The sequence below is a fragment of the Mytilus edulis genome, chromosome 13 (genome assembly GCF_963676685.1).
Source record: "Mytilus edulis chromosome 13, xbMytEdul2.2, whole genome shotgun sequence".
Classification (NCBI taxonomy): domain Eukaryota; kingdom Metazoa; phylum Mollusca; class Bivalvia; order Mytilida; family Mytilidae; genus Mytilus; species Mytilus edulis.
Window position 1 is genome coordinate 65,619,733 of NC_092356.1, and position 72,089 is coordinate 65,691,821.

The 72,089-nt window shown below is 32.7% G+C and overlaps 5 protein-coding genes across 5 annotated transcripts in view; 3 read left to right on the forward strand and 2 right to left on the reverse strand.

Moving 5' to 3' along the window:
- Positions 1–4,606: 4,606 nt before the first annotated feature.
- LOC139500042 (uncharacterized) lies at positions 4,607–9,485 on the forward strand. The gene is made up of 4 exons (XM_071288751.1): positions 4,607–4,746; positions 7,462–7,557; positions 8,397–8,592; positions 9,383–9,485. The coding sequence occupies exons 2-4, from the start codon at positions 7,465–7,467 to the stop codon at positions 9,415–9,417; spliced, it is 324 nt and encodes a 107-aa protein (XP_071144852.1). The 5' UTR covers positions 4,607–4,746; positions 7,462–7,464; the 3' UTR covers positions 9,418–9,485.
- Positions 9,486–19,199: 9,714 nt separating this feature from the next.
- On the reverse strand, positions 19,200–51,617 carry LOC139500067 (protein HIRA homolog). The gene is made up of 3 exons (XM_071288798.1): positions 51,529–51,617; positions 21,816–21,969; positions 19,200–19,469 (listed from the first exon to the last, which is right to left on the reverse strand). The coding sequence occupies exons 1-3, from the start codon at positions 51,550–51,552 to the stop codon at positions 19,273–19,275; spliced, it is 375 nt and encodes a 124-aa protein (XP_071144899.1). The 5' UTR covers positions 51,553–51,617; the 3' UTR covers positions 19,200–19,272.
- LOC139500065 (3 beta-hydroxysteroid dehydrogenase/Delta 5-->4-isomerase type 1-like) lies at positions 42,022–46,492 on the forward strand. Its single transcript, XM_071288795.1, has 5 exons — positions 42,022–42,204; positions 43,007–43,152; positions 43,481–43,645; positions 44,218–44,430; positions 45,894–46,492. Exons 2-5 carry the CDS (start codon positions 43,017–43,019, stop codon positions 46,448–46,450), a joined length of 1,071 nt encoding a protein of 356 aa, XP_071144896.1. The 5' UTR covers positions 42,022–42,204; positions 43,007–43,016; the 3' UTR covers positions 46,451–46,492.
- Positions 51,618–52,870: 1,253 nt separating the features above from the next.
- On the forward strand, positions 52,871–55,442 carry LOC139500066 (galactose-binding lectin). Its single transcript, XM_071288797.1, has 2 exons — positions 52,871–52,933; positions 54,812–55,442. The coding sequence occupies exons 1-2, from the start codon at positions 52,885–52,887 to the stop codon at positions 55,303–55,305; spliced, it is 543 nt and encodes a 180-aa protein (XP_071144898.1). The 5' UTR covers positions 52,871–52,884; the 3' UTR covers positions 55,306–55,442.
- Positions 55,443–70,381: 14,939 nt separating this feature from the next.
- The window catches only part of LOC139500073 (uncharacterized), an 18,040-nt gene continuing 16,332 nt past the window's right edge, over positions 70,382–72,089 (reverse strand). Inside the window, exons 12-13 of the mRNA XM_071288809.1 lie at positions 71,704–71,739; positions 70,382–71,082 (exon numbers count right to left, since the gene is read on the reverse strand). Of these exons, the coding sequence (XP_071144910.1) occupies positions 70,916–71,082; positions 71,704–71,739 (203 nt within the window). The 3' untranslated portion in view covers positions 70,382–70,915. The remainder of the gene's footprint in view (positions 71,083–71,703; positions 71,740–72,089) is intronic.

Genomic DNA, 72,089 nt, shown 5'->3' on the forward strand with positions numbered 1-72,089 from the left:
ATCAAACCAATGAATAACAGCTGTCACATTCATGACAGTCACCTCCCTTATTTAGAAAATGGTGGTTAAACCGGGTTTTATAGCTAGCTTAACTTCTCACTGGATTCAATGGAGAAAATCCAGCTCAACCAAAGGAAGGAGATATGGTACAATGAATCCCAGTTAAGGAGGCTTGACGGTACAAACATTTAGCAAACATTGAAACCGTTATTTTTTATTACAAATTTATTTATTACATTATTAGTTGTTCCTTTATGATATGGTACAAAATTTAACCGAACAAATTAATTTGATTTGGCCTCAAGTGACTTTTAAATTGTTTAGATCATTCAAAAAGTTTGAAATCATCTCCCTTTTTTTCTTTTTTATTTCGATATATTTATTTTTCTCCTATTAGTTCAACAGAAAAAGATTTAAAACCATAAAACCATATTTAACCAAACACACGTACCATAAAGACAAGTTCAATCAACCATGGTGAGATATTGAGCCATAAACCAAGTTCAACCATACGGACAGACATATTGAACAAAAAAACACATATACAATTAATTAGAGTGAGAGACGGAGTTTAAAAACACAGTTCAATCCAACGGATTAAGAAATGGAACCATAAAAACCAGATCAAACAAACTGACTGAGATATGGAAACATATAATCCAGTTCCACAAAACATAGCGAGATATTGAACCATAAAACACATTTCAACCGAACGGAAATAAAGAACCATTAACACCAGTTATGCTGAGTGGATTGACTATGGAACTTTATAACCTAGTTTAACCAAACGGATTGATATATGGAACCTTAAACCCAGTTCAATCCAACGAATTAAAATGAACCATACATTCCAATTCAACCAAATATAGAGAGATACCAATTCCATCAAGCAGAGTCAGACAAGAACCCTCATATTTGGTTCTATCAAAAGGAGAGATTAAGAACTACAAAACCCCGTTAAAACAAGTAAACTGTGTTTTAAATAATCACAAACCCCAGTTCAACTAAATAGAAAGGTATAAACCAATCAAATACCACGCAACCAATCTAAGCAAGGTGCAACAATGACATCATATCTAGTTCTATCAAACGAAGAGCTATAAAATTTTAAAGCCCTGTTCAGCCAACGGATAGATTTAGAACGATAAAACCCAGCTCATCCAACGGAGAGATATAGAACTATCAAACCCAGTTCAACCAACGGAGCGATATAGTACTATAAAACCATGTTTAACAAAAATGAAGAGTAAGATATGGAACCAACAAAACCAGTTCAAACAAACAGAGAGAGAAATAGAAAAACAAACCCCCATTAACGACTAAATAACAGTAAGAAAATCAAAAAGATTTGGAAACCAAATATGAAAAAAGTTGAAAAGCATCAAAACCAATAAGTTTCAAAACCGTTTAATGCCATTTTTGCCTGAGTAAGATCAATGCATGTAAACGGATTTTTATATTATTTATATCGTGCAAAGTGTCAAATCCCTAGCATCTGGACAATGCCAACCATCACCACTATTATTCTATTGGTATATTACTTAGCCAATTAGAGATTTAGATCTTTACATATTGTAAATTGAATTACTTATTGCTAATGGCCATTCCGTGACCTGAACAATTCTTGAATAAGTTTGAATTTATTGTTCAATAATTGGTTTCTGCATCTCATATACTTATAGAGAATAATTATACTAACTATAATGTATCGATGCTATTTAATAGGCTATATCGCAGAATTGTCAAAAGTTTGGATACAACCATTGCTCGTTAAACTACAAATGACAATCGAAAAAAAAAATTCTCTTTTATTTATTGATTGATATTACAGATTGATTATTTTCAATATGGGTTAACATTTGTACAGATAGTACATAAAATCTGCGAAAAAATCATCAATTAAAAACATTATACTTGTAATTTAAAAAAAAATATATGTTGTTGACACATGATTTTCATTTTTAATGATACAAAATAATTATATGGTCTCCGACATTATTGGTTGACTAATAATAAAAGTGTTACCTTGTTGTTTGTGAAAAACGTAAAAAATCAATGTTTTACGGCCTGTTATGCAATGACGTTACAATTATTTCTACGTTTTGTGGGAATTTATATTTCACAAAGAACACTTGTGAATGATGTATAACGTAAAACCGAAGTCAGTTACCCTCTTTTCATTTTGCATCATTTAAACGGAAATGTATGCATCAACAACATATAGTTTTTTAAGAAAAATCTGCAGAGTAAAACTTAGAAATTTGAAGATATTAAGACAAATTTTAAGAAATTTTGTCAACGATTTTATTTACTTTCTTTACAAATGTTTAGCCATTTTGAAAGAAATCATTTAGTTATATTTCAAATGATAAATGAGATAAATGCAATATTTCCGATATTCAGGTGTAGCTTTACTGAAATCTATGACATAGCCGATTCACTGTAACTTGACCTTAATCTAACGGGGATGTCGAAATGAATCTAATAATGGTCGATTATGTTTTAGCAAGACTCCATCGAGATTTCTCATGTTTCATCACCGCTGCTTTTAATCTAGGAGTAGGTGTTACAAGTTATCAGTAAATAATATAACTTAATAATGTTAAATTTGCATTTTAAAACGTTTTTAGTTTTTTTTTTTTATAGTAGGATGATTGATAAACTGGGCCCATTTAGCCTTATTGACAGTCAGATGAGTCTAATTAAAGCATATTATATTAAAATTACATAAAATGTCACTTTTAAGTGTATGTGATTTTCTAGCTCGCTTTTCCGATTTTCTAGCTAGATTTTCTACTTAGCTCGCATGTTTTTGGACTTCATTTGGTATGTTGACAATAACAAGTACACTATTTGTTTTATTTTTAAACATCATGCAATGTAATAATGTACCATATGATATCAAAAACATCGGCTTCTAGTAGTAATCTTAAAAATAAACACTTCAAATGTAAGTCAATATTATTCAGCATCGTACATCATTTCCAAATCAAAGAAGTCTTAAAGTAAACACACTGTTGCATGCTGTCGCTTTGAGTCTATTCACATGTTCTTTAAAATGAATTGTTAGATTTGTTAGATGTTTCATTGATTATAATTATGTAAATTCTTTTGTTTGTCTTTATCCAAAACAATATTGCTGTGAATGTTCTATAGAACAACCGTGGAAAGCGTCTAAATAAAACTGTCACTTGGACAATCAAACAGGATAGATCAAAATGTTCACAAGAGACCAAATGATACAACAATTAACAACTTTCTTGAACATAATCATTTCTTTTTGAATTTTCTTCTTTATTTTTATTGTAAGTTTTCCTTAATATTGCCGCAAGCAAAACTGAGGATATAGCATTTTTTTTTAATAACTTGACTTTCATGTATTCGTCTCCAATAAAGTAATAAGACAGGGATATTTAAAGTTTATGCTTTTAATTCTTTCTTTCATGGTTAATTATATTAGAAAGGTACACCAGTCTCAGCTTATCAGCATTTATCTGTTTCGTCTGTACACTTTCTAATTAATTAAACTCAATTCAGAAGTCTATCATAACTGACTTAACTTTAACTGTGTTATCATGGTATGAATATGATAGTTCAATAGGTTGTTATGATTTTTACCAAAGATCTTTGACCGTTACATAGTATGAAATATGTGTAAGATGTACGGTCCCCTGTAGTTGTTAGTTGATAGTTTTGGCCTTTGCTTTTTGGTTGAAAATTGTTTTATCTCTTATCATACAACGTCTTCTTAGATCTGAATACATTTATTAGAAGAAAACCACCTCCCAGACGACAAAAATCTGCATCAAAACCGTGTTGATTGCCTTACTTTGACCTATAATTGTTTACTTTTTATAAATTGTGACTTCGATAAAGAGTTGTCTCATTGGTAATCATACCACATCTTCTTATATTTATATATGATGTTAGATAATCTAGTTTTGATATTATATCACTAAACATGATAAGACTGATGCATGACACACACGAAACACAGACGCTCGACAACACTGCAATACGTTATGGCGACAATAACACAGAAAAGCGTAGATTTATGTTCTTTTTCCATTAAAAAAAAACACACAAAAAACAAATCCCGGTATTATTTTATGAGCATGTGTACGATAAATAAACTTAAAAAATAGTCGTTTTGTCATCCATGATTTCTTGGTTAAACAAGTACATCTATATCAAAATTACCTGATTTTAGTTTGAAAATATTGGTGATTATATATGTTTAGTATTTATACGATCATTCTATTGAGTATCCTGCATTAGTTTGATTGTAGTTCATCCTTGTAGCAATGTATTTAAAAAAAAATTAAATTGTGATGAACAAATATGAAAAAGAAGATGTAGTATGATTGTCAATGAGACAATTCTCCACGAGTAACCAGATGACACAGACATTAACAACAATAGGTCACCGTCTGATCTGTGAAATCTAAAATTTACCAGAATGTCAAGCAATTGAACATAAAAAAAAATAAATGCTTGCAATTTGCGATGAATTATGTTTTTTATATTAGGGTTAATGTTTCTTATTATAACATTTATTTTAAAATTTCCGAATAATGTCATCCTACATAAAAAGTCATTTGAATATAATTTTCTCCATTATTAGATATAATGACAGTCCTCCTCCGCTGTGTGCACAGTATATAAACTTATGGTGGCTTCTGATCTTCATAACAAAGGTAAAGAGGACATACCCAACATCTACAGACAGAGCAACATTCGTACAAGGTAATTATTTTTCTATTTTCATTGTAAGTGTTGATAGCTGTTTTTTCTATTTTCATTATCTTTTATAAAAAAAGAATTAAACCAATTTTGCCACTGACAACATGTTCCTTCGTATATTGTTGTTAGTAACTGTTACATATTTGGCTGTTTTAGTCAACTTTAGAATCATATAAGGGTTAAATAATTCACTAGGTATTGTCAATGTCTAAAAAAAAACTAAACAGCTACTAAAGTACAAGTAATCTTGGTGTACAGTTTTAAAAGATGACTATCTAATGTACATAGTAAGATGTAGTACGAGTGTAAAGGTGTATATAAACTGTACATCTATAAAGCTGTATATCAACTGTGCAGATGTAAATCTGAATATAAACTATACATTTGTAAACCTGTTTTATAAACTGTACATCTGTAAAGCTGTACATAAACTGTACATATGTACAGTTCATATAGAGCTTAACATATGTACAGTTTAAATACATCTTTACGTATGTACAGTTTATATACAGCTTTACAGATGAACAGTTTATATTCAGCTTTACAGATGTACATTTGATATGTATCTTTAGAACTGTACACCAAGCTTATTTGTACTAAAGTAGATGTGTAATGATGATTCTACAAAACAACAACAAGTAGAATTAAAGATAAGATTAGTTAAAAGTTATCAAAGGCACCAGGATTATAATTTATTACGCCAGACGGGCGTTTCATATACCTGTATACATAAGACTCATCAGTGACGCGCAGATCAAAAAAGTTATAAAAATAAATAATAAAATAACTTTGGTTCATTAGTTAATTTTCTATATAAAGTGATGATACTATTGTCTTTTTTCCCCTGATTAAGAATTTCATATGCTTTCATTTGTCTAAACAAAACAGCTAGTACTTCAATATATTCTAAAACATAAGTTTACACTGTAACAGTCGATTGTCCAAAAAATAAATAATGCAGGACCAAGTTCCACTAAAAAAACAAAAACTCACGGTGTATAACAGCTGTTTAAACCAACTTGTAAACATTTTTTCAGGACCTGGTTCAACAATTTTGCATATTTCAGTGGTATTAAAATTATCTTCATAACTGCCGACGAAAATTTCAAAGCAATATTGAATATTCTTCATGATCTTGTATAATCGACATATTATCATCGTGTTTGTACTTGAGCATCCCGACGGGTGTCTTATGTGGAGCTGGATCTACTTATCCATCTATAGCCCTTGACTTTACTTATTGTTTCGTTGGGGTTGCTCAGTATTTATTACTCTAGGTTGCGTTTAGAGTAATGTTGATAATCTGCTTGTACGTTTGTGTTTTAATTTTATAGAAGCTAAGGCGTTGTTTTAACTTGAAATAATTTGTATCTAAGGAACCCTTAACATATTCAATTTTATTGAAATCTATAAAATTTCAGTTTTAAGCTATCTTAAACTTATTTAGTCACATGCTAAAAACAAGTAAGTATTAAATGTTTCTATAACTAATAGCTAGCGTCTGTTCACATATTTAGATTTAAAAACAAATATTTAAAATTAAAGATCCTTTATAGCTTGGTCTTAAGTGTGAGTAATTAGTTATCAAAGGTACCAGGATTATAATTTAGTACGCCAGACGCGCGTTTCGTCTACATAAGACTCATCAGTGACGCTCATACCAAATTAAAGGCACCGTGTTGAAGCCCCAACATATCTTATCTGCATTACTCCCTTTAAGCACACTCATAGCCCAAAAATCACTAATAAGGATTGCCTCCATTATGTACACGCAAAGCCCAAACATCTCTATAAAGGATTACCTCCCTTATGTACACTCAAAGCCTCAACACCTCTTACAAGGATTACCTCTCTACGTACACTCAAGGCCCGAACATCTTTCAAAAGGATTACCTCCCTTATGGACTCGCAAAGCCCTAACACATCTAAAAGGACTAACTCCTTTATGTACATTACAAGCCCTGACATATCTTTTAAGGATTACCTCCCTTATGTACACTCAAAGCCACAACATCTATAATTAAGATTACCTCCATTATGTACACAATAAGTCCAAATATATATAACGAGGATAACCTCCCTTATGTACACTCTAAGTCCCAACATCGCTTATGAGGATTACCTCCTTTATGTACACTACAAGCCCGATATATCTTAAAATGATTACCTCCTTTATGTACACTCAAAGCCCCACATCCCTTAAAAGGATTACCTCTCTATGTACACTCAAAGCCCCAACATCCCTAATTAAGGTTACCTCCATTATGTACACAACAAGCCCAAATATATCTAATAAGGATATTACCTCTTTATGTACACTCTAAGCTCGAACATCTGTTATAAGGATTATCTCCCTTATGTACACTCTAAGCCCAATATCTCTTACAATGATTATTACCAATGTTATTTCAACTGATCGGACGGAACTTATGTTTTAATTTGCATAAGGACAGTCTTTTTCAAGATGTGTGTGATACCATCATGGATCAGTACCATTTAATTAGTATTATTGAATTCTAATCAACAAATGCATATACAAAATAGCTGAGTGTATGATATGGGACGAATAACTGGACACTTCATTGATAAGTTTATCCCAAAACTCCTGTCTATAGATGGACTGGTCTTTAAAAAGCGGACTATTTGAACCCCGTACAGTCAAGTGAAATAAATCTAGAAATACCTTCTTGACCATATTCTTCCCACTTGTATTTTCAGAAAATGAAAACACTTTTGGTTTTGACGACACTTGTGATAGCAGGACACTGCCTACTGGAAGATATTTTGGGGAACATACCGGAAAATAAAAGATCGGTAAGAAGCATACGGAAAACACTACAGATCAGACACAACAAGTTACCTACAGATCGGTAACTTTCAAACAAAAAACGAGCGATCAATCAGTTTCAGACATCGTGCCGAAAACTGTCAGATTGGTGAATAATTTTAAAATCAAAATATAGATCGTTTAGCAACACACAGAACACAAGCTAACGATTTAAACCATAAAGAAAACTAACTGATCTATAAGCTTAAGCACAAAACATGAAATACCTTAAATATATTTGCTACTAGTTTTAGTATCATAAATCTGTACATATCTGTCTGATTCTTTGATTTATATCATTGCTTAGAATATTAGAAAATACATATGATTTGCTGAACTAATGGATAAAACGTAATTCTTTGTGAGTTTTGTCAGCGAGAGGAGATAAGTCCTCCAAATGTTTCATTATGAACGATTGGAACTGTCGTAAATTATACAATGTCAATCAAATCAAATTTGTAGTCGTGGTTGTTTGTTATTATCTTCTTAGTGGATCCTTAGTTCATGTAGTAAGAGAAAATAGTACTACAATTTTCCCAGCCTTAGGTTGGCCTTTTGAGTACCCAAGGAAGGTAAAAGAAGTCAACTTAGGACCGCTGTATTTGGATGTAAGGATACCCTTTGTTTAATGTATCTATGAATAACTACAGTGTGTTTATTTACAATATGAATTTTGAAACCAATTGTAATATTAGCTAAAGAACTATTCGAAAAGACTTACCTTATTGTTCCATAGTTACACAACATTAATGTTTTAAAATTAATGTTTGCTTTTTATTCATATTATTTTATGTGTTTTTATTTCATTTACATACTATTTATGCAGCTCGTCACAAGAAGTAGTTATGAAAATACACTCAACTTTTTGTATAGGATAGCTGATAATAATAGGAATGGTCGATTATCAGCTTCAGAATTGGCGCAATATACACAACCGAAAGACGGCAAAACACCATTAGAGAATGCCAGAGAGACTGTTCGACTCTGTGATACCAATAATGATCACGAGCTAACCAAGACAGGTAATTAATCGATCGCGATCTCTGACACCAAAAAATTATATGACTAATTCCTTTTGTATCATGTATCTCCCATACTGCTAATGCTTTTGTGTTAAATTCGGATTTGCTTCAAGTTTGACATGTGTCCTTTATCTCCTCATAATTTCATTGTAGATGCAACGCGTCTTCTGATTAGTTTGGGTGTACTGTCTTTCAGCTTAATTACATTATTTCGTTATGCAACTGTGATGTCATCAATGTTTTTTTCATAATATACTACGGCTTAAAATGAAATTATAAGGAATGACTATTTTTTTTCTGTCCATTAGAAATAACATCTATAGTGTGGTGCACACTTTAACATAACACGAACCACATTTTTTATGTTATTTCGTCATAGACAGAAATAATATAACAACCTTTCCTTAATTATCATATATCCTCTGAATGAAAAATATGCAAAGCAGAAAATCTGTGTAACACAAGAAATTTATAAAAAAGCATTTAAAGCGACTTTAAATGAATGTTAGTACAAAATGTATAAAATCACCAAACTTTGGAAGAATGTACACGTTCCATACATATTAATATGAAGTATATCTTTATACCTATGATTTATTTTTTCAAAAACATGTTCAACAAGACATAAAAAAATGATATAACGGAAAACCTCCGACCGCGAGAATGCCTAAATAAAAACATATAGTAATACCTATTCCTATGGTATTATTTCTGAGATGACATTGTTTAGAGAGACGGGAACATAGAATTTGAATAACTTCCACCTCTAATTTAAAATCTTCTTTTTCAGAAATGCTGACATACTTGAATAGTGTGGGAAATTGAGAAACGAACAGTGTTATTGGTTTTAAAATCTATATGATTTTTATTTCATATTAAAGATGATCCCACACTATAGGTGTTTATTAAAGTAAAAACATGAAAGCTACTTATTTTAAAAACTTATCCAATTGTAAAAGAGAGGCGAAAAGATATGTCGAAAATAGAGAAAGAAAAAACAACACAAGAGACAAACAACGAAATACTAATCACAAAATAAAAGTCTAAAAACTGTTCAAAAAAAATCGCACCAAACACCAGAGGTGTTCTCAGGGGGTCCCGCAGAAATCACAAATTCTGCCTTATGTAGAACCCATCATGTTTCTGATTTAAGTTCAAACTTGGTGATAATTCTTTTCATATATATCTATAAGTGAATGTTCGTTACTCATAATACTATAGGTTTATTGCATGAGTATTGTTGAATATTGTCCCAAGTAGAATTTATGTTCTAAGAGGGGAAATATTCCCCAATATATATTCAATAACTCTTTTATTGTATAACAATATAATATTTGAAAGTAAAAATTGGTTTAAACTAAGATTTTGTTGTTGATGACGTTTGTTAATTTTACTTCCTGAGCACATACAATCACCCCATGTGTTGGTGTTTTTTTGTTGGCAAGTCTTTTTTTCTATACAATAGTAGATGGAGTTTTTTGTCTGTTCTTCGCCCTTTTTTCAATGGTGTTTTCTCGTGGTTTTTTAATGTCTAATTGTGTCTTTTTTCAAATGATAATTAATATTCAATCTTCAAATACAGATATGGGTCTATAAAGAATACCAAGCTTCAAATCGCGCCTGCTACAATAAGACCGTCAAAATAATTACAATTGAAATAAGTTCGATTTACAAAGTACTTTTATTCTACCGGAATCATCTTTTAATATTACCAGGTTGACTCATGGTGACTTTTAATTCGCTACCAAAAGACACAATGATGATTTGGTTGACGGTTATGGAACACAGACAAGTTCCACTCTTTGTAGCAACCCGTCATTTTTTCGTTGATAATTACCGTTCAGCATTTTTTACACTAATGGAGAATCCAAAAAGGAATACATGTACAAATATATATATATCAACGAGACAATACCTAGAATACACTCATATTCGAAATAAAAACACATCGGAATGACGATATACCATTTAAGTTTCAACAACTGCAACTATACGAGATGCAAATCTTAAGACATGTGGCGGGGTAAAATACTCGCGTGAAAATTTTAACCAGTCCCTAAAATATATCTTAATTGTTCTTCTCGTATATGTTATGGTGGTATGATACTAAACCCCTCACGGGAAGGATTGTGCCTGTTATTCATATGATGAAGACATAATCTCTCAATCAGTTTAATTGAAATCTGGAGCTGGCATGTCAGTTAACTGCTAGTAGTCTGGTGTTATTTATGTATTATTGCCATTTTGTTTATTTTCTTTGTTTACATCTTCTGACGTCAGACTCAGACTTCTCTTGAACTGCATTTTAATGTGCGTATTGTTATGCGTTTACTTTTCTGCACTGGCTAGAGGTATAGGTGGAGGGTTGAGATCTTATAAACATGTTTAACCTCGCCGCAATTTTGCGCCTGTCCTAAGTCGGAGCCTCTGGCCTTTTTAAGTCTTGTATTTTTAGTTTCTTGTGTACAATTTGGAGTTTAGTATGGCGTTCATTATCACTTAAGTAGTATATATATTTTTTTAGGGGCCAGCTGAATGGACACCTCCGGGTGCGGGAATTTCTCGCTGCATTGAAGACCTGTTGGTGACCTTCTGCTGTTGTCTTCTCTATGGTCGGGTTGTTGTCTCCTTGAGACATTTCCCATTTCCATTCTCAATTTTATCTTAATTAGAAGATTGATTAATTGATTGATTAATCAATTGATTGATTGCTTGATTGTATGATGTTTGTATTACGTCCGATCAACACAAAAAGACTGTATTATGGCACAACTACAAGGAAACCAAAACAAAGAGAAACGTTAGTTTTGCTTCATTAGCATGTTTCGGAGTATAGTGTGACGTCAATATTTCTAAACTAGTATACATTATTGCTTAGTGGCCACGGAGGTGGGCTCTACCCGATGCTTTGAAGGCCAATTTGTCGTCTTGGGTTGTTTGGTTGTTATTTCTTCGAAACATTCCCCAATTTTATTTTATTTTTGAAAACTTGTTTCTACCTTCTTTTATATAAAGTCTTCCGTATCTGCACATCAGTGGTGGGGTTCGTGTTGTTTATTCTTTAGTTTTCTATGTTGTGTCGTGTGTGCTGTTGTTTGTTTGCCAGGAATATGACAGCTGTTATCCATTCGTTTGATGTGTTTTTATTTTGCCATTTGATTAGAGACTTTTTGTTTTGAATTTTCCTTGGAGTTCAGTATTTTTGTGATTTTACTTTTCACCTAACTTTTACAATGCTTGCTCACTCTAATAGTCTAGATAAAACTTATCTTAAAAATAAAGGCAACAGTAGTATACCGCTGTTCAAAACTCATAAATCCAGGGACAAAAAACAAAATCGGGGTAACAAACTAAAACCGAGGGAAACGCATTAAATATAAGAGGAGAACAACGACATAACACCGAAACGTAACACACACAGAAACGGACCAAGCATCAGACAAAACACCACGAGAATAACAAATATAACAAGAAAACCAAATACATGAATTTGGGATAGACAAGTACCGTGCCACGTCTGATCTCAATATCTCAAAAATAAGAGAAAACACAAACGACTCAACGTTAAAATGCAACACACACAGAAACGAACAATAATATAACAATGGCCATCTTCCTGACTTGGTACAGGACACTTTTAAAAGGGAATAAAAGTGGTGGGTTGAACCTGGTTTTGTGGCATGCCAAACCTCGCACTTTAATGGCAAAGTTAAATATAACATTGAAATGACAACATAATATTACAGGACTACAATACAAATAAATAGGAGAACATATTAGACAAAGAAAAACATGATTAATAGATAACAAAAAGCATCAGGTTTAAAATTCAATACGCCAAAAACGCGCGTTGTCCACACAGGACTTACAAGTGACGCCCAGATATTAAAGATCGAAAGTGAAAAAAGTACAAAGTTGTACAGCACTTGAGATAAAAAGTTGAAAAGGTTTCGCCAAATACGGCATTGTTTTTATGCCCGGGATAAGAACATTCTTATTATATAGAACAATTCATGCTATTGCAAACAGTAAATTTTATCAAATAAATATGAAAGAGATATACATAAAGAAACTGAAGTATTAACTAATTACAGAAAACTAAACCCGAATACATAACGCCCAGATATAAAAGATCGAAAGTGAAAAAGGTACAAAGTTGTACAGCACTGAAGATCAAAAGACTGTAAACGGTGGAATTAAATTGAGGACCAACACAACTTTTACAAGACAATAACAATCAAAAACAAGGAGTAAACAAAAACTCTCAAAACCAAAGGACATTTACATCAACAGCTATAAATAATAAATAAGAAACAACACGAACTCCACTAAAATTCGGGAGTGAAATCAAATGCTCACGAAGGGTACGCATTTACTGCACCGTATACGGCAAAACTTCAATACACAATGATAAAAATATGCAAAAAGTTACAGAAGCATCGCATAAAAGAGCAAAGACGCAGTTTTGTTGTTGTATTGTACCAATCCACATAGAGGCTGCACAATTTGAGATACTATCCGTGCTACAACAAACCTGTGAAACTTGTAGAAATAAAGACAACAGTAGTATACCGCTGTTCAAACTCATAAATCCATGGACAAAAAACACTGTTGAAACTGAAGAACATGCTTTATTAGAGAGTTCATTGTACGATGACCTGCAACGTTTTACCTTTATTTTGTTAGAACATTCACACTTTTTCATTTTTCTAATCTGAATAAATTTTTAATTGTTTTAATAGGCAATGACTGAGATAGCATTATTACAAACATAATACCAATATTTGAAAATTTAGTTTGGATATAAGACGTTATATTTCAAACGCCCAAAGCGCATTTTTAGAATGATTTTCTTTCATCAGGAATGCTAAAAACCGTATATTTAAATTTCAAGGATGTTCAAGAAACGAAACAGTAGAAGAGTTTTATAATCAAAACGGACCTGAATAAATAGCCAAATTCATCTGATCATCCTTAATTTTATTGGGTTTGTAATTTACTATATGTCTTTGGTTACTCTGTTTGTCGTTTTCTTTTCAAATACGGATAATCTTGTTTGTTTGATTTTGACTTGCTCAAAATCTGCAATAACTGCAGTCAGAAGACATTGTTTTTTTGAAATTGATCTAGTGATTTCCGAGTAAAACAGCACTGAAAAAGACAGTTGAGTTACAGCAGATGCGAATAGCTCAAATAGCAACTCAATCACTAAAATGTCAGCTTTAAGATGAGACTTGGAATAGATACACAAGCATTCCTTTTTGTTTTAGTTCAAATGGCATCCTTCCCTGGACGATTAAAAAATGTTCGCATTTCCAACCAAACGAATGCGTTTAACGTATCCGACAAAGAAGTAAAATATAATTTATATTTAAAATATTTTTTTCAGGCAACACGTATATCGCTGAAATAGCAGAGAAAATGTTTAACACAAAGGACCACACAGTTTCAAACCAATGTGCGGTTTCTTTAAAGCTGGATGGTATCATGGTTGTTTTCATTCTAACCTAAATATTTTGTATGGAGAACAAAACTTTAAATGAGATAGTTCTGTAACCTATATTCGCCAATTTACAATGATGATTTGGAAGAGATGATCTTGAGATTCCGTTTATAGTCATTTATAATAACGACATGCATGTACTTAATTAACCGTATAGACCATTGTACATACGTCAGGTGCCTAGGACGAACAATAATGTTTTCCAGACATTTTTGAGTTTTTCAAGTTTTTGAATGAGAATGTTTCCAGTACGTGAAGCCGAATTGCATTTGATAACTATATTGAAGTGAAAACATTACAATGCAGCAAATATTTTACTTGCATATAAACTGCAAGTACGTATGAGGTTCTGGATGGGGGCGGGGTCCTTCAGTTCTGTATTCAATAATTGTTTTAGGCCATTTATCTCTATCTATACTATTAAATATGTGTAGACAATCTTTTTTTAGTTGGTTTGTCTCCGAGCCGACGATCGTCTGAAGTATTATATGACAATAAACAGTTGGTGTATGTTAAGTATTTATAACTTGATATAGTAATTGCTTTAATTCGAGTAGCTTCAAGTTAAACCCAATATAAAGTTCGGTAGCTAGTTTCTTACCGTCTACGTTTGGTAAGCAGGCGGAAATGGTTTGTATTCAATTTGTTCTTCTTCTCGTACTAAATTCCTCACACATGTCACACAGAGTGAGAACTCGCACCACTCGATAAAAAAAAGTAATACAATCTCGCAACACTGAAGAAATATTCAAAATCACAAGTAAAAGCTTTTTATTATAACTTGCCGTATTTTAGCTGATTATATGCAGATTTGTTTTTTGTGGGTATAGGTTTTTTATTGGAATATTTCACTCCAAGCAATATGTATATATACTGGGTTTTTTTCTCCTTGTTTGTGATTTTAGTTGTATTGCCTTATTGGTGGATCAGGGTTATGATGGAGAGAATTAATAGTCTGATATGATAATAAAATGCATACTGTGTCTTGCAGTTATGTAATAGTTTTTGAGGTTATAATCAACTTGATAAAAAAAACGTATTATCTACTTTGAGGATAACTACTTGACAAAATGGACTACTACAGTATGCCGTTCAAATTTGAGAATGTTAGATCTTTTTTGTATAGAAGTGATTGATATATTATCTGACTTTTATCTTAGAAGAAACATTTAGTCTTGACGATACAGGTTAAATGTTGTTATAACTAATTTCGAGATGTAGTAATATTTGAAGAAGGTGTTTTGTGGTAATGGATTTGAAATGAAATATTAATTGCAAATAATTTTCTTTAAGATGTTGTCACCTGGGTTTTCATATTTTTTAATATATTACGTTTTGGTTTGTTATCTTGACAATTTTTTTGTAAGTTCTATAGATGAGATCTTCATATCTGTATTAGCATTTGGTGCTTTATATTTGGTTGCACGTGTAAGCAAGCTTTCGTTAGTTTGAATATTGATATTTTCATTTCTGTTGGCAACCAGCTCATGTAATACATATTGTCAGGATTATTAGTCTTACTAAGTAAATTTTATTTGTTAATGTTTATTGTCATGATTGATATGGACTATATAGCATTGCTGTTTGGTGTGAACCACGGCTTTGTGTTGAAAACCGTACTGCAACCCTATAATGGTTTACTTTTATAAATTGTGACTTGGATAGAGAGTTGTCTTTGATACTTATATGAGGTCCTGTTATATCTATCTACAAGATTGAGAAAACATTTTTTTTTATGAATTTAAAACATATTTGACTCTTTTATATCTTATATTATTTATCGGTTATTTGTGCATTTTTCACTTGATGTGTTACTTTTTTTTTAATTCACATTCGGATATTTATACTGATATACATTTTCAGTACCTTAATTACAGCGATTCTTCTTGAAATATTTGCTAGGTAGATTTTAACAGCACCTATGGGATATTGTACAGCTCCCCTTTTCCCATAAGGCATTGGATGGGGTGATTTTCACGTTGAATTTACTGGCTCTGCTACATGTATAACCATCGTTCGCGTTAGTACACATGTTCCTTATGATATGATCGTTCTAATTGTAATGCCAAATTAGAGATTTTATCCCATTTTCACGGTCCATTAAACATGGAAAATGCTTAGAACACATTCTTGCTTGGAATTACTTTCATCAGGAACGCTCAAAGCAGAAATATTGGAAAGCTAAGTTTGTATAAGAACTGAAACAGTTGAAGAGCTTACTGATTAAAATGGAACTAAATAAATCAAAATGTATTGTATGTCAACCTAGGGAGTTAAACCCTTAGTGTCTCACAAATTTTAAGTTTATCAACGGAAAATTTTAGAAAGGTTTATTATAAACCATACTGACTACGGAGCTGATGATACCCTCGATGACTGATAGTCCACCAACAGAGGTATCAACCCAGTGTTGTCAAAATGAATACTAAATAATAAATGGTAGGTTATGGTGGTATTGTTGAATTTTTTACAATTCTCTGGACAATCGTTGGCAACCGACATGGTGGACGATTTGAAACGAAACGAACAAATGACTACGATAACGAAATAGCCGTCAAAGTAAAAAAAAGCAGTAAATACAAAAAATGAAAAGCAGATCCTTGATGTTCACAGTATTTACAAAGATAACGGTGACTAATATAATATCCTCCAAACTATACAGATGTTGTTTCGAGAAAAAAAATGTGTTGATATCTCATCTAAAACTGATGGCTATTCTAATATATACATGTGAAATGAGACTACGCAAAAACACTTGGCGGCAGTCGGAATTAATCGAAGTTTATATGCGAGTTGCAAATATATGCAACCATAAAACGTAGTATTGAATGCAGAATAGTGATTTATTATTTCAAAGAAAGTAATTAATTAAAACATATATATGTATACACCCTAAGAATCGCATAATGTAAATACATAATTCAGAAAAAAAATTAAACAGAGCTGCAATGTTCTGGAAGATTATAATTAGTTATCAAAGGTACCAGGCTTATAATTTAATACGCCATACACGCGTTTCGTCTACATAAGACTCATCAGTGACACTCAGATCAAAATAGTTATAAAGCCAAACAAGTACAAAGTTGAAGAGTTATCTACGTTCATATCCGTAGGTATGGATATTTTAATACCTGAAGTATCCAAGTTAACCCTGTGGCGAAGCCGAACTTTGTACAGGGTACTGAAAGGTGTTAAATTATATCCATATATACGGACATGAACGTAGGTAACGAATGTATGCCCAGTCTTGATCTATTTCACGATTTACGACCTTTTGTGAAACGGGTATTCAATTAATGTGTTGCGTGTTTAATCTCAGTTCTTCATTTGTCAAAATTAGTTTATGACGTGAAATTTTCTTGCTTTCATCTGAATTTCCTATTGTGACTTCATGACAAAAGGCGACTATACCTGATGACGTCACATAAGAAGAACACATTCATATTCTTGCAGATCATTCGAAAATAAGGATTAAGATTGTCTGTATATCGAATAAAATCATAAGAGAAACAGATTCTACTACCAAAATTCGTGCAATACGATCTTTATCCACTCTTGGCGAGCCTTGCGTTTTAAATATGAAAATATTATTTTCCCGAGTGGTCAAATATCATAATACACTTCATACAGTTGTGGAATCTATTTCTATCAGATCATGAATAGACCACTTTCGAGTAATTTTCTTCACAGCGCCTTTGTGACGTCAATTACCAGATAGAGGGGATCGGTTATATCCACTATTAAAGTTCATCAAGCATCTTCGAGAGAGAGAGCATTCAAAAATGTGATACCAATAATGAAAACGAGATGAGCGAAACAGGTAATTTTTTAAACTGTTTGGTTTTCAGTGGTTAATACATTTTCTTCTATCCCATGGGTCATCAGGAGAACATATTTGAATGTCAGACTCTCGGCAGATCAATCAAAAATCAACCATTTAAAAGACAATGAATTGAATATACACCAATAGTTTTGAATACAATGCTCAATTTCTACGTTCTTCATATCAAAAGTTATATATTAATCTAAGAATTTTGTAACAGTTATCTTCCTTAGTGTCAAATTCTTTGTAACAGTATTAGAATTGGACATATTGTTCATACACTTATTTATTTGTTGAAGACCGTAGACCTGTTGACCGGTAAATGTCCTTTGTTTTTGTGCTATTGGTTTGTTTTCTATGTATGTCCATCATTTACTTTTATAATAGTACAACCCAATCAATGGAGGTTCATAAAAACAAAGAGTGGTATTTTGCATGCAAAACATGGATTTCCCACAAAAGCAATTTAGAATAAAAACCTTTTTTACATGTGACGCTTACAAGAATTTTAGTACAAAACGTGTCAAGATGATTTGACAAACTTCGGGAGAATTAAATCTAACATACATGTTAATATGGAATATAGTATATGTATGCATCGACTGAGAGATGTAAACGTGGTGCAGGTAGTATGATACCTCTTAACAAAAGGAAAGTCAAGCATCTGGAAACTTAAACATGAGCGATTGTCGTGGATCCTAGTTTGAACCCAAATTAAGGGTCCCAAATGATCTTTCAAAACTGAAAAAAGAACGAAGTTATGTCAGGATATTGTTTGACTGACATTTCAAAGTAAATTTTGACAGGCATTCAGTACGTTACGATGAAGTATTTTTTTAAATAGGCAAAAATGAAAGCCTTTCTGGGTTCTGCTTTTTCACTGAAAAAAAAATGGTTGAAAAAACTCAAATTCTGAATTTTCAACACCTTAGGATGTGAATGAAACTGCAAAACACATATGGTGTCGCAGCTTTTTTGATAGAATAATGGCAATTTTTAAGGATACTCCATATTTTGGAATTTTCTAAAGAAACCCCTCAGCTACCATTTGTCATTGAAATGTAACGAATCACTACAAAATTGCTACCTTACATGAAAAGTTGTGCATTTTCAAGGTTTAATGTTGATTTGGGTTATATAAATAGTTTCAGATATTTTATTTTAACTTTGATGTTGGAATGACATTTGATACCCTACATTTAGTTTTACTTACAAATTTCTCATAGATTTTACTTATCACTATTAATAATATAATTGATAAGATATATAAGAAAATGCATGTACTAATGGTATATTTAATGGCGAAATGGTAAAGGAGACCAAATAAACCAACAAGTCCGAAGGAGCAGCACTATTAATTGATCACAGGTGCTGCTTCTGTTGTTGGTTGTGGTGTTGCTACACCATTCGTCGAAGGTGTACTGGTACTAGTCGTCGTAGTAGTTGTTGCAGTAACAGTAGAAGTTTCACTTGTTGTCGTTGAAGCCGTCGTCAACAACGTTGTCGTCGCAGTACCTCTAAATACAGCTAGAAATGCCATCGCTGTAACAACTGGAATATCAGAAAGATAAAAAGATTATAATTCCATAAAACAACAATGTAATAACTATAAAATAAAATTAAAATTAAATAGAGAATGTGTTCATGGGACTCAGATGATGCTCCCGCGTGCATATAACGTGTGATCGAGTGAAGGAATAAAGGAACATAACTCACGAACGGTAAAAGTGACGCCATCCAAATTCATACTTGATCTGTGTTTTAAGATAATAAGCATTGTGTAAAAGTATAATGGTATGTGGTTGAAGTAAACTTAAAATCGGGACGTCCTAGGGACCTGTAGATGTTACGGACGGACGGGAAGGACTGTCCTCCGTGGTAGGGGCATACATAGAAGTAACGAAAAGAGGCAGAAGATACCAAGGTCACATTGAAACTCGAGATAAAATGACAACGTCACTGCAGAAAATCATTGACAACGAAAAAAGTTCACAACACACCTCTACTAAAGATTAAAAACAAGAAGACAACATTTGGTCTTTGATAATGAACGAATTTTGACATGTGAAACGCTTAATCTTCTAAAATACTGGATAATTTGGGATAAAATTCAACAGACGTTGCATGTACCAGTGGTATGTCGTTCTCATTGTAAAGGACAAAACATACTGCTTTATATTGTACCAAAGATAACTACTTATATATCATATAATTACATCGTTACTAAAGGACAAAACATACTGCTTTATATTGTACCAAAGATAACTACTTATATATCATATAATTACATCGTTACTAAAGGACAAAACATACTGCTTTATATTGTACCAAAGATAACTACCTATATATCATATAATTACATCGTTATTATAATAGTTACAAAGTGACTGAATAAATCTATATCGAATGCGAGCAAGTGTTACACAAGAAAACCAAAATGGAAAAAAACAAAGCAAAGACCATTAGAAATAAACAAACAAGTACACTCCCCTCCCCCCAAAAAAAATACTAAAAAATAATTTAAAAAAATTAATACTAAAAACTATATGATTTAAACATAAAAGAAAACAAAATATACCAGATATCCACATGTAAACAAATATTTGCAATCGTATTTCTATAGTAAGGTCGATAACAAAGTGAAACACAATAGATGAATGTGAAGAATATACGTCTATGATATAGCAACACTAAAACTCATTGAAACGATAGAAAAGACCATTGCATCTACAAATGTATATCTATAGCCTGCCGATAAGAAAACATGCCGGCCTACACTCTAATATTGGCTACTGTACTTCATAGTAATATTTCGTACAGCAACAACATAAGCAGTTAAAGTAGACACAAGCTTATACATGTAATGCCTAATATGAATAGTACACAAAAAAAGAAGAAATATTTTGCTCTTGCTTCAAATTATGAAGTAGCGTATCGATATTATCACACTGTGATTTATTTTCAACAGTATCATTATAACCTTAATTCTTTGATTAAGGAGATGGATGGATTGGAAAACAATTCCTAAATGTATAGCACCAATGATGGGAATCTCCTCAGTTAGTATAGTACAAACAGTATGTTTTGTAATGATGGGAATCCCCTCAGTTAGTACAAACAGTATGTTTTGTAATGATGGGAATCCCCTCAGTTAGTACAAACAGTATGTTTTGTAATGACGAGAATCCCCCCAGTTAGTACAAACAGTATGTTTTGTAATGATGGGAATCCCCTCAGTTAGTACAAACAGTATGCTTTGTAATGATGGGAATCCCCTCAGTTAGTACAAACAGTATGCTTTGTAATGATGGGAATCCCCTCAGTTAGTACAAACAGTATGTTTTGTAAACTTTTGTTTGTCTTTTGTTAGTTTTTCAGTTTGTTTTTTTGCTATCGTATTTTTTTTAATTTACTTAGTTTTGGACTAATCATAGTTTGGATATCTCTTTGGTTTCTTTCTTCTTTCTTTTAATTTTTTTTTTAGATATAACGAAATATATACTTTCACGAAGCATAATAATTAAGAGATACTGTATAGTGTGGACGTCAATCTAGTTCTACTTTCGCAAAGCGAAGATATGCGTTACTCTTTTAAAAAACAATCTATTTGGTTATCGTTGTACAGTAAACGTCTGTCTGCGTTTTCGGTTGCCATCGCAACACGATTGATGCTGCAATCGTGTACATCAAATTTTGACCTGTGTTACCAATTGCATCTGTTTCGACGAAAGGGTGTGCACCAGAGACTTAAGAACAATGGCGTAAATAACTAAGTAGCGAATATCGTTAAAGAACGAAATCACTGATAACTAACTCTTACCCATTCACTATAGGAAATGTAACGATTTTAATGCAAACTTTAAGGATGTTCTTCTTACAAATATTCAATTAACTTACGCATTATTATCCCCGTAGGATCGAAAGTATCGTCAGAGCTCTCTGGTAGTAATAAAAACGTTGGCCCGCCTGGAACTTCAACAATATACGCCCCTTGTGTATAGCTGACATTTATTATGATCATCAGTAGATATATAACAAGTTCTCTGCACATCTGAGAAAATAATTGAATTATCCATATAAGATATTAATATTATTGAAATTGTATCATTTAGCCATGTATAAAATGTTCAATGTCTATATATAAACAGTTAATAAAATAACTACACATTTTACTCAGAGATGTGTCTGTAAGGCGAACTCAACCAAACCCATTCCTTAATAGCTATTGAATTAACAGATATAAAAGTGATATAAAAGATAATTAATATATGATTGTAAAGTTTTGTTCAAGTTCCAAATACTAGTAGAAGTACACAATGTATGGTATTAAAAGTGAATTGCATACACTTTGCAACCAAAATATCTGTTTAGCGATGATTATGTTTTTTTTTAACGTACATGTAATATGAATACGAGTCCTGTGTTGTATAAGACCGACAATTGGAGCCGGATTTTTACTGGATAAATATTGTGATTTCGTGCCGGGTAGTCTTTGTGCATACTTATAAATACTTTGTGCTAAGCGGAGAAGCAGCAAATACCAATTTTCAAGTCCTTGGTCGTTTCTAAAGGCGAGTACGCTATATGACACCACAGAGGCGGTTAGATCGTAAATAACGAGGACAGGATAATAGTATCAAATATTTTAAAACGCAGATTTCATTATTCTTCAATCAATCTTAAGGTGGCTTATTTATAACAGTGCATCTTTTACACATTTTCTGACGACAAATTATACTTATTAATCTTAGAAACGACCGCTATGAGGTGTCTTCTCATAAATAATTAGTACACATAAGAACACGGACGTGTCAGAAAGCACCCATTTCCAATTTCAGCAAAGTGATTTGAAACGTATACTTTTCATAACAAAGGGATTCGGATGGGAATGTAGTTATAACTTGACATGCAGCATGGTTTGTTAATTTTCCTGGTAAATGTAAAAAGGAAAAAATGTATGAGCCCTATACAGTGTAAATGAAATATACTGACGTTACGCGCGATGTTCGTACATGTGAGCGTAACACAACGTCGTGAATATTTCGTAACGTTCAAACAAAAATTCGACTGAAACGTTGTTTTTAAGCAAGTGCGACATTCTTGTAAGATTCCGCAAAATTTACGGTGCTTTTTAACTACTTATCGAAAATTGATGTATTTTAGTTTTTTGAAAAATTAAGAAAAATAACATTTTAAAAAATCATAAAATTCTACCATTATAAGTGCACTGATAAGCAAACAATTGACGTACATTTGATTTGAGTTCGTTTTTACGTTAAAAAAGGAGGTGCGACAACCTTGTAAGCCTTTGAAAAATCGCTCATAAATTACCATATATCATTTTTCAGGAATTACTTATTTTCACATACATGTAAATAAGATATATTTACGATTGGGGACAAAATGTTCTTGAAAACCAACCGTTTTACGATGAAAAGAAGTGTTAAAAAAAATACAATTTGACTTAATTTTGGAATAATTTTATTTAATTTCCTGGCAAGCAACACAAAACATAATACCGGGTAGGGCGGTAATACAGACAGCAGTATCAAAACGTTACAAAAACAAAAGACATCGAGACATAGAGGCCAACATCCGCGTCTTCGACACTAGACAAATATATTTGCAATTTAACAAACTCTAAATAGTCAGTCTAAAAAATATGTTTATAGATTTAACGGAGAGACTCAAAGATCGCAAAAAAAAAAAATGAAAAATAAAAACTATAAAAGACCAGATGGTTTTTGACATTTTTTGACATTATGCATGCCTATTAATGGTTAGCAATAAACAGCGCGTACATAATACCTTGGAAAGAAAAAAAGGAAAGCCGTCCAAAACACAAGAGAACCAGTTCGATCAATGAATATCACTGCTTTCATTTGAACTTCAATTGACCAATAAGACTTACAAGAAAATGTACTTTTGTAAAACATGTCTTAAAAAATGTAGGAACCCGGTGAACGACATTCAACCTTTTGTACATGGAAACTAAAACCCAGATGTATCAAAAGGTTAATAAATCAATTAGGAACAAATGTACATGTCATCATTTTGAAGGAACTTCCTATTTATTCCATGTACGTGTTCCTAGCCAGTAGATATCTGAACTTTGTTTTGTTATTATTCATGTTATCACAGTTAAGTGTTTTAAAAGGCAAATGTGTTATTTTTTTCATTTAAAAATTTATTCTGTGCAGACTAGGGACGATTTGGAGCATGGATTTGTTAAGACACCAGTCTTATATTGAACTGTTTTTTTGCCACTTTAATTTTTAGTATTATACCCTTTATTAACTCTGAAGCTATATTATAAAAAGTCAAATCAGCACGAAAAACAAATTGTGGATCTACCTGTCAGTCCTTAATCTAAAGCATTCTGGGTAATATTTAAAACCGTACACCAAAACAATGTGACTGTCTAACAGTTTTCTAAATCATTCAAATTGAAGACAAGATTTGAGGCTTTTTTCATTTTTAGTTTGTGAAAATTTAGAATACACATAATTTTTGTGATACTAAAATGGCGAATTATGTACGAGTGTTTTACTGAACTGACGTCTCAAATTCTTCAAACTTGTGAAGGCTACCAACTGTTATACATTAATACGAAGTACACATAAATTTTAATTTCTTCCAGCTACAGACAAACGACGCTTACAAATGTGTTACTTTTAGGTCACGCCCTCTTTTTTTATATTTTACATATAACAAGGATTACTTAAGGGCAAATAAGCGGTGATGTTAAAGTTAGTACAACATTATTATTGAATATTGATACCTTATTTCTCAACTCAAGGTTTGTTTCCTAAAACCGCTTGTATATAACATTCTATTTAATTGATTGATTTATTGATTGATTTAGTAAGTGTTGTTCGCTCAACGATCTGTGTAAAATATTTATGAATCACTAGAACACACCCGTGATATCACGGGTCCGTGACTGAATTAAAGTATATAACTATGCGCAAGCCTTATTTTAGTATTAGTATTGTCATCTGATAAAGTCATGTCGATTATAAGATACACAGTTTTTTCTCTGCTTTCAAGTCTTTCTGTTTGAACCCGTTGAACTGGAACTTATCAGTTATTGGTAATATTAATTATTTGGAAAACAAAAGGTCCTGGAATGGAGTATATTTTAATCAACAGCATTGTCCTATATAAGTTATAAATAAAGTTGAATTCTTTGCTTTGCTGTTTTACGTCATGCACACTAACAAATTGAAAACTGTACCTATACGCCTTATTTTTAGTCCAGATTTTTAGTATTTGTATTGTTATCTTAGAAAGTCTTACTGATTAAAATACTACAATAGGTAACAATTTTACAATTTGGTAGTGTCAACCCTGTGGTTATGACCCGTGTATATAGCATATTAGTCCTGAATACAACGTTTGGTGGTGCGCCTGTCAGATGCGGAACGTACAGATAAGGTAATAGGTAACAGGTGAATATACTATTGGTATCGGTAGCGGACTTGACCCGGAACTTCTTAATTATTGGCAATACAAGTAATAGCTTTTCTAAAAAGCTTGCCGTATTTTAGCTGATTATATTGAGATCAGTGGTTTGTGAGTAGTTTATTTTTATTGGAATATTGCACTTCAAGAAATATGAAAACATGCGCTTTTTTCTACTAATTTGTCATTTTTGGTGTATTATTGGTCTACCCGTGTTATAATGGAAGGAGATTTTATAAAGTTGAGAATGGAAATGGGGAATGATATTATAATAAAATGTATTTTGTGTCTATAATCAACTTGATAAAAATAGCATATAACCTACAAGTACTTTTGAGGATTACTACTTGACAAAATGGACAACAACAGAAGGAAGTGGCGGATCCAGAGGGGGATGTAAAAGGCGTACACCCCATTCCCCTCCCCCCCTTTTGCTCATTTTTTTTTTAATGATTAATCATACTAGACTATGTGAACTTTGCGATTTCCTGTGTACTCTATTTTTTTATATTTATGTGACAATTCTTTACTTGTAAAGATATTTTTGGCTGGAATTTACTGATTGTCAAAGTAATGTGATTCGCTATGGTAGAGTTGACCAGTGCTTCGAAAAACGTCACTCAGTTGTTTTGAATTCAAATTACAGTAACACATTGCTAAGTCTGAGGATGACAATCATGACACCTTCAAAGCGACATAGGATTGAGCAAGAACGTATTGACTTCTATTTAACTATTCCACCGAACAGGAAGTAATACTCTATAGACTATAACACTCTCATGAAAAAATTCTGAGGCAATATTATTTACCTACGAGAACATGTTTAACCCCAAATGCCATTGTCATGATTGATTGAATATATAAAAGTGCTGCTTTGCGTTGAAGACTAAACTCCAACCTTTAATAATATACTTTTATAAATTGTGACTTGGATAGACAGTTGTCTTTGGTACTTACATACATGTATATGAGATCCAGTTATATCTATCTACAAGATTGAGCACACATTTTTTTTGTAATAAATTTAAAAGATAATTATTTCTATAATATCTGATAATATGTATCAGTTATTTGTGATTTTTCATTTGATGTGTACTCTCTGGTAATGTCAGTTTCAGCATGATCAGTTGATTGGTTGTGATAGAAAAAATGGGGCAGTTTGCAATTGTCATGTGCAGGTACACCACATGTGGATCTTCTTTCCCCTCTCATTTATAAAATTGTGCATGATATCTATCACAGAAACACACCAGAATTTTGGTAAATGAAACACTTGTCATATTAAATTAAAGTCAGGGGTGGAATTAAGAGGGTTTTTCAGGGGGCCTGGGCCATCCCTTTTGTAGGAAAATTTTGTTTTTTTATAGGGAATCACTGAAGCATGACTGGAGTTGGCCCCTTCTTAGGCAGTCAGTGGGCTCTCGCTTATGAAAATTTCTGGATCCACCACTAAAAGTTTGAGTATAGTTAGATAAGAATTTATGACATATTATGTTGAAATTTGCACAGATAATGAATGAAAAATAGAGTAAATTAAAAAATAGGCACTATTATTAAAAGCTTTCCTTGCTTATTCACAAGGACATATAATATCCTCCATGCTATTCCGATCTTAGTTTCTATTCATACATACATGTAGTCTGGTGCTGTTCCAAGTAGTTTTCTTTTTTCTGTTTCTTGAGAAGTATTTCTTTTACCTGTTCAGTCACTGTAAAGTGTTACAATTCCTATTTAAACGCAACACATAAATAGTGACCAAAAAGGTACAGCTATCACATGAGAGAAGCTAGAAAAAAGTAAAATGTATACATTTTAAACATTTTTGTAGGACCATGAAAATGGGGTATATAGATAGATATGCATAAAGAGACCATAGAACAAATAAGCAAACAAATTCAAAGGAGATGTACAAGTACATGTACATGTAACATGAATTATTATTATTAAAAAAAAGTCATGGCATGGCCAGAGACCCCAAACTTGACAGCATTTGGTGTTGAACAGGTAAAATGTTTGCATTGACAATAAATATAGCCTTTGTTTCACCCAGGTCGCCTTTCCCTAAATCAGCTATATTAAAGGTAACCACATATTTCTGGGCCGGGTTGAAAAATAAATGAAAATGACTTTGAAAAAAGCTTATAGAAAGACACCAAATTTGGGAGACATCTATTAAAATGTTTGAAATAATAAGAAAGTTGACAAGAAATAAGCTTTTTCAGATAATATACAGACTATTGCAGTCAGCCTCCTGAAATGTTTGCTTATACACTTTGCTTTCCTATAATGATTTAAAATCAGTGTGATAGTTTTCATGAAGAACACTGAGCGTACAGGTATTATGACGAGATAAATGTTGTGTTACATGTATCTACCCAAATAAGTAAAATATGAAAATTCTTGCCTCCAAAACCAGTGATTGATCTCCTGATTTATATCTCATCACTCTATGCAGATGCTGTGTGAAAAAAAAATTGACTAAACAGTATGCTTCTATCCATTGAGTTGATTTATTATTAATTATTTTGCTTTGAATACACCTTATTGCTACAATATGAATATGTCCACCATTACAAACTGTACATGTATATCACAAATATTCCATGTAAAATTTTGATGTTTTAATACAAAATATATGATGCCACAATGGAAAAGTAATTGTTGTACATGTATGACGTTAATGGTTTAAGAACGGACAGATTCTTAGGTCAGGTGGGACAATAAGGGGGAAGGGGGAGACTTCTCCAGTCATGCTTCAGTGATTCCCTAGATAATCAACCAAATAGTAATGTTTGTTACGAAAAAATATACTAAGTGTAAGACCTGATGATGTGAATAAATTGAAATCAGACATATCAAATAAAATTTTTTGTGCTTTTGATATATCAATGGGCAATCTGATGAGTTAAGACTTTTTTGACTGATTTTTATAGTTCGTTCTTATGTTGTACTGTTATACATGTACCACTGTCCAAGGTTTGGGCGGGGATCAGAATCCCGCTAACATGTTTACCACGCCACATTATTTATGTATGTGTCTGTCCCAAGTCAGGACCCTACAACTCAGTGGTTGTTGTTTGTTTATGTGTTACATATTTGTTTTCGTTCATTTTTTTATATAAATAAGGCCGTTGGTTTTCTGGTTTGAATTGTTTTACATGTCATATCAGGGCCTTTATAGCTGACTATGTTGTATAGATTTTGATCATCATTGACCTATAGTTGTCCATGTCTGTGTCATTTTGGTCTCTTGTAGACAGTTGTCTCATGGGCAATCATACCACATCTTCTTTTTTTATAATGACTGCTGATCACCACTGTGTTCATACTGGGACTATTATGGTCCAACAACCAGTGGCGGATCCAGAAATTTTCATGAGTGCAGGCCCACCAAATTTCCCCAAAAAGGATTGCATGCCCCCTGGCCCCCTTCTAAATCAGTCTCCTGACAGCTACAAAGAAATAAATTATCAGGTACAGTAGTTAAACTTTTATAAATTATCATTAATGTTACTGTACATATAGATCACTATGTTTTGTAGCAAATATTTATTGTTATAAAGCTCTTAAGAAAGCTATTTGCTGGTAATATGATTGACTAATTATCTGAGTTATATGACTTCTGTAGATCGGTTTATCATTTTTATGTACATAATTTTATATTTTATATGCTATGATTCGGTTTTTTTTCTTTTTCTACAATTCACTGTCTATGTATAGCTCACCACCACTGGATTTTACCTTGATGTAATATATTTTATCCCTGTTTCTTCCCCCTTTTTTTAATATTTTAATATTACCCGTTAAGGGGTGTTCCTTATAATAGGAAGATTATACAAAGAAAAGAAAGAAAGTACATCAAAGATCATTAAACTATCTACCCCACATGCAAACATCTATTTGGGAGTTCACTGTATTTCAAGTTTTTTTGGGGGTTCGAAGGATCGTATAAATGATTGCATTGGGGGTCATTGTCAAAATATAGAGCTAAAGATAAATTATATAATTTGCAACAGCTGACACTATAGTATCATACATGTCTAGTGCACTGAAACCCTTGCAAATAACAATACAGTGGTGCTTGGTGTAGGCTTCTTTGCACATAAGAAACCATATTGCTCACCTTGTAATTTTTGTATTCTTCTAATAAGTATCGTCGGGTTTGTTTATTTACACCAGAAATCAATGAAGCGATGAATGCTGGAAACGAAATTACATCTTCGGTAAATTCCATGATTCTAATATTTTCTAATCAATATGTCCAAGCAAGTGAAAAATAAATCGTTATTATTTTTATACATAGAGCATACGTTTTATGTATTTACTATTTAAAATCTAAGCTTACGAAGAAATCTAACACAAAAGTATCTCAATGCTCGTCGATCTCAATCATTTAACCGTTTTAATACGCAGTTTAAAGTGTAAATTATACGCATTACTGTTCTATTTTTAGAGAATAGCAATAATACATAAATGTACAGTTTCTTAACAAAATAGCAACATAATTACAAGATTAAATCACCACATTGTCACAAGATTATATAATCTGCACCAAATTGACAGTTTGTCGTGAGTTATCATCATAACTAATCACTATAGCAAATGAACACTTTATCATAATATGTACATATAACCTAGTATCATGATTTCAATCCGACCCCACTTACGGACGCGTTGAACATATAATGCATGCCACTCATTAATAGCCAATCAGACGTTAAAAAGACCTTCATTTCCCAAAAAATCATTCCGGAAACATCCGCGAAGCAGTATTTATAACCAATGAAATAACAGAAATATCGTTAACAGATTTACCCGAACCTGACGTTTAGCCTCTGACTAATCAGACCGTATGACCGTAATTAATTACGTCGAAAACAAAAGGGCCTGGAGTGGTGTAATTTTTAATCTACACCTTTGTACTATATTAATTATATATAAAGTTGAATTCTGTGATTCGTCGTTTTTACGTGATGACGGCTGACAAATTGGACCTCGTAATTTTAGTATTATAGATTACAAGATACGTTATGATTAGCACAAAAATTTTGAACTGATTTAACATGTGGCCTAGGTTTTTTATACAGAGTATGACCGTGAGGGCATTTCGGTGTTACGTTGCCACAGACATTTGTACTTACGCGACTTGCGTTTTTGACTGATAACCGAACGTATTTCGTATACTAAAGTAATTACACAGATATTATCGAGTGCAAAATAACATTCGTTATCGCTTTTTGTATATTTATTTCATCAATAGATATTCATGAAAATATTTTTAAGAACATAGATAAATGGTATGAAAATGTTCTGTCGTGAGAAATTTATATATCAACAACAAATTAGGAGTAAAACAAGGCGAACCTTTATCTCCTTTATTATTCCTTTTAAATTATTTTATTAAAGATATTATTGAAGATATAACTGTTACAGATAATGAAGATGTAGTGAACCTGAACGGTCTTTTAATTTATTTGATACTTTTTTGCAGACGATACTGTTTTATTTGCCAAATCTGTCGAACTTCTTCAATAGTTACTTGACAAATTATTCAAATATTGTAGAAAATGGAACATAGAAGTTAACACTGATAAAACTAAAGTAGTTGTGTTTAGAAATGGATGGCAACCTGTAAACAATCGTTTCATTTATAAAAACCTGGAACTCCAAATCGTTAATTCCTATATTTACCTTGGAATGTTGCTACACTTTAACGGGACATTCTTACACACACACAAACGACCCTCCCAACAAGGATCAAGACTTAGAGCTCTCTCACCACTCTTAAAAAGTTTGAATAATATCTGCATTTCTACACAGCAACAATGTCTTCTTTATGGCAGTTGGTTGGATCGGTACTGAACTATTCTCCCGAAATATGGGGTTTTCACCGTGCCAACGACATAGAGATTATTCATAACCGTTTTGTTTTAAAATGAAGTAAACGTGTTCCTATTGGTTTTCTTAGTGGCGAGCTTGGTCATCTACCTATGTATGTTTTGAGAAAACAATTTATCTTAAAATATTGGTTACGTATTGTTATATACAAACCAACTTTTGTATATGATACATGTAATATAAAATCTTATATGTCGATGCAAATTAAGGTAAAATTATTTGGGCATCAAATGTGCGTGATTTTTTATTTAGTCTTGGAGTAGTATAGTGGGGGGAGTATTACCCTTAAACCTCAGACGCGAGACGCGCGCTGCGCGCATGCGCTGACGCTATATTTGGGCCTTAGCGTGGACACCGTAGTTGACTCTGAAATCTAAGGGTGTGACTCACAGGCCGACACCATAGTTGGGCCTTCACGCGGACGCGAGCGCTATAGTTGGACCTGAGCGCGGACGCGAACACTATATTTGGGCCTTCACGCGGACATCGGGACACCAACTCCATATTTGGACCTGAAATCGGGACGCGAGACGTTATAGTTAGACCTGCGCGCGTACACTCACGCTATATTTGGGCCTTCACGCGGACATCGGGACACCAACTCCATATTTGGACCTGAAATCGGGACACGAGCGCTATATTTGGACCTGCGCGCATACACTGACGTTATATTTGGGCCTCAGCACGGAGATCATAGTTGACTCTGAAATCTAAGGATATGACTCACAAGAACGCCGTATTTGGACGCTGACGCTATAGTTGGGCTTAAACCTTGTACGCTATACCTATATGTTTGACCAAGCTACCCTCCAAGGTGGACGTTACGTCACATCCTAGAAAGTGGACGGTATACCCTTTAAGGTGGACGTTACGTCACACCTTTAAAAGTGGACGGTATACCCTCCAAAACGGACGCAAATTTTTCTTTGCTAAACGCTTACCAAACCCCTTAATTATAAGTCTGTGATAATTCTGAAGAAGAAAAAATTCTACCTCTTAAAATAGTTACTACTAAGACATGCTTATAACAACTGTAAGAATTCCCCAAGATATACTATTTATATAAATCAGATAAACTGTCAATCAATCCAGTAGGCGGTACTATAAATAGATGCACGTGTAAAGATAATTGGATTAAAATGTTTGAAATCAATACCACTGTGTCTAAACCACACCGGCAAAATTTGTTCGGACTCGATGGTATCTAACATCCGGCACAATGACGGAACATTAATAGACAGAAGAAAGCTAGGTTTCTCCTTATTTTCTTATTTTTTTTATGATATCGAAGAATATAAATACACATACAACTATTTTCTATTGTGATATGCAATATTTTCTACAACCGTTCTATATTAATGGAAAAATAAGTAAAAATGCACGTCAAAATGACGAATTGAGTGAACCTTGCCTCGAAATTGTTTAATTTCTCTTTAAATTGTTCACATTGTACGGAAAGAAAGGTACGGGAAGATAGATATTGACACGGAGATTGCAAATTTAGTTATTATGAGCATCTCAATAATTGTAACTCTGTGTATGGAACGAAAGAAATGGGTCATGTCAAAATGGAACTGGCCGGTTTCGTCAATGTATACAACCCGGTTTCGTCGTAGATTTCAAAATGCATAACCCGGTTTGGTCAAATAAAAAAAATCATAATCGCATTACATTATAATTGATTATTTAACTTCAGCGTTCAAAATGAGTTTTGTGGGTCGTTCGAAAACAAGTTCGTTCACCGGACAGCGGCTTATTATTTATATGAGTCTCAGATTCAAATAAATAATAAGCAAATTCCTACTCTTATAGAACACAAATATTTTAATTTTACTTTGCATTCCGAACTTTTTTAACAGCATATTGAGATTAAAGCTCTCTAAATATGCGTTTTCTATATGAGTTATGGGAAAATATGTTGAACAGGTTTGGATCCATTAAAACGTTTAATCCCGCTGCAAATGTTTGCACCTGTCCTAAGTCAGGAATCTGATGTACAGTAGTTGTCGTTTGTTTATGTAATATATACGTGTTTCTCGTTTCTCGTTTTGTTTGTATAGATTGGACCGTTGGTTTTCCCGTTTGAATGGTTTTACACTAGTAATTTTGGGGCCCTTTGTAGCTTGTTGTTCGGTGTGAGCTAAGGCTCCGTGTTGAAGGCCGTACTTTAACCTATAATGGTTTACTTTTTAAATTGTTATTTGTATGGAGAGTTGTCTCATTGGCACTCACACCACATCTTCCTATATCTATTAAACTTGAAATTAAAGTTTACGGTCTTAAAAATCGAAACACACAATTGATATGTGATTTTCTCGCACAAAAGAATGGACACCTTTATAAGTAATCTAATCATTCCATGTATGTAATCTTTTCTACCATCGTTAAAAATAAATCTTCTTAAGGATAAACGTTGATAATAAGACAAATGTATATGCATGCATAATCGACATAGAAAATTAATGTAGGATTACAACTACCATGCATTAAAATAAAATTTATTTATCACTAATTGTAACTATACTGCTATGTACAAATTAGTATAATAGTCTCAGGTCATCGATAAAATTCAATAATAATTATTTTGTTAACATTATTAAAAAAACCGAGTCTGTACTGTCGCCATTGTGTTATGATGATCGTACACTGACGTTGGTCAATATATTTTGACAATATATACGGACAGACGGATTCAGTTTATTTCAAAGTGGGCGTATTTCGAACAACCTTTACATACCGCCGAGAGTAGCGAGTCGAACAATATTTTGATTATTTTTTGCTTTACAAAATCGTTAAATACAGGAGTCAATATAGTTTTGGCAACCGAAGGTGGGGTCGGGGCGTGCAACCTATACGTCATCTAGATTCGTCACTTATCTTATAAAGTGTATACCGAATTAAAATATTGTAAGAAATGAGAAAACAGGGACACCCGGGAAATCGGATTATGTGAGTTGGATTATGTTTATTATAATAAATGCCGAATATCAAGTTCTTTTTATCGATTTCTATACATTTTTCTCAAATATATATAAAAGTTATATAGGAAAATGATAAGGCAGACAAATATACAAATAAATCGACTTGGCCGATATCCTAATAAAACTTATTGACCTTTAATTACGATTTTTTTTTCATTTCTTTGGGTTTTTACACGCCCGTCCCAATTTTGACAGGACGTATTATTGTATACACCCGTCTGTCCGTCCGTCCTTCCACCCGTCCGTTCCTCCATCTATCAGTCATTCGGTCCGTCCGTCTAGCTATCCGTCTATCTTTATGTCCAGCGTAAACATGTCGCACCGTAACTTGAGCTTATCTAGTTTTCATGAAACTTAACAAAGTTATTTCTTGAAATGGTCAAACGATTTGTAAACCTTTTAGTGAAAATCAAATTAAATCTTTTTGAGTTACAGAACTTTGTAAGTAAAACAGGAGTGTGTTTTTTGTTAACATGTCGCGCCATATCTCAAAATGATTTATCATTATTGCATCAAACTTTACACACTTCTTAGTAATATAAATCTTAACTTCTGCATACTTTATGGTGATGTTTTAAATTTTGTTTTTTAAGCGTTAATTAGGTTTTCTTTGTAAAAAAAAAAAAGGGGGTCACATACTGCGATGTATCTCAAAACCTATATAAAAAAATATCATATGTTAATGTTAAAAAAATAATTAGATATCAGTGTTTGCTATTGAGTATTTATATTCCATTTAAAATTAGTTTGAAGATCAGTGAAATAACGGATACGACTTTCATTAGGAAAATGTGTAGTACTATAATTCATTATGTAAATAAATGTAAACACGCCAAGTTTACTTTATAATACATATATATTTAATTTCTTTCGAAAGACAATGTTCAGATCCGTGTTAACGTTGCTTTTCATTAATTGTTGGTTTTAAAAAAATATAAAAAACCGGGTGATATATATAGACGAAACCGGGTGTTGTGTAGTAAACAACAATGACGAAACCGGTGTATTTTTATTTGACATGACCTATTTCTTTCGTTCCATACACATAAATACAAGTATTGAGATGCTCATAATGACTAGTTTTGCCATCTCTGTGTCAGTATCTATCTTCCCGTACCTTTCTTTCCGTACAATGTGAACAATTTAAAGAGAAATTAAACAATTTCGAGGCAAGGTTCACTCAATTCGTCATTTTGACATGCATTTTGACTTATTTCTCCGTTAATATAGAACGGTTGTAGAAAATATTGCATATCACAATAGAAAATAGTTGTTTATGTATATATATTCTTCGATATCATTAAAAAAATAAGAAAATAAGGAGAAACCTATCTTTCTTCTGTCTATTGATGTTCCGTCATTGTGCCGGATGTTAGATACCATCGAGTCCGATCAAATTCTGCCGGTGTGGTTTAGACACAGTGAATACATGAAATATTTATCTTTTTCTTTTTATTTTTTGGATTGCTTATCTTATTAACATGACAATCGTGAAACATTCAGTAGTATTGCTTTGCGATTTCTTTCAACCACTTAATTAATATCATATGGTGCTGATTAAAATGACACCTCAAATAATTAGATGAAGAGATAAAGCACATCTGGTGATTAAAAATAAGTATCTTTATACACTTTCTTTCAATAACATGTTTACAGGTGTACGCTATTTTATCTGCTCCTAATTAACGGACAGCAACTATAAAAATATCGTCTGTGACATGAAATATTTATCTTTCGTTTTTAGATTTCTTATCTTATAAGCCGTAAATATTCAGTAGTATTGCTTTTCTACTTCTTTGAACCACTTATAATTAATATCATTTGATTAAAATTTTACCCCGAATAATTAAACCAAAACCACATCTTGTTAATACAAATTGTTTCTCATTTAACATATCTTATCTATATAGTTGATCCACTGTCGTCATTTTTATCTTCAAAAATACACGGATAATGTATTTAATCAATCTATATTTATATACAAGGAGTTTGGATGGGGTTTACGGACTAGAGAATAATGAGCAAAAAAATAAAGAAAGAAAGAATGGAGAAAAATAGGGGAGAAAAAAAACAAAGAAATATAACAAAAAATATAAGAATAGTGAAATATGGGCTGCTAGAATATAAAGAATAGAGAAATATACGGCTGCTAAACTATAAGGAATAGAGAACTATGGGCTGTGAAACTATATATATAAAAAAGGAATACAAATAAATATGACTATTTTTAATTGAAGGAGTTATTTCTGTGCAGAGAAACAAGAACCGGTTGAAATTAGAGGATACTGGCTATGTATGTGGAATCAATATGTTTAATTGCAATCTTTGCCGTAAAGTGTATGTGTGGCCGCACGATCTTCAAAGACATATGAGAAGTAAGCATTCTTCAGATGAGCAACTATATCACCAAGTTCTAACCCAGCAGCAGCAGCGGCTGCTGCTTTTGCTGCTGCTGCTATTGCTGCTGCTGCTTTTGCTGCTGCTGCTTTTGCTGCTGCTGCTGCTGCTGGGTTAGAACTTGGTGATATAGTTGCTCATCTGAAGAATGCTTACTTCTTATTTCTCTATTCTTTATATTCTAGCAGCCCATATTTCACTATTCTTATATTTTTTGTTATATTTCTTTGTTTTTTTCTCCCCTATTTTTCTCCATTCTTTCTTTCTTTATTTTTTTGCTCATTATTCTCTAGTCCGTAAACCCCATCCAAACTCCTTGTATATAAATATAGATTGATTAAATACATTATCCGTGTATTTTTGAAGATAAAAATGACGACAGTGGATCAACTATATAGATAAGATATGTTAAATGAGAAACAATTTGTATTAACAAGATGTGGTTTTGGTTTAATTATTCGGGGTAAAATTTTAATCAAATGATATTAATTATAAGTGGTTCAAAGAAGTAGAAAAGCAATACTACTGAATATTTACGGCTTATAAGATAAGAAATCTAAAAACGAAAGATAAATATTTCATGTCACAGACGATATTTTTATAGTTGCTGTCCGTTAATTAGGAGCAGATAAAATAGCGTACACCTGTAAACATGTTATTGAAAGAAAGTGTATAAAGATACTTATTTTTAATCACCAGATGTGCTTTATCTCTTCATCTAATTATTTGAGGTGTCATTTTAATCAGCACCATATGATATTAATTAAGTGGTTGAAAGAAATCGCAAAGCAATACTACTGAATGTTTCACGATTGTCATGTTAATAAGATAAGCAATCCAAAAAAGAAAAAGAAAAAGATAACTATTTCATGTATTGATTTCAAACATTTTAATCCAATTATCTTTACACGTGCATCTATTTATAGTACCGCCTACTGGATTGATTGACAGTTTATCTGATTTATATAAATAGTATATCTTGGGGAATTCTTACAGTTGTTATATAAGCATGTCTTAGTAGTAACTATTTTAAGAGGTAGAATTTTTTCTTCTTCAGAATTATCACAGACTTATAATTAAGGGGTTTGGTAAGCGTTTAGCAAAGAAAAATTTGCGTCCGTTTTGGAGGGTATACCGTCCACTTTTAAAGGTGTGACGTAACGTCCACCTTAAAGGGTATACCGTCTACTTTCTAGGATGTGACGTAACGTCCACCTTGGAGGGTAGCTTGGTCAAACATATAGGTATAGCGTACAAGGTTTAAGCCCAACTATAGCGTTAGCGTCCAAATACGGCGTTCTTGTGAGTCATATCCTTAGATTTCAGAGTCAACTATGATGTCCGTGCTGAGGCCCAAATATAACGTCAGTGTATGCGCGCAGGTCCAAATATAGCGTTCGTGTCCCGATTTCAGGTCCAAATATGGAGTTGGTGTCCCGATGTCCGCGTGAAGGCCCAAATATAGCGTGAGTGTACGCGCGCAGGTCTAACTATAACGTCTCGCGTCCCGATTTCAGGTCCAAATATGGAGTTGGTGTCCCGATGTCCGCGTGAAGGCCAAAATATAGTGTTCGCGTCCGCGCTAAGGTCCAACTATAGCGCTCGCGTCCGCGCGAAGGCCCAAATATGGTGTCGGCCTGTGAGTCACACCCTTAGATTTCACAGTCAACTACGGTGTCCACGCTAAGGCCCAAATATAGCGTCAGCGCATGCGCGCAGCGCGCGTCTCGCGTCTGAGGTTTAATGGTCATACTCCCCCCACTATACTACTTCTTGGAATGAAAAATTTAGATTGATATATGTAATATTATATATCGTTTGATGTTATAAAGACACGCATTAAAGACCAATATCTATAAAAAAAAAAAAAGGGTCAGCTTATATATGTGACTGTGAGAAATTAAGTGTGTATAGAAGTATAAAGTTTGATATTTGTCTTGTAATTATTTTAGCTACATTAATAATATTAACATGCTGACAAAACTACGAAGTGGTACATTGAAACTTAATGTTGTAGTTGGTCGCTTCTCTGATATACTAAGAGAAATGCGTCTATGTGTATGATGTACTATGCAATGTGTTGAGAATGAATTCCATTTTGTATTTATATGTCCAGCATATAGGGCAATAAGAATATTTTTTTCTGCCACCTTATTATTGTTCATGGCCTAATATTTTTAAACTATCTTGTTTGTTGAAAGCAAATTCTAGATCTCTAACAATTAATATACTATATATTGCCATAGCATGTTCTATATGCTTTTGCAAATAAACTATTCATTCATTCATTCATTCAAATCAAGAATATCGAAAATTTGTGTTAACGCACTCGGAAGCATATCTCAAGAACGTTTTACAACAAACGCAGGAAAATATGAATGCCTTCTCAAATCAAATTTATTAGAAAAACGAATTATTACAGAAGAGTGTCCGTCAATCACTTGCACTGTTATACAAATATTAATATAATATGTAACAACAAACCAGTGACAGTATACTGTTAACAAATGATTATAGCATTGCAATTTAATTGTTATTACGGTGAGGTTGAATTCCCTGTCATTTATTCATCATCCAGACACGAACTTGTATCAGAAAAAATATGTCTATGTGCCTAAAACGAACTTTAAGGTATAGAGGTGACTTTTGTCAGAGACAAGTGTTTGTGACCATCCACCAGAACGTGCAGCCATCCGAAGTTCAGTACTTCGGTACTTTGATTACTTTAGTAATTTCAATTAGACTGTTGAACAGACTGAGATATAGAACTATAAAACACAGTTATATAAAAAAAAAAAGGTAATTATTCTTCATTTATGGGATTATAATTTCTATAGTTTTTAGTAATCGTCACCATATATATCCGTTAAAATGTAGTTCATAATCTTTCGGAAGTTCAACATCTGGATATACATGTATACATAGAGTTCATATATATTTTCCCGGAAGTTCAACATTTGGATATATGAAATAGTAAATATTTTATTTCGGAAGTTCAACATTTGGATTTATATTTCATAATATTCCATTCACCATAACAGTATACCTTTAATCAATTTCCGAATGATCTATTCCACTACTAGATACATGTATATTATATACTTAATAAAAGGCCTAGTAACAATTTTAAAACACATATATAAAATTGAGAATGGAAATTGGGAATGTGTCAAAGAGACAACAACAGAACCATAGAACAGACAACATATATAGTCGACCTTTTTCTTATTTTTAGAAACTGGACGTGATTGGTCCCTCCCTATCTGTCTGTCAATCGTCGTGTAACATTTCCCCTTCATTATTTTTTGGAGAATTTTCCAAAAGTAATAGATACGATATCAAGGCGAATTTGTTAGAGAAAACATAAGAAATAACTTGAGCTTTCAAATTGGTAGTTGAAATTGCGTGCCTAATAAACTAAATGAAACGTTTCCTTAATAAGAAAAGAGTGACCAATGTGAACTCATGGTTTGGTTCGTCTTAAAATACAGGTTGGAATCTAAGTACTAGAAAAAATATAAATATATTTAATACCTTCTTAACATGCTTAATTCATTAACGCCTTTTCTATACACGGATGCATAGCCAAATCAACATCTTAAACATTACAAACAAATCATATTGGTTAAAGTAGTATTGCCTATAGTTTGCTTAAGCCTTTAACTTAGATGTAGAAACATACTAGGCGAAGCGAGGCGAATTTTTTTAGGGGGGTTCGTGTGACTGAAACGGGAGAAGCTTATTTCAGCATTACTATGGGACAGGTCAATGCAATTATAATAATAAAAAATAAGAAGACGAAAACATATTAATATGAATAGGAATACGAATATGGATACATACACAGTCATTGCTTTATATATATATATAATATATATATCTATGTCCAACATCAAGTTATAATAGATATAGGAAGATGTGGTGTGAGTGCCAATGAGACAACTCTCCATACAAATAACAATTTAAAAAGTAAACCATTATAGGTTAAAGTACGGCCTTCAACACGGAGCCTTAGCTCACACCGAACAACAAGCTATAAAGGGCCCCAAAATTACTAGTGTAAAACCATTCAAACGGGAAAACCAACGGTCTAATCTATATAAACAAAACGAGAAACGAGAAACACGTATATATTACATAAACAAACGACAACTACTGTACATCAGATTCCTGACTTAGGACAGGTGCAAACATTTGCAGCGGGATTAAACGTTTTAATGGATCCAAACCTTCTCCCTTTTTCTGAAACAATAGCATAACATCACAACAAAGAAAAAGCTTATAAGCTTATAAAAGACGAAAACGGATTTTCGACGTGCTCATGTTACAAGTGATCACAAGTTACCTGTAAACATTCCGCTGGAAGACATGACAACCTACCTGGACACATTATTCTACCAATTTTCAAGTCATTGGTTTGACCTACCGGGGTTCGAACCCGCTACCTACCGCACTAGAATCAATGGAACACGCTAGCATACAACCAGACAATGCTGATCGCTCCTTTAAATAATCTTATTCTAAAAGTTTACCAATTTAACACTGTAATAAGATCATTGAATATTGTTTTTATTGGTATACATATTGATTTAGTTATTAGTTAATTAAAAGCAAACTAAATATTACTAGTACGTGTATGTTATATACATATACACATTCATGGATCTACAATCTGTCGATACCTGTAACTTGGCATTGCACAAGGTCAAGTTTTTCTCTGACGGTTTATGACGTCTTTACACTAAATCCATTGGATGTTGGATGTGTACGGATTGATAATTTAGTCTTAGATACATGATTTTTCTATAAGTTGTTAGTGGCTTTGAACTAGCTGTCGAGTAACTGCGAGTACTCTCAGATATGTTCCTAGTGTCTTTTTGTTGTCGGGATGTACAAGTATCCGGCCACATCCACTTGTATTTTTGTCCATCTGATGAGTTAAGCCTTTTTCAACTGATTTTTATAGTTCGTTCTTATGTTGTACTGTAATACCACTGTCCCAGGTTAGGGGAGGATTGGGATCCCCCTAACATGTTTAACCCCGCCACATTATTAAGAAAATAGATTAAAAAGCTAGGTTGAAATTGCCTGCCTAATAAACTAAATGAAACGTTTCCTTAATAAGAAAAGAGTGACCAATGTGAACTCATGGTTTGGTTCGTCTTAAAATACAGGTTGGAATCTAAGTACTAGAAAAAATATAAATATATTTAATACCTTCTTAACATGCTTAATGTATTAACGCCTTTTCTATACACGGATGCATAGTCAAATCAATATCTTAAACATTACAAAAAAATCATATTGGTTAAAGTAGTATTGCCTATAGTTTGCTTCAACTTAGATGTATATAAACATAGGGTATTACATCTATGGTTTAAATGATCCATGCATGGGTTGTTTCTCTCTCAAAATATCACTATTCACCACACACTATAAAAAAAAAAAATTAACCGCGACCTGTTAAACAAAAATAGGTCAATTTATTTATAGAACTAGACTAAGTGTATTTATTTTATATCGGATATTAAATATAGTTCTGGTTTGTAAGTATTTATGTCACATTATATTTATATATTTATTTTTGAATTACAAGTCATTTTAGATATGCAAATGTGCTATCGATGGACATAGGTTTTTTTGGCAGATGGTGTAGGTAACAAAGATCCGGCCCGCGACTAACTATAATTGTACAATCCATTGTACAGCATTATTTACAATAATCATCCGAACAGAAGACACGTTAGCAAAAACTATTTTTAAAGGCAGTCAGGAATACAGATCCTTTTTGTACTTGCATTATGATAGGGTGTGTTAATATTACAGTAGATTAACCGCATGAGTTACAGGGCAAAATATACATTCATGAGGGTCTGGATGGAGTTTTCAGAGTAGAGAAAATGAACCCACGTACCACCCCCCTCCCCGCCCAAATATATATAACAGACCGGCTGACATATTTCAAACATGCAAGTTTAGCATGTTTAGTACCTTGTGTTATATTAAAGTATATAGGATTTTTTTCCAGGAACAAATACTTGTGCAGTGGAAAGAAAAATAATTGAATAATAAAATACTGATTACATTGATTGATTGGTTGGTGTTAAGCGACACTTTAAGCATTATTGTGCTATTTCGTGGCGACTACTTTTTGTAACCTTGGATAGAACAAGCGACCTTTAGTGGGAAAACTCATATGCTAGTCAATTAAGATTGGGGTCAAGTCAGAACATATAGGAATGATGCGTTATATTTATTGTTCTTCATCAATTCATGCTGGTCAGTCTCCCTTAACGAAATCAATCTTCATATTGATGTTAATCGCACAATTGGTTTTTGCTATTTCAGACACCCAGGCATGGATTCACACATTGTACTAGTGACCGGTGGCAGTGGTTTCCTTGGTCAGCATGTTGTCAAACATTTAGATATGTTTTGTGATGATATAACGGAAATACGAGTCCTAGACATCAGACCGTATGAAAAGAATTTGGGTAACAAACGTTTTAAATTTTATATTAAGTGTACTTGGCAGTCTCATTACCACACATTCATACACCTCTATTTCGAATTACATTTATTGCAATCAGTTGCTCATCACTTTGGACAGATCCAAGCTAGACAATATGACAAGCTTTTCCATTTGCGGTCAATAAGTCTTCTTTTAAAACTTCCATTACAGAGCAGAAAATTTGTACAGTAAGATTAACACATTTCTCATTCAATATAATGGAAAGAATATTCTTTTTGCAGGCGTGCAAATTGTCTCAGATAACATCTTTTTCTTTGTTTACATAAAGTTGTTGGACGGCTTTGTTGTAGATTTTGAAGACAGAAAGCCAGTTACATCAATTATAGGAAATCTTACAGATCCGGATGTCGTCAGGAAAGCTTGTAAAAATGTTAAATGTGTCTTCCATATTGCTGCATTGGTGGAATATAAGTTGTTTCCAGATATCACAGCTTTAAATGAGATAAATATTCAGGGTATGTATAGTAGGTATTTACTATATTTATGATAAATTAAATATAAATAATAGCGAATACGTTTTCCACAGTCTATTTTATCAGTAACGCGTGGATACATTTTCTAAGTTCTCAATAATTGAATTTAATTCTGAGCCTTGAGGAACGTCGACTATGAAAGAAACGAATAGTGAATTTTGGGTGTTTTGGTGCGTTTTTTTTTTTATTAACCTACATTATGAACGCTCAAACCTACACAATTGAAATCATGGAATGTATAAATACGTTTAACACGTCGCATATACATATACGACAAAAATAGCATCTTTAAGTGAAAAATATAATATAATTACTTCTGGAAATTCATCAAGTACGCATCCTTGAATATGACTTGGTCTGCGCTCCTCGTTATAGTATTGTATAATTGTTTGGCATTGCCTTTATCAGATTCCCTTCGACTTATGAACTTTTTTAATGTATCTTTGGTACAAAATGTATCTTCCGCCTCTTTATAGACATATTTAACCACATTAACTAATTATGTACATGATGTATAGTATTGTTATTTGTTGTAATTTCACAATATTTTTAAGGTACCCTGAATGTAATTAATGCATGTAAAGAAGAAGGGGTCGAAAACCTGATATACTGCGGAAGTATCTCGTCCTTTTTCGATGGGCACGAGGTATTCGAAGGAACAGAAGAAACTGTACCAATTGCAAAAAGTCCGCTAGGGGAATACGCTGTATCAAAAAAAGTTGCATTAGAAATGGTAATTAAGGAAAATGGAAGTGTTTTAGAAAACGGTTAGTCATACATTTAATTTCTATAAGTATGTAGAGGTTAAGATAAAACATTTAGTTCATTTTAAAGCAACTATATGCACAGGATTATTTTTTATACACAGTTTTGATTTAGAATAAAAACCGACATGGATAGAAACAATAAAAAATAACACTATTACAAATACAATTCCACTATAATATTCTTGTCATGATTAGAAAAAAACACCAATGAATATAAAATGACATATTAAACTAATTTTAGTAGTATTAATTTTCTATGAATATAAGAAGTTCTTTCATCATTGAAAACTATCCACCGAAGACGAAGGAGACACGGTGAAGGAGATCATGTACGGTGTTGTACAAAAAAAAAGAAGTTTAGTATTGAAGCTCTTACAGGCTCTGAAATTCCAAAATATGAAACTATTCAAAATAGGAGAACTCGTACATGTAGTAACTAAACAACGTTTAAAGACAAAATAGCGTAATATTTCATGATAATGTAACACAATCAACGACATTATATACATTTGTACTTGGGCTCTACGCATTTGTTTTTAGTTTCATTTCAATCAGCATGTCAATAATAAATAGTACATGTATGTTTATAGAAAGTGTTGTTATTTCTATAAATATTCTTGCCTTTTAGAGACAAAACCAGAAGTATAAAAGTATTGATTTATTGTTGGTAGCTTAACGTCCAATAGTAAACATTTCAAACATATTTAGGACGATAACAAATTTACAATAAATACAATAGGTAGGTCCTGAATTAGAGGACGTCTGGGATGCATGAAAGTCGGAGTATTGGGACAGCCGCTGTCAAATGAAGGGTATATTGGATAGGGACAAAAATGTTGACTGGCATCAGCCTGGTCACCTTTGGACACCTCAAAGAATTTTTTCAATGCATTATAATAGCTGAGACCGTGGCAGCTACACGAGAAGTGGATAAAACGTCCCGACCCCCTTCTGATCAGACGTGGCTATTGTACAGCCTGCACAACCAACGTACTCCTCATTTTAGCCAGGGTTTTACTGTCGGTCGTAAAAAGACCAAGAGTGACAATATTTCTATTCCCATATCTATTTATTCGGAGAAATCTGATGTTGTTTTTTATTAATTGTTTTTTTTGTGTGTGTGTGGGGGGGGGGGGGGGGGGGGTAAAATTCTAATTCAAATCGGGTTTGGCTTTACTTTTGATCCTTTTTATAAGGTCGTCGACGTTTGAACAAGTTTTGAACTCAGTTTTGGCCTTTCAAATGTTTCGGCTTCCAGTTTCGATGAAAAGACGTTTATTATCGAAATGCTCATCTGGTAATAAAATTGGTATAAATTGGTATACAAGTAGTTCCAAATTCCAAATATTATTGATATATTTTTTTTTCTAGAAGAAATCAGATATTAGTGTTGTCTGTTTTACTGTACATTTTTTTATTGTGCTTCTGTCATCCTTCTTAATTTTTAATGCATTATTTTATAGGAAAATTTTTCCAGACAACAGCTGTATTACCTACATCTATGTACGGAGAAGAAGACCGGAGGCGATTAGAAGTGGCATCGTTCTATAAAGAAGGAACTGTGTCTAGGGTAGTCGGGAAAACAACAGCATTGTTACCTCTTGTTTACGTAGGCAATGTGGCAATGATGTTTGTAAAGGTCTATGAAAGGATGGGTAGAGATAATGGTATTGGCGGCCATTATTTTTTCACTGTTGACGACACTCCCCCTCAAAATGCTTTTGAGTCTGGCCACATGTACATACCGAAAGCAAATGTCAACATAACTTTGTCCTGGTGGTATATACCAATGTTTGTAACCATGGCAATGGTTACATTGTTGTATTACATTCTCTTACCAATAAGACCATTTTATAAAGTAAATTTGCCTATATCGAACTGGATTATTTTACATATGAATAAAACTTGCCTTTACAAGAATGATAAAGCTAAGAAAATGCTCGGATATGAACCTCTATATGACTATGAAACAGCACTGAAGAAGACAAAGGCGTTTTTTGGTACTGTCAGACAAACATGAATAATTGTATATTTTATGTGACATAAATAATATAAAATTGTATCATTTTCTCATCATATACTCATTTAGAGTGGGTTTGCAATTAATATTTAATGCTTAATAATGTAGCCGTATTTTTTTTTTGCACTAGTCCTTCACGTTTTATGTAAAAATTGAGTTGCTTTTAATTCACATATAGATAGTAGACACATTTCATTTATAAAAAAGTATCCGACACATTTAGATTGGAACAAACTGTAAAAAATAGTTGGATAGGGCTTGACTTTAGATTGACACGAATAGTAAAATACTCATGCACGAAATACAAAAGATGTGAAGTACCTAGTATCTAACAACACTTGCAATTACTGAAAGAAGTACACTTTCAATAAATTTAAAATTTCATGTTAGGACGCCAGAAACAGTCTGAAAAAACCTTCTAAAGTGGAAGTATTGGCTGAAAATAGTCCCATAACTGTGTATTGTTTTTATTTATTTAAAACAAGTGTTGAAAATGACCAGTGAGTGAAGTATGTTTTTTATATAATGTTTGACAGTTGTTTCAAAAAGAGTGAAAAATCTCTCGTCGTATTAGTGTACTTAACTTTAGGTTTAAATGTACCGGATTATTTATACATAACCCATACAGTTTTTAATATGTTTCATTCAATTGATAAAGAAACAAGTGCGTGTTTATTCGTTCAGATGGAAGCTTATGATAAAAAAATACTATTTCAAGGTCTTTTAACAGTTATATTGATGTCGACAGATATTATTGTAAAACATTAAATGAGCACGCATAAAAAACAATTAACGGAGTGTAGAGGTAACTATAGCAATTGAATTTAAATATTAAAAGGGAAATCTTTACCCCAATCAGTGGGCCGGTTCATTTATATTTGCAATGGTTCCATTTAAATGCAATTTGAAATGAATTAGATTTGCAACATCAAGTTGTCAATATAACAAAATAAAAAATCATTTTGTTGACGATGCGACTTGTATTAATTTGCTGTTCATTTTTCAAAAGTTGCGACACGACAAACTAATTTAATCTGCAACATTCTGTAGTTTTTGCCAGCATGCCACATTTTGTTTTCGTTCATTTTTTATTAATAAATCCGACCGTTAGTTTTCTCATTTGAATTATTTTATATTTCGCATTTCTGAACTTTTTACAGCTTACTAGATGTATACATACGTTATGGGTTTGTTCATTATTGAAGGTAACATATACTTGTTTTTGTCATTTTGACTCTGATTGAGTCTTGTAGCAATGCCAATCATAACACATCTTATTTAAATATGATTAGTCTTTTTTATTTGACCAACTGGTTTTAATGTATAGAGTTTGCGATATCAAGATCCACTACCCTCTTTCTTACTGTTGTATGGATCTCACTCGCGGCATTAGTCTTCACTTTGGAAGGTGATGTTCTTTAAACTTTTCGAATGATTTTACCATGATCGACGGTAGAGTCCATGTGATGTTCTTTTAAATTTTTCGAATGTGTTGTACCATGATCGATTGTAGGGTTCATGTGATTATATTTTAAACTTTTCGAATGTGTTGTACCATGATCGATGGTAGGGTTCATGTGATTATCTTTTAAACTTTTCGAATGTATTGTGCCATGATCGACGGTTGGGTCCATGTGATGTTCTTTTAAACTTTTCGAATGTGTAGTACCATGATCGATTGTAGGGTTCATGTGATTATCTTTTAAACTTTTCGAATGTATTGTGCCATGATCGACGGTAGGGTCCATGTGATGTTCTTTTAAACTTTTCGAATGTGTAGTACCATGATCAATGGTAGGCTCCATGTGATGTTCTTTTAAACTTTTCGAATGTGTAGTACCATGATCGATTGTAGGCTCCAGGTGATGTTCTTTTAAACTTTTCGAATGTGTAGTACCATGATCGGTTGTAGGATCCATGTGATGTTCTTTTAAACTTTTCGAATGTGTAGTACCATGATCGATTGTAGGATCCATGTGATGTTCTTTTGAACTTTTCGAATGGTTGAACCAAAATCGATGGTAGGGTCCATGTGAAGTTCTTTTAAATTTTTCGGATGTGTTGAACCATAATCGATGGTAGGGTCCATGTGATGTTCTTTTGAAATTTTCGAATGGTTGAACCATAATCGATGGTAGGGTCCATGTGAAGTTCTTTTAAATTTTTCGGATGTGTTGAACCATAATCGATGGTAGGGTCCATGTGATGTTCTTTTACATTTTTCGAATGTGTTGTACCATGATCGATGAAAGGGTTCATGTGATGTTCTTTTAAACTTTTCGAATGGTTGGTGGTAGGGTTCATGTGATGTTCTTTTAAACTTTTCGAATGTGTTGTACCATGATCGATTGTAGGGTTCATGTGAATATCTTTTAAACTTTTCGAATGTGTTGTGCCATTATCGATTGTAGGGGTCATGTGATTATCTTTAAACTTTTCGAATGTATTGTGCCATGATCGATGGTAGGCTCCATGTGATGTTCTTTTGAACTTTTCGAATGTCTTGTACAATGATCGATGATAGGGTTCATGTGGTGTTCTTTAAAACTTTTCGAATGATCGAAGGAAGTGTTCATGTTATGTTCTTTTAAACTTTTCGAATGTGTTGTGCCTTGATCGATGTAGGGGTCCATTTGATGTTCTCTTAAGCTTTTCGAATGATCGATGATAGAGTTCATATGATGTCTTTTTACATTTTTTGGATATGCTGTACTATGATTGAAGGAAGGGTTCATGTGATGTTCTTTTACATTTTTCGAAAGTGTTTCGTCCCCGAGGGTATCACCAGCCCAGAAGTCAGCACTTCGGTGTTGACATGAATATCAATTATGTGGTCATTTTTATAAATTTCCTGTTCACAAAACTTTGAAATTTATGAAAAACTAAGGATTTTCTTATCCCAGGCATAGATTACCTTAGCCGTATTTGGCACAACTTTTTGGAATTTTGGATCTTCAATGCTCTTCAACTTTGTATTTGTTTGGTTTATAACTATTTTGATATGAGCGTCACTGATGAGTCTTATGAAGACGAAACGCACGTCTGGCGTACTAAATTATAACCCTGGTACCTTTGATAACTAATTGTACCATGAGACGACGGTAGAGTTCATTTGATGTTCTTTTAAACTTTTCGACTGTGTTGTACCATGATGATTGGTAGGGTCCGTGTAATATTCTTTTAAACTTTTCAAATGTGTTTTACCATGATCGATGATAGGGTTCATGTGTTGTTCTTTCAAACATTTCGAATGATCGACGCTAGGGTTCATGTGATGTTCTTTTAAACTTTTTGAATGATCGATGGTAGGGTCCTTGTGATTTTCTTTTGAACTTTTCGAATGTTTGAAACATGATCGATGGTAGGCTTCATGTGAATATCTTTTAAACTTTTCGAATGTGTTGTGCCATGATCGATGGTAGGGTCCATGTGATGTTCTTTTGAACTTTTCGAATGTTTGAAACATGATCAATAATAGACTTCATGTGATGTTCTTTTACATTTTTCGAATGTTTCAAACATGATCGATTATAGGGTTCATGTGATGTTCTTTTACACTTTTCAAATGTGTTGTACAGTGATCGATGGTAGGGTTCATGTGAGGTTTTTTTTAAAACTTTTCGAATGATCCATGGTAGGGTTCATGTGATTATCTTTTAAACTTTTCGAATGTGTTGTGCCATGATCGATGGTAGAGTCCATGTGAGGTTCTTTTGAACTTTTCGAATGTGTTGTACCATGATCGATGATAGGGTTCATGTGATGTACATTTAAACTTTTCGTATGATTGATGTAGGGTTCATGTGGTGTTCTTTTAAATTTTCGAATGTGTTGTACCATGATCAATTGTAGGGTTCATGTGATTATCTTTTAAACTTTTGAATGTGTTGTGCCATGATCGATGATAGGCTCCATGTGATGTTCTTTTGAATTTTTCGAATGTTTGAAACATGATCAATGGTAGGGTCCATGTGAAGTTCTTTTAAACTTTTCGAATGTGTTGTACCATGATCGATGTTAGGGTCCATGTGATGCTCTTTTGAACTTTTCGAATGTTTGAAACATGATCGATGGTAGGCTTCATGTGATTATCTTTTAAATTTTTCGAATGTGTTGTACCATGATCGACGGTAGAGTCCATTTGATGTTCTTTTAAAATTTTCGATTGTGTTTTACCATGATGATTAGAAGGGTCAATGTGATGTTCTTTTAAACTTTTCAAATGTGTTGTACCATGATCGATTGTAGAGTTCATGTGATTATCTTTTAAATTTTTCGAATGTTTGAACCATGATCGATGATAAGGTTCATGTGATGTTCTTTTAAACTTTTCGAATGTTTGAACCATGATCGATGGTAGGGTTCATGTGATGTTATTTTAAACTTTTCGAATGTGTAGTACCATGATCGATTGTAGGGTTCATGTGATGTTCTTTAAAACTTTTAGAATGTTTGAACCATGATCGATGATAAGGTTCATGTGATGTTCTTTTAAACTTTTCGAATGTCTGAACCATGATTGATTGTAGGGTTTATGTGATTATCTTTTCAACTTTTCGAATGTGTTGTGCCATGATCGATGGAAGGGTCCATATGATGTTCTTAATAATTTTTCGAATATTTGAACCATGATCGATGATAGGGTTCGTGTTGTTCATCGGTCTTTTGAAATTATTGTGTAGTGCTTTGATGACCGATGTTTGTCTTTTTGTAGTTGTATATAACTGTGTTGATTTAGAAATATAACGGTTAAACCACTCATCAGGCTAGCGTACTTAACTTATCATGTACCAAATTAACTATTTCCAACCTTTAATTCGAAAAATTAATAAAATATCAAGTGCGTATGTAATCGTTCAAATGTATTAAATAATAAACAAAATATTTCAATGTCTTTTATTACTATCATACTGATGCCGACAGAACCATTTGTAAAAAATAAATGCGCACAAATGCACTATTAACGGTGTTTATAATATAATCGAATTCAAATATTAAAATGGAAATCTCAACCAACATCCACAATCATGATCAGTTAAATCTAAAACTAATGTTGTTACTCACTCATGTAAACTCACCCGTGTTGACCTAGTTCTTTTCATCTGTCAAGCGTTATATATCTATGAGTTTCCAAAATGTTTGTCAACAGTGAACATGATGATTAGATAAGATGAACTATAACAAAAATAATGAAATGAATAAATTTCTACCTTTCATTTTAATACTTTGCCGTCTGTGTTTATTAATATTTGTTTTGTACTGTAACGACGGGATCCTCTTAAACAATAGAATAGGAGAGCTATGTTGTGGTTAGTGCATTGGAATACTAACAGAAAGGTTTCTGGATCGATCCCCGCTTCGGGTAGAAAATTTCAAGGACTGAATTTTCGTCTCCCCCTTGACATCATTTGCGAGTATGGTATTAAGGAACGATTTATTTGGCTCTAAAACCTGGTTCAACACATCTTTTTTTAAATCCTGTACCAAGTCAGGAATATGGCATTTATTGTCATATAGTCCTTTCTTTTATGTACGTTGGCGTTTGTTTTTGTATCAGTTAAGTAATTCTGGTAATCCGTTGTTTTCATCCAAAAGTTGATGTGGTTCCCTCGGTTTTGGTTTTGTGGGCCGGATTTGTTTTCGCCTAATCGACTTATGACTATTGAACTACGATATATTACTGTTGCCTTTATTGGAATTATTTGTACCATGATCTATGTTAGGGTTAGTGGTGTTCCTTCGACTTTTATTATTGTGTAGTGTTTTGCTAGCTGTTGTTTGTTTCACATCCTGAGCTCATAATGGTATCAAGGACATAACAAATCATAAGTTGATCATAATGTCAATGTATCGCTTGAAGTTTTTGTCGGTCTAGTGTACTTTTTCTTGTTTTGAAGAACTGAATTATGGAATTTACAATATTTTCTTCGATACAGTTGATAAAAAAAAAGACCTCATTGAATCATTCAGACGGCAGTTATAATAAAAAAAAATATTTCAAGGTATTTTCATGCAGTTATAAATATGCTAGCAGACATAATTATAAGATTTTTAAATATGCACTCGAATATAGCTTGATGTTTTTTTTATTATGCAAGTCATCAGTGTCTAGTGGTAATTATAGCAACCGAGTTTAATATGATGAGTGATTTTTTAGCTGTGATTTATGACATAATATATAATGTATGAAAAAACAAACCAAAGTCCACAATCAGTTATACATCAAAGACACTCTTAAAATATTTATCCATTAAGTGTAACGTTACTATATTGTTTTCGTCATATGAGTCTGAAATGCTATATGCACTTTCATCTACATAAAAAGAATTTAAAATCATGACAGTTAGAAGGCCAAATCAATTATGTGTTATGAAATTGAAACGCAACGACAACCTGAATTAACAAAATTTGCAGAATCTTTACAATCATTGACAATGAAAAGAAAACTGTTACCAATCATTAGGTGTAACTACAGCGTCTATGGTATTTATTATTGTAACGTTGTATGTTTGTTGTAATGCTACTTTTGCATAGGTACTATTTCTGTACATAATTTCTGTAGTAATGGAAATTTACTTTTATTATGTATTACCTTTTCTTTACTAAAAAATTATTGTAACATTTGGGTACCTGTATTTTACAGCACCTAATTTGTACTTAAAATATTGGTACAGAAATAATACCAATATTTATCACAGTATTACATGTTTGAACATCAGAACTTTAAAAGATTTGAAATAGACAAACTTTCAAAATGCTTAAAATGTATAACGATGTAAAAAATATCTAGTACTTAATTCAAGTACTAATCAAGTGCTGTAAAATACAGGTACCTAAATATTACAATAATTTTAAAATAGCAAAATAGTACTGAATATTAAAAGTAGATTTCCAGTACTACAGATTGTTGGTACAGAAAAAGTACCTATGCAAAAGTAGCTGTGTAACACAGTTAAAGGGCATTGGAATCAACAAAATGCCTGCAGCCATTGCCATCCATGTCTTGAAATAGAAACAGAATGATTAAATGAACAACAAATCATAAACTTAATAAAGTCTTTTGTTGTTTGCCTGATAGTCTACGAGGTTACCAACAGTTTGAATGCTAATCTTAATAGATGCACATTATTTTAGTGTAGTTATACTTGACGGGATCCGTTTCATGTTAGCCAATCAGAATAACGTATTATAATGAAACATACATCTAACGCAATTATTCAGCTATAAAAGGTTCAGAAATTTAAAAAATGTGAAACAATACAAACGTGTTTGATTGTTGTTGAATTCTTATTGTAATGATAAGATGACTGGTGTTTACTAAATGTTCTATATAAAAAAAAACTTTACAAATTCACAAATCAGTAAAGTACTGAATATATTTTACACTATTTTAAACATCTTATTATGAGTGTAAACAGTTCCCACATGTTTACGAAAACATTTTAATGGTATAGAGGCGTCCAACCGCAGACAGATTGACACGTTATATTGCAGAAAGTATTGCCCTTTTTTTTTCTTATTGGCTAGACATATTCAATAACAGAAGGTTGGAATACTAGTTTGTGCTTGAATTAATCCGCTCGTGCACTATAAATAACTTTTGCTAAACAAAGTTGCTTTACAAGCATTATATTATTATCCAAAAGGACATCGTATTTCAAAAGTAAGTTTTTACAATGCACAACAGTACTTTCAGTTTAATTTTCGCAACGCTTTTATGTCATGTTGCTTTTTGCCGCTTTGTTGCTTTGTTGGTGTATTGGAAAGATCAGACAAGATATATGTGTATAATTTAATATTTGAAAGAAGAGTGAACTTGGTTTTTGTTTTGTTAGGAAAATTATCTGCTGAAAGGATTAGTATCTTTCAATTATAATTCCTAGGCAGATTAGTTTTATATTTTTTTTATTTTGAACAATGATGTCCTCTTTTTGTTGTTGGAAAATACTTGATAGTTTTAAAATCTTGCAAAATTACAAACTCGAATCATTTCAGTGTTAAGAATTAAGCTTTATATTTACAGTTTGAACTTTTATTTACAACCTGGAAGAGTACATACGAGGAGATGATACTGTTATTTAAGATGAAAAACTTTTTAAAATGTATGTTTAAATCATGGGCATTTGCCGTACAGTATTATTCACTTTGGAATATTGGGTTTCTGTCTTTTACGTATACCTGACATGTAATTTATTTTTGTATCTGATGTGATTGCACTGGTCGTGTTTCCGGCTGTAATGCTATCGAGTTATTTTTCACTTTAAAGATTGAAATTTAAAACTTATAAAAATAAGCACGGAGACAAATAAAGATCGAAAAAAACTATATGCAGCAATTAGTTTAACTTATTTTTCTTTTCAGTCGGACACAGAATATCTAAACTTGCAAACCGTATAGAGAAAATGACTACGTTTCTTATCAAACACAAGGCCAGTGGAAAGTTTCTACATCCAAAGGGTGGCAGTAGCAATCCTGCTAACGATACTAACTTGGTTCTGCACAGCGATATCCACGAAAGAATGTACTTCCAGTTCGACGTTGTTGATGAACGATGGGGATATATTAAACATGCTGCAAGTGGGAAAATTGTCCATCCCCTCGGTGGAAAAGTTGACCCACCAAATGAAACCAAGTTGGTTCTGCATCAAGACCGTCATGATCGCGCACTGTTCGCCATGGATTTTTTCAATGACAATATTATACACAAGGCGGGAAAATACGTCCATCCGAAGGGCGGATCCACGAATCCATCAAACGAAACATTAACAGTAATGCATGGAGATAAACACAAAGCTATGGAATTTATTTTTGTTTCTCCAAAAGATAAAGACAAACGCGTTTTAGTCTATGTCTAAAATTTATCATTTAAATTGACAAAACAAATGTACATTTGGCTCGCTTAATCGTTAGCTTTTTTGTATATATAATGAATTAGAAGGTTTTGGCATATCTTACTAAGGAGTTTGTTACAAATAAACAACATGGACCTGTTTTTATTCTTTATATATAATAAATAATGCATAGTTGATTACAATAACAATCTTATCTTTTTAATCTATGCAGTTCGTCTACCAATAACAGTTTATTCGTACCATACGTTATAAACGCACATATCGTTTCTATTTAGCACGGGGAATATCGTTTATATAAGAAGAAGAAAGAAAGCAACATGAATAATATAAAAGTAAGAAGATATGGTATGTTAGCCAATGAGACAAGTAACCGCTAGAGAAAAATTTGCGTAGATGCCTAGGTTGACCTTCAAAAATGATGAAAACCCTTACCACATAGCAATCTACAATAGGCTCTGACATTGAACATATATAACAACATGAACAACTCAAGGCAGAAAACAAACAGTCATTGTTGCTACCGTCTGTGGCGAAACACATTGGTTATTTTATTAATTAAAGTATATAGATACATAACTCTACACGGTCATATGATACATATACATGAAATATGTCGGCGATATTGGGCCATTATGAGACAAATTGCATACTTGAGTCGTTTAAATGTTTACCCACAGTAAAAGTCATCCTTTTCGATAATGTAGGACTCCAATTTAATGAAAGGCATTATATAGTTAGTATTCCTTATAAACATAATAAATTACAGAATACTTAAGAATATGCCTGTTTATAGATGATCGTCAGTTGAGGACCAAATATTCCGTAAGCTTTTGCAATTGTAAACTTTTCCTGGGGTATAAAATTTTTAGCATTTATAATAGAAACTTTTTTTTCAAACATTTAATTATTTAATATTACCATGTCAACACAAAATGGTGATGATACTATCGGGGATGAAACCTTCACCAGCAGTGGCATTGACTAAATGGTTGCAAAAATCCTCATTAAAAATACTAGGTTTAAAATTTTGTACTTTTAGGCCACAGACCACAATTAGATTCTCTATTAGTTCTTTATAACGTTTTGTTTCATTAAAAAAAAAAATGCACCTAATCTTTTTGTCAAATTTTTTGTGTGTGTAAAGTACTGTACAGTTCTAGTCCAAAACTATATCCAAAATTCAGAAAGATTGCACCTCTGTAGTTTACAAATTCAGCCAATACACATCCATACCCCTATGGACAAGTCAAAAGATGTTCCGAAAACTGTAAATATCACATTTTTGCACCTGGCCTAATCACTCTTTCCATATCAAAATCAGTTAAAATAAAACATCCAAAAGTTTATTTTAGCTCTGTTCTTTCATTTCCACTCCAGAAAATCTAAGAAATGCATGAGAAAGGGAAAAAATAAAGAAAAAATACACTATAATTAAAGGGAACTATATTAATTGTGGTCTTTGGCCGCCAGACGTGCTTTTTGTATACAGAACACTCACACGTGACTCAGGTAGATGATTATCACAAAAGCTTAGTCAGCAAATAGTAAGTACAAAGTAAAAACATTATCTGTACGCCATATTCTTAATAAGTTTTCATGGGTTTTTGAGTTACTAAAACAAAGATAGGATAAAATTTTCATTTAATCATTTTGCATGCTAGGGAATAAATATAGAACGAATCAAATTGTTTATAGAGAGAAACTGCATTCGTCACTATAATGGTGAAATGGAGAAGCCTATTCAACATTAGTAAAACATATTTTCGTGGATGAAAAAAAAAACATGCGTTTAAAGGTCGACATTTTGTCCATGGTAGATATGCGTAAAATCTGCATAAAACGTACGCAATACTATTACAGATAAGACATATATAAAAATAAATTGATATCCCATAGTTTTAGAATTAAATGAATAGAGAATGTGTCCATGGACACAGATGATGCATCAAATTGCATAGAACATTGCAAAGGGACAAAACTCAAGAACGGTAGAAGTCTGGCAACCCAAATCCCCACTTGATCTGTGTTGTGTGGTAATAAGCATTGTGCTTAAGTTGCGGAACATTTGGCCAAGACAAACCTTAGATAGAGAATGGAAAATAATTTTGGACGAACGGATGGACGGATGTACGGATGGACAAGGGTACCACTTAATGCCTCCATCTGAGCATGACAATATTGGATGCATATTTTACAGCTATTTAACCTGACTGTGCTTTTCATCTCAATGCTTTTCGTCCGTTTAAAGTGTAACGATTTCATTCATGAAACGTCTGATTTTATACGTATATGATTTTCGAGAGTGTTGCTAATTATGTGTATTTTTAACAGCTGTTTTGAACAAAGATAGCGAAAAATGAGTTTCTATTTTCGTGTGTAAACTTTATATGTTGCTAAACAAACATATAGCAATTGATCATTGACATGTTATATTTGTGTATGATATTAGACTTTGTACGTGCGTCGATACAGTTTCAATGCTATTCATAGCTATTTTGCACTGCCTCTAGAATTTTGTGTACGATATGGTTAAAGTTTTCCGAACGATACAAAGTTGTTTTGCCATATAAAATATAAGGCGATAAAAAAGGGAAACACCCTTTCTGATAATAAAACAAAACAAGCTCATAGTTTTATATTTCAAACACCTTTTCTTGATCTATAAAATATCACAAAAAATGCAATAAAAAGTGAAACTATATCGAATCCCATTATTAGACCCAATAAAAACTTCCAAACATGTCTTTTGACACTGAGTAAATAATTACAAAAAATATACATGCATCATATTTTCAGCATTCAAACCAAATTGCTTATATGAAATATAAGGGACATGTCAAGTTGTCTTATTACCGTAATTGTGTATCTCGGCATCAAAATACATTCAACTAGAACTACATGATCATTGGTATCTCCGATTGCAGAAAATGTCACGATTATTGTCAAAAATAGAATTCAAATTGTATACTACCTAGGATTTTTGTTTGTTTGATAGCATTGGTGATATTTAAAAGATGAAATAAAATGCTTTTTACATTGTCATCGGGGAATATTTTAACGAACACATTAACATATATACCACTTCGAAAACCTAACAAATTCAAAAGTATAATTTACCATCATATACATGTATTGCTAGACATATATAATAAAAGAGATTACTAGTGTGTGCTTAAATTAATCCGCTGGTATACTAAAAATAACTTCGGCAAAACAAAGTTACTATACAAGCATTGTATCATACTTTGAACAGACATCGTATTTAAAACAATAAGTTCGAATTTTGAAAAGACCAGTAAAGCTATTACGGAGCCCCTTAAATGCCAAAGATGAAATTTAAAATATTTGTATACGCGACTTTAAATCTTCTTCGCACAACTTCAAATCTTAAGCGCACAACTTTTAATTTTGTGCGCACAACTTTTTAAAACTTGTGCGCACAACTTTTTTAAACTTATGCACACATTTTTTTTTTTTAACTTTTGAGCACAACTTTAAACTTGTGCGCACACTATTTAATCTTGTGTGCACAACTTTTAATCTTGTGCACATAACTTTAAATCTTGTGCGCACAACTTTTAAACTTGTGCGCGCAACTTTTAATCTTGTGCGCACAACTATTTTAAACTTGTGCGAACAAGTTCTTAAACTTGAGCGCACATCTTTTAAACTTGTGTGCACAACTTTTAATCTTGTGCCAACAACTTTTAAATTTAAACGCACAACTTTAGTAAACTTGAACGTGCGACTTGTACTGCCCGGACCAGCGAGTTTAACCAAGATGACTGGGTTTATGTAAAGATAAACAATCAGGAGCAGACTTTTATTTCACTACCAATCCAAATGGGGAAAAACTGAAAATACAAATATAAATACAATTTTGCAATGTGTTCAATGATAATTAAAGTCCATTAAAAATACAAATATACAGTTCGTAGATATATAAAGCTGTTAATGTTCTTTATAATAATAAATAGATGAATATTCTTGCACACGTTGGGTTCAGTCTGAATTAAATTGTGTAATCGCAGATACGAACAGTTTGAACGGTTAAATGTTCATATTTTCTTTATAACATAGGATTGATTGATTGTTGGTTGCTTAACGTCCAGTGTTATAACATAGGAAAATATATTAAAACAGTTCATCGCTGATGTAAAGAAATAATTTGTAATGTTTTAAAGGTAAGTAACGCTGTGGTTAGCCACGAATTGTTCCTTTGGACAACGTGTCCGCTGACTGTTCCTTACAGTTGTGCACACGCTCTGCTGAGCAGTTTACGTCACTCAGAAGAGAGGGGAAAGTAACACGGGTTCCTACACTGTCCTGTATAAAACTCATTAAACTGTAGCACATAAAGTGATGTACTTAATGAAACAATCAATATAAAATGATGATCACATGAAGAACAAATGGTGAATGAGTTCTAGAACACGACTTGTTAAACTGTTCACAGAACTAAAAGTCATGTATGTTTATAAACTTGCTTTCATTGACTAATAAATCAAGAAAGAATGGATCTGACTTTTACGTATATTGATCTATATTATTTTTGGAATAAATCATAAGGTTTACATTTTTATTTTCTCCTTTGAAAACCACTGGGCCAATTCGGATCTAATTTGGCAAGGATGATCCTTGGTAGGAGGGGGTTCATGTCTTGTTCTCGAGTGCTTGTAAATAGGGCTATCGGGTTTAAGAACTTGAGGTTAACTTAAAGTTTTAAAAAACTTTTAAGAATCAGTAGTAGCAAGGCAGTGATATTGTCTGACTCATCAGACGGACATGATGTTTCAAATTAGTAAAAAAAGGTAGGTCCAGGGGTCAATGGGGTCCGAGCAATTTGGGTTCATAGTTAATCATTGATTTAATTTGAAAATTTTTAAAAGTCTTGTTCGTCTGAATAAACAGTAGCAATGCAGTCATGTTTTGCATGAAACATCAAAAGGATATGAAGATCAAATTTAAAAAAAAAGATTTTCACATGAACTAGCAACGACACGGCAGTCTACCTGTTAACCCCGCCACATTATTTATGTATGTGTCTGTCCCAAGTCAGGAGCCTGTAATTCAGTGGTTGTCGTTTGTTCATGTGTTACATATTTGTTTTTCGTTAATTCTTTTACATAAATAAGGCCGTTAGTTTTCTCGTTTGAATTGTCTTATCGGGGCCTTTTATAGCTGACTATGCGGTATGGGCTTTGCTCATTGTTGAAGGCCGTACGTATGGCAACCATACCAAATGTTCTTTCTTTATATCTAATTGGAAAAAGCTTTTATAATTCTCTCTAGATCCAACAATGACATGGCAGATATATTTTGCATTTAGCATTACAGTCAGTGCCAATTATTTTACTTTTTCCTTTAATGTTGTAAAACATTAATTTATTTAAATCAAAATACAAAAGCCTTCGACTTCCACCTCAAATATTAATGGTCATCAATTACTTATCAATTAAGGACTTTTGACGTGTTCAATTCGTTGTTATATGAACCTGTTGTATCTATATCACAAAGAACGTAGTCCGAGGTTGATATTTGTGTTTAGCAGGAGGACATATTTGTGTAGATGTCTTGAAGAATCCAATCTAGTTAAAATATAGATCTCTGATTTCGTTACACTCCAAAAATAAGGACAAACGTGTTTTAGTCTATGCCTAGAAATTATCATTAAAATGGACAAAACAGATTTATGATTAGCTTTGCTTAATCGCTAGCTTGCTAAAATGTTGGTTTTTTTTTAAATATATTTTATGACATTGCTTGCTAAAGAGTTTGCTACAAATGAAAAACGTGGATTAGACCCTGTTTGTTACACTTTGTTTTTTATCCTTCATATATAATTAAAAAAAAAATAATCGCAGTCGCATACGATCGTTTTTCTTTTGTTTTTTTTTAATGTATGCAGTTCGCCTAACAAAAAAGTTTTATTCGTTTATCCTGTTTCTGTTCATCACGGTGTATACCATTTATATAAGTAGAATATGAATAATTTAAAAGTAAGATGTGATATGATAGTCAATGAGTAACTGTCTATCATTAGATGCCTAGGTCATCTTCCGACCTTTATGAATGATCAAAACCCTTACCACATAGAAAGATACAAAGACTTGGAACAAGTTTAACATCATGAAAAATTCAAGTTAGAACAAAAGCAGTCATTGTGTCGTCTGTGTCGATAAACATTGGTTATTTTATTAATTAAAAACGGGGACGAACGATGCCAGACGGACGTTCAAACTCATAGATAGAAAATAAACTGAAAATGACATGGCTAAAAAGAAAAAGACAAATAGACAAATAACTGTACACAAGACACAACATAGAAAACTAAAGACTAAGCAACACGAACCCCACCAAAAAGGGGGGTGATCTCTGGTGCTCCGGAAGGGCAGGCAGATCCTGCTCCATATGTGGCACCCGTTGTGTTGCTCATGTTATTACAAACCTGGTAAATAGTCTAATTAGGTAGATCACATTCGTAAAAAGGGAACGGAGTTGTAGTTTCGACATAAGGAACTTATGCGATACCATCTGTGAAACGGATATTCCATAGCGGTCAACCAACTCGTGATGGCGTCCGTAAAATTTACGAAGTGATGATTTCACCTTCACCATTTGGAACTCTTGGTTTAATAGCTTCTTTGTGAGCAGCAACCCTCTATTAGGGGAAGATCCGGGTCTTCATCTTTGGTTGAAATTCCAAAGGAACTTATATAGAATCGACCAATGATTATCCAGAATTTCCTCTTTGATTAGTGTCGTGGCGGTATATGTTGAGTTTCCAAGTGAATTCTCAATACATAATTCATTTATCTAACACTTTATGAAATGAGATTTACACACAAAAACGATGTTGTTTGGGACTTTATCTGCGGGGACAACGATATGTTTGTCAAGGAGGTAGGACAAGTGTTTTGCAACATTCGGGTCTCTAAAGATTGACGTAGCATGGTCTTGATAGACTAATTCAGTTGCTTAATTCTGATTTGTATCAACGACCTTATAGCCTTAATCCATTTTACGTCTTGGCATGATCATCGACTTAATCCATAGGTATTTTGAAGCTGTGTTTCCAATTGATGGATTTAGGCTCTGGATATTTCGGACCTTTGGATAACACATTTCGCAGGGATGTGTTATGAAAAATGTTGAGGCCAGCCGAATTATATGTGATTTGGAAAATAGCACAAGTTCAATCAGGAGGCTTAAATTGAGAAAGGAAATAAGGAATATGTCAAAGAAACAACAACCCGACTATGGACCAGATAAGACCACAAATGAGTCTTTAACGCAGAGAAAATCCCCCACCCGGAGGTGGTCCTCAGCTGGCTCTTAAATGAAATTGTGTACTAGTTCAGTGAAAATGGACATCACACTAAACTCCAAAAATATAAATGAACTAAAATAAAAAAATAAAAACATACAAGACTAACAAAGGCCAGAGGCTCCTGACAGGCGCAATATTGGGATCCCGCATAACGTGTTTGTAATTGAAATTGTTAGTTGCAATTGGTTTAGTATACGATTAAGAACTGATTGGTACAGACCGATCTTTAAAATGTGGAGGTGTTTTCAATTGCACTAATTCGTGATGAAGGATATTGCCCAAGTTGACGCCTTCAAGATTTTTGTTGGCAAAGGATATTTAAGAACATATCTTTTCTTTTTTTTCATCTTTTCTAAGACGAACTGGTTTAAAAGGTCTGTGACTTGCAATATCAGAAATGATAGCTGTACGTTTGTTTTGGTTTGAATGAAGTTTGTAACAGTGTTTTCCAAAGATAAATTAAACAAAGAATGAAGGTTTTTTTTAAAGGGGTAATGTATAAAGTTTCGTGAGAATGTGATGAATAACTAACAGCTCTTGTATAAATGGCAACAAGTCATTAATAGATACATCAAGGAGAGTTTGTGATGGATAATGCCGATGACCATGACTGCGACGAAGTCGAAGAGTAGAGTTGAAAATATTCATCTCATTCACCGAGCTACAAGGAAAACTAGATACATTACCTGTGCCATCAATTTTGTCATTGCAACCATATAGTGTCCATTTCCCAATTGTCGAATTCAGTAGTCCCCTTTTTGTCTACGGAGGGGCGTTAATTGCAAGATGAGGATTGTAAGTCCTGTGGTACTGGTATATTTTTCGATAATGCGAACTTTTATAGAAACGATTGAATGATCGGACTGATTTAAATGCAGGTAAAGAATGTCGCTTACATTGTGGTTGATATCTGATCTATGGCCGCACATACGATAAAGTATAAAGATACATAATGATATATGGTCATTTGAAAAATATAATATGTCGACAACATTGGATCATTGTGAAATGATATGCAGAATTGAGTCTTAATCTTTTTTTATTCATCGTTAAATAAAGCAACCAGTGTTCAAAAGTCATAAATCGATTGATAGGAAACAAATCAGGGTAACATACTAAAAAGTTAAATCACAAAAATACTGAACTCTGAGGATAATTTAAAACGGAAAATACCTAATATACAGTTATGAGAGTAAAACACATTTTATCTACAACCAAATCCAACTTTCCATCAGTGTCCCTCTTTTCTTTAAGTACTTTTCAATTATAATTATTTTTAAGCATACTTGCTACAACTCATGAATTTGAAGAAAAGGATTATTTTCCTTAACCACTGTCAAATAAGTGTCTTGTAGATAGTATATATTAAAGTTTCCAGATTAAAAAAAAACTAAAAACATCCATCTTTTTAAATAAATCACCCAGACCCTGAAAGTTAGCAGACAGTGTCTTTAAAGAGCTCATCATGTTTGAAATATGAGTACATTATCATTAGATATGCCTGCATTGTAGCATAATTATGATTATTCTTAGTATACCTTCACATGAGACACAATGACATATACAAAAAGATGTGCTCAAAATATATTTAGGTACGACTGTATTAAATTTTCGACATACATTTAACACGCTCAATACAGGAACCAACAGCGTAATTCAATACATTAAAGACATTCATCTGAGAGAAAACATTATAACTTACAGACAATAATCTTGTCAAAAGAAAAGAAAAAGCAATATGTTAAGCCTTATTGTATTTGGAATTTGTCCGTTTCTGCGTTTTGCATTATATGATACCACCAAAAATATTTTAACAGAAATATAGATCAGCTGTACAAAATGTCAATATGTAGATAGTTATCAAAAGTACCAGGATTATAATTTTATACGCCAGACGCGCGTTTCGTTTACATAAGACTCATCAGTGACGCTCAGATCAAAATAGTTAAAAAGCCAAATAAATACAAAGTTGAAGAGCATTGAGGATCAAAAATTCCTAAAAGTTGTGCCAAATATGGCTAAGGTAATCTACTCCTGGGGTAAGAAAATCCTTAGTTTTTCGAAAAATTCAAAGTTTTGTAAACAGAAAATTTATAAAAATGACCATATAATTGATATTCATGTCAACACCAAAGTGCTGACTACTGGGCTGGTGATACCCTCGGGGACGAAACGTCCACCAGCAGTGGCATCGACCCAGTGGTGTAAATAGTTATCAAAAGTACCAGGATTATAATTTTATACGCCAAACGCGCGTTTCGTCTACATAAGACTCATCAGTGACGCTCAGATCAAAATAGTTAAAAAGCCAAATAAATACAAAGTTGAAGAGCATTGAGGATCAAAAATTTCTAAAAGTTGTGCCAAATATGGCTAAGGTAATCTACTCCTGGGGTAAGAAAATCCTTAGTTTTTCGAAAAATTCAAAGTTTTGTAAACAGAAAATTTATAAAAATGACCATATAATTGATATTCATGTCAACACCAAAGTGCTGACTACTGGGCTGGTGATACCCTCGGGGACGAAACGTCCACCAGCAGTGGCATCGACCCAGTGGTGTAAATAGTTATCAAAAGTACCAGGATTATAATTTTATACGCCAGACGCGCGTTTCGTCTACATAAGACTCATCAGTGACGCTCAGATCAAAATAGTTAACAAGCCAAATAAATACAAAGTTGAAGAGCATTGAGGATCAAAAATTCCTAAAAGTTGTGCCAAATATGGCTAAGGTAATCTACTCCTGTAAAAAGATACAAATTCTTCAGTTTTTCTTAGTGTCTCAATTAGGCTTATCTTTCTTCGAGTAACGTCATCCTCAAATCTAATTTTACTGGTCAAATCTTTCCTACATCTCATAATTTGACGCTTAATATCACTACTGGATAGCTTAACATCATTGTCATATTCCCGAATATTTTTTTCTCTCCATCGATTTATGACTTTAAAACAACGGTATACTACTGTTGCCTTTATTTAACAATAACTTGATAGGGCCCAGCCTTTTGTGATAGTAAACGGTGAATTGCACCCACATCTCAATCTTCTAACTAGACATTTAGTTCTTTTAAAAGTTTCCAGAAAGTCGTTTCTTCAATCTAGTTTATCCATTTTTGGTAAATTTATTGTTTTGACGCTATGGTTTCTTCAGTAATTACTGCTTACATCAGCCTGTTTTGAAAGTCGACTTGTTCCATTTAGGTCTCTTCTAATTGTTGTATTTGAATACTGTATAGCTTGTATCGTATTCTTCGGGTCTTCATTTTCTATAAATAAAGCATCCAATTTTTCCTGCATACCATTTTTAACTTCTTCATCTTTTTAGTCAATCTTATTAGGCACAGATATTTCAATTTCATTCATTAGCTTTTTAACAATTACAGTAACTACTTGATCAAGATCACTAGTTTTTATCATATCTGTTTTTACTCTACTAAGGTAACACCTTCAAGTTTGAATTTTATTTCCTCGATATACCTTTGAAAGTTCATTATACCAGATAAGTCTAAACTATTGTTTGAGTCATTAGATACGTATGAATGTGTTCGATTATTATGTGGTGGTTTATTTATTTCCATTTTTGCCGCAAGTATTATCTGAACAGTATTTTTAGGTTTAGTAGTAGATCATTTTTGTAGATTTTAAACCAGCTACTTTACCATAAATACATACTGTACATATATTGTCACCTCTTGTAGCAGAAATCAATAATCAAATATCATTATAGATCCTTCAAGAAAATTTATTCACAAGTAGTAAGATTTTTACTGTTGGAAATAAATCTACAAAAGTTGTATCATTCTATTCTCCTTTGAATTTGCTATCACAAAATACTCAATTCACAGACAGTGTCGTCCTACATTTGGCAAACCAATGCGATAATTGCAAATATTTCCGCTTGCGGAAAAAGTCACGATTAATGTCAAATACAGAATTCAAATTGAATATTGCCTATTTTTGTTTTTGTTGGATAGCATTGTTGGTATTTGAAAGGCTAAATAGAGTTTAGTTTCACTGTCATCCGGGAATTTTTTAAACGATAACAGGAACATATTACCGCTGCCAAATACGTAACAAGTTATAATTTACTAACATTTAGTAAACACAACAGCAATGAAAATAAAATCAACCACTCGCAAAAATCTAGAAAAAAGGACAATCGCATAAAAGTACATTTGAAGATTCCCGTAATATTATGGAAATGGAATGTGGTAGGATTACTAAGGAGACAACTACGCACCAGAATCCAATAACAAACATACTACAGCTTTTGGTCATTCACAAATCACTGAAGTACTATTAACTACTAATTCAGTTTATTTTTTTTTTGCAATGCAACTGCTTTCTGTTACTTTCATTGCTTTTTGATAGTTAAAGATTTGAAAAGACCAACAAAGACAACAGAGGTTTAACTAAAATATTTGACAGTATATGAAACTTTCTGTTTTGTTTGTTTGAAAAATATCTTCTCTTTCAATTACCAAGTTTCCTAACCAAATGAATTGTTATGTTTGTTTTGGACAATATAAATCTTAACTTCATAAAATAAAATATGAGAATGTTGTATTTTGTTGTAGGTAAATACTCCATAATTTCAAAATCTTTCAAAACGCATTTTGGTGTTAAGAATAAGCCTTTATGTTTAGAGTTTGGACGCAGTTTGTTTTTAACACCTGGAGAAGATGATATGATATTATTCATTTAAGTAAAGTTAAATATAAAATAGTTTAAAAAGATAAACTTTTAACTAATTTGATGAGAAATAAACATTATTTCCTTTTTAAAAAAATATTCTGTAAACATGATGGGAAGTTGCCGTAAAGTTTAATTTCCTTGAGTTGTTAGGTTTCTGTCTTTTACGTATACTTGACATGACTTTTTTGTCAAACTGACTGACCTGTGGATGAACAATAACATGATTGCACTAGCGGTGTTTCCGGTCGCAATGCTATCGATTTATTTCTCACTTTAAAGATTAAAATTCAAACACTTTTCAAAACATGTATGGCGACAGCTACAGATTGAAAGAAAACATATGCAGCAATAAGTTCATCTTTTGTTTTTGTTTCAGTCGGAAACAAAATATCTCGACTTGGAAACAGCGATGACTACGTTTTTTTATCAAACACAAGGCCGTTCACCTCATAAATAACGGTTTATTCTAAACATGCGTTAGATACGCCCGTGCACGAGGGTATATGGTTTTTATGAATAGAAGAATGAAAGCAACGTGTAGAATATGAAAGTATGAAGATGTGGTATGATTGTCAATGAGACAACTATCCACCAGAGAAAAAATGTCGAAGAGGCATATCTAGGTTAACGTACTACTTTCAAGAATGATCAATACCCTTACCATAGAGAAAGCTATAATAACCACAACAGAAACAATTTAAATTAGAAATTTAAACGAGCATTTTTGCAAGGATTTTATTTATTTTATCAATTAAAGTCTTAAGATACATAATGCTCAATGGTCATTTGATAAATATATTTGTCGACAACTTTGGACCAGCATTAAATACAATGCGCAATTAAGTCGAAAAAAGTAAAATTAAAAAAATAATGAACTCCGAGAAAAATGTTTACTCACCATTTAAGTCATCCTTATAAATGAGTCCAGTTGAGTGAAGAGCATTATATTGTTTTTATTCCTTATATTAAATAATAACAAGATTACAGAATATACATGTCTTTAGATAATCGCGAGTTGAGGACCGCAAATTGCGGAAGGTTTGTCAAATACAGCAAATGTAATCTATTCCTAGGGTAGAAAGCCCTTGCCATTAATAGAAATGCAATGTTATGCAAATAGTTACTTCATTTACATTACAATGTCAATGATAACGCATGTCAACACATAAGTGCTGACTAGTGGGCTGATGCAACTCTCGGGGATGAGCCCTTCCCTGTCAGTGGCATCGATATAGTAGTAAAATAACCTAGGTTTGAAGTAATTACGCCAGAGACGCATTTGTATGCTGTACAAATGACCAGGGATACGTAAGGTGACTACCATGTGAGTTTTAAGGTGAAACTTCATATTAGTGCGGAATTAATCATCGAATTCGATACAAACAAACCTTTTGTTTTCTTTTTCAATTATTGAACAGAAGACAAACTACTTGTGTTGGCCAAGATTTTTATTTATTTTGCAATGCATCAAGAATGTTGTGTACGACATGGTAAACGTTTTCAAAACGGTAGTAAGCTATTTTCAAAGAAAACATGAGGCGACAATCACGGAAACAACGTTTCAGGAACAAGAAATTTTAAAAAAGACTAAAAATAAAATAACAAAAATACTGAACTTCGAGGAATATTCAGAATGGAAAGTCCCTAATCAAAAGATAAAACACATCAAACGAATGGACAACAACTGTCACAAAATTGGTACCGTTAATGTTATTACTACCACTGGGTCGATGCCTCTGCTGGTGGACTGTTAGTCCCCGAGGGTATCACCAGCCCAGTAGCCAGTACTTCGGTACTGGCATGAAAATACAGATTTTTTGTGTTATTGAAATTTGCTGTTACAAATTGTTAGAAATTATTATAAATTAAGGAATGTATCTCCCTCATGCATAGCTCTGATTCCTTTCACGGATTTGGCTATACTTTTTGGACCTTTTGGATTATAGCTCTTCGTCTTTTATATAAGCTTTGGATTTCAAATATTTTGGCCACGAGCATCACTGAAGAGACATGTATTGTCGAAATGCGCATCTGGTGCAGGTAAATTGGTACCGTTAATGTTATTATCATATATTCCTGACTTAATACAGGCATTTTCAAATGTAGAATATGGTGGATTGAACCTGGTTTTATAGCGCTAAATCTTTCACGTGTATGACAGTCGCATCAAATTCCTTAAATAATAATGCGTGAACAAAACAGACATAATAGGTAAAATTGTCAAAATAGGGATACAGCCATCAATACCGTTTCATAAATGATATGTATTTGTTATTATCATCCGGAAACAAGTTTATCATGTTTATGGAATCAATCTTGACCTGTACGTAATGGTCGGTGGCTATATGTTAAATTTCAAAAAGGCCGTACAGTGACCTATAGTTGTATGACACATATCAAAACGTCATTGTTGGGAACCTTTATATATTGCTGTTTGCTCTGAACAAATTTAAATGCTTCGTGTTGAAGGCCATACCTTGACTAATATATGGTTTTTTTTACAAATTGTTACTAAGATGGAGAGATGTCTCGTTACTATTTGTATACATATAGGTTTAGTTAGTAATTTTTTTTAATCTTATTTCTATATAAGTCTTGAATTATGCGTTTCAAAACAGGACAATTGAGTCCCTCAATGACGCATGTCAAACCAAGCCAAGTGAGTCCTGAATGGCGCATGTCAAAACAAGCTAATTGATTCCTGAATTACGTATGCCAAAACCATCAATATAAAACTTTACTCGTATTTTAATGTCAACGACATTGTGGCTGAAATTTAAAATAATCCAAATCAAGTTATGTGACGGACAGATGGATGAATGAACGAACATGGGCATCATTTTGTTAGTCATTTCTTCTATGCGGGGGTATACATTTTTATATTTGATGCGTTTCCCTCAGGTTTAGTTTGTAACCCGGATTTGGTTTTTTTTTTCAATAGATTTATGAATTTCGAACAGTGGTATACTATTGTCGCCTTTATTTAAATGAGCAAATATCACGAATCTTCAAAGAAAATTTCATACAACAAAACAACAGCCAAACACGAAACAGCCATACAAATTCTTTTATTTACATTAACATGTATATCAATATCCAATATTTTTAAATAATTGTAAATAATTGTAAGCTAATTAATAAAATTGAATTATTCATAATATAAAAACACATAGTTGTCCATATCGAATACAATGGCAGAAAGAGGTAGTCCATATAAAAATAAAACAATATGATCACCAGTAATTGTTAATTTCAAATTTAAATTTACACACATATAAACGTATATCTTCTTTTATTCATAATTATGATATAGTGTTCTATAGCAAATAACGCTTCTAACAATGACTTAGTATATCATAAACTAACAAAGCAAATCAATAACATTCCCTCATTGAACACATATTTGGCAATAAATGCGATTCCTATAGTTATAAAATGCCTTGACAATTCTAATTAACCTGAATTGCAGTTCATTCTTTGTAAGAACCGGGAGTTCAGAAAATAAACATATCAAAGTTATTTTCAATTATCCTTCGTGATTTTATTAATGGAAACTTTTCCTAAGTCGTAGGGAATATCTTGTTCATTCAAATTGTCTGCTTGCAGTCGGTTTTGTTCACACTTATTTTATCACTTATATTTTTTTCAGGAATTAAACTTCCGTTTTGTAAAGACTTCATTGTATCTCCAACCAGTCCAAATTCATGGTTTTCTAGATTGCTCCTCAGGCTTTCTGTACTCTCTGAATTTCTACCTGAAAGAACAAAAAATATTGAATGATTAAACCAAAACTGTTTTATTTTATTTTTAAAGTTACGTTTTTTATATATAATTATGTTTAGAGACAATTTATGGCGATAACTGCATAAAGTATTTATTTCGGTTATCTATTAGTAAGCATAACAGCCATTCCTTTCAATCAATATATGTATATTAGACTCCCCATCAAACCGACTTAAACACATAGAAAAACAATTAATTTTATCAAGTTCGTTGTTTGGTGTAACGAAGAAGTGAACGATCCAATTTTTTTCAGCTTTTTTTTTTTTTAACAAAATCTACTAGTTCTAATTTTTAACATGCATAATTATATTTTCCCCAGGAACGCAAATAGGAAACTGTGTATTCTCAATGTATCATTCTGAAAGATGAGGCTAAAGTTAAGCTGTAATATTTAATTTAAATCTTATTCAACGCTCCCATATATTTTATGTAACTAAAGTTTTATATAAAAAATGTGAATAACATTTAAATAAAATAGAAATATGCCACCCACTATTGATATTACTCAAGAGTACATGTAATAAAAAAATATCTATATTGAAGCCTACAACTGAATGATTTTTATTAAATGCTTAAAACAAAGTAAGCATACCTGCTGATTCATATCCGCTCGACTGTTCATCTGAAACTACAAATTAGTTAACATTATACATTTGATTCAATACATAATTGCGGTTTTAATTTTCACTCGTTTTTTTCAGAAAATAAGAAGACGTGATATAATAATAAATTAGACAACTAATCACTATACACCATGTAAGTGATGTAAGTAAGTACATAAGCTGTCAGATAACTGCGAGTACTCTCAGATCTGTTCATTGTGTCTTTTTGTGTTGGGATGTATAAGTACCGGGCCACGTCCACTTGTATATTTGTCCATCTGATGAGTTAAGCCATTTTCAATTGATTTTTATACTTCGTTCTTATGTTGTACTGTTATACCACTGTCCCAGGTTAGGGGAGGGTTGGGATCCCGCT

What these genes read in the sequence shown, in the direction of transcription:
- LOC139500066 (XM_071288797.1), top strand. Translation starts at nt 52,885, where the DNA reads ATGAAAAGAAAACTGTTACCAATCATTAGGTGTAACTACAGCGTCTAT. An exon ending in GTGTAACTACAGCGTCTATG is followed by an intron (nt 52,934 to 54,811) that starts GTATTTATTATT and finishes TTTTCTTTTCAG; the next exon opens with TCGGACACAGAATATCTAAA.
- LOC139500067 (XM_071288798.1), bottom strand. Translation starts at nt 51,552, where the DNA reads ATGAAAAGAACTAGGTCAACACGG. An exon ending in AAAGAACTAGGTCAACACGG is followed by an intron (nt 21,970 to 51,528) that starts GTGAGTTTACAT and finishes TTATTTTCTCAG; the next exon opens with ATGTGCAGAGAACTTGTTAT. An exon ending in TCCTACGGGGATAATAATGC is followed by an intron (nt 19,470 to 21,815) that starts GTAAGTTAATTG and finishes CTGATATTCCAG; the next exon opens with TTGTTACAGCGATGGCATTT.
- LOC139500065 (XM_071288795.1), top strand. Translation starts at nt 43,017, where the DNA reads ATGGATTCACACATTGTACTAGTGACCGGTGGCAGTGGTTTCCTTGGT. An exon ending in AAATGAGATAAATATTCAGG is followed by an intron (nt 43,646 to 44,217) that starts GTATGTATAGTA and finishes AATATTTTTAAG; the next exon opens with GTACCCTGAATGTAATTAAT. An exon ending in TGGAAGTGTTTTAGAAAACG is followed by an intron (nt 44,431 to 45,893) that starts GTTAGTCATACA and finishes ATTATTTTATAG; the next exon opens with GAAAATTTTTCCAGACAACA.
- LOC139500042 (XM_071288751.1), top strand. Translation starts at nt 7,465, where the DNA reads ATGAAAACACTTTTGGTTTTGACGACACTTGTGATAGCAGGACACTGC. An exon ending in TACCGGAAAATAAAAGATCG is followed by an intron (nt 7,558 to 8,396) that starts GTAAGAAGCATA and finishes CTATTTATGCAG; the next exon opens with CTCGTCACAAGAAGTAGTTA. An exon ending in TCACGAGCTAACCAAGACAG is followed by an intron (nt 8,593 to 9,382) that starts GTAATTAATCGA and finishes CTTCTTTTTCAG; the next exon opens with AAATGCTGACATACTTGAAT.